At 57.1% G+C, this 68,913-nt stretch overlaps 2 protein-coding genes across 3 annotated transcripts; one reads left to right on the top strand and one right to left on the bottom strand.

Annotated features, from left to right (window-relative positions):
* Positions 1-22,797: 22,797 nt before the first annotated feature.
* Positions 22,798-28,151, top strand: CBX8 (chromobox 8). Of its 2 annotated transcripts, XM_045525154.1 has the most exons (5): positions 22,798-23,419; positions 23,811-23,854; positions 24,030-24,095; positions 24,232-24,298; positions 24,749-28,151. In XM_045525154.1, exons 1-5 carry the CDS (start codon positions 23,351-23,353, stop codon positions 25,640-25,642), a joined length of 1,140 nt encoding a protein of 379 aa, XP_045381110.1. In that variant the 5' UTR covers positions 22,798-23,350; the 3' UTR covers positions 25,643-28,151. The 2 variants fall into 2 exon arrangements, with proteins under 2 accessions (XP_045381110.1, XP_045381109.1); XM_045525153.1 differs by lacking the exon at positions 22,798-23,419 and having other exon boundaries at positions 23,437-23,854; positions 24,749-25,890.
* A 4,465-nt stretch (positions 28,152-32,616) lies between these two features.
* CBX2 (chromobox 2) lies at positions 32,617-41,634 on the bottom strand. Its single transcript, XM_045525262.1, has 5 exons — positions 41,485-41,634; positions 41,360-41,403; positions 40,315-40,380; positions 37,912-38,017; positions 32,617-36,500 (listed from the first exon to the last, which is right to left on the bottom strand). Exons 1-5 carry the CDS (start codon positions 41,554-41,556, stop codon positions 35,190-35,192), a joined length of 1,599 nt encoding a protein of 532 aa, XP_045381218.1. The 5' UTR covers positions 41,557-41,634; the 3' UTR covers positions 32,617-35,189.
* Between the last annotated feature and the right edge of the window lie 27,279 nt (positions 41,635-68,913).

The raw sequence follows: 68,913 nt of genomic DNA, 5'->3' as shown, positions 1-68,913 counted from the left end.
ACAACTCTAGTGAGAAGACTGTAAGACTAACACACCCTCAGGCCCCCAGGCCGCCCTCCTCCTGCTGATCTGGGTGCTACTGCTCCGACCGTGGGCCACGCCGGAGAAGAGTTACGCCTTCCATCCATTCTCTTGAGTTATGACTGAGAGAGCAAGTGAAGGAAGGAACGAAACCCTCTGATAGTTTAGCTTGGTGTAGCTCCCAATTTGGTTTGTCCTCTGGCACATATGACACTCTGGGAATGATAGACCCCAACTGGGCCTGACCTTTGTCTCCCAGGAAAGCTGGCTCACGCAGAACCGATGCATGCCAACACGCTCGCCAGAGGAACCTGGCCAAATGGAACTGGCCCCTTCCCCATCCCAATTAGGGCCAAGAGAGGAACCTTATGGAAACGCAAGCCCCGAAGAGACAGGAAGAAGCAGAAGATGGAGGAGGAGGCCCTCAGAACCACGTCCACCGACGTCTGCACGCTGCTGTCGACAGCTGTCTAGCTTCCCTGTGGCGTTGTTGAAAGGTCTGAATTCATACCGCGCATTGCAGGGGACACACCGCGCAGGCCAATGTAGCTGGTCAAATCTTGGCAAGCCAGCAGGGAGGGACCATATTGACGCTGAAAACATTATAGGCAGCCTCCCGGTCTGCTCAGCCGCCTGCCCAGCCGGCCAGGGAAATGAAACCTGCCTCCTCCGACTCTGGACCAGCGGGGCCTCCTGCAGGCAAGCTCCCTCTGTGTCACCCGGGCTTTGGGGGGCGGGTGTGGGAACTGCCGTGTTGAACGGATTGCTGACGAAGGAAGAGACTAACTTGTGACCTGGTGTCCCAAATTCCTGTCCTCAAGATAAGAGTGGGCAGTCAGATCTATAAATAATGCCTTCCAGAGTGGCCCTTCCTGAAGCGCCTCTCGGGCTCCGAACGCAGGGCTCGCTAGATCTGCCCCGGGCCTGTGGAAGTCCCCAACGGAAGAGCCCTCCTGGCCCTCCCTGCCCCGCACCGAGCGAGGAACGTGGAGCCTGTCCCCACCACAGGACAGTCCTCACCCCTCAGCGTGCCCTGCAGCCACACAGTGGCCCAGAAATTAACTGGTGTGGGAAAGAGCCCCCACTCTTGGGGCTTTGAAATCCTCAGTTCACCCCCAGTTAGCATGAAGAGCCTCCACCAAGCCGGCCGGGAATGTGGCCAGCACTCCAGACGGAGGCTGCGTGCCAGGCAGCACCCTGCAGGGATCCTGCTCCTGTCTCCCTCATCTGCTGGACCCAGTGTCTCTCGCTGGTAGGGACAGTGTCCCCATCATTCCCCAGCACAGCCTAGCACAGTGTCTGGAAAGCCTGAATAAATATGGACTGAATGGGTGAGTTCTGTTTATAAGGTCTCAGCCACTACTGCTACCTCAGAAAAGAGTAGAAATCCCAGGGGATCGTGACCACCCTTCGTTCTCTGTCCACATGGCCTCCTTGGGGACTATCCAAGGGTCCTGGGGTCAGTGTTACTTCCCAGATGCTCATGGCAGTGGGGGTGGGGGAGGTCTCTCTCTCTCCATGTCTAACAATAGTTACTGGATTTGGTCTTTGTCCTTTACTCTTCGATTTATGAAATAGAGATTCCTTTTGCAGAGCTTGTGGGTGTTTTGTTTTCTCTCTCTCCCTCTCCCCTCCCCCTTCTCTCTCTCTGATGATTTTCATCATCAGCTCGAATTTAAGAGAGATGCCAGGTGACACCAGCCCCTGGACACACACCGCTGCCTGGTGTTCCCATGATCTCTTAACAGTAATAATTCACAATTAGAGACTGCTCACCGAGCCAGGCATGATGGAAAAGCCCTTCCACGCTTTCTGTCTTCTAATCCTTACCATGACCTGAAAATACACGTACTATTATTACCCCCTTGAGGAAATGGAAGCCCTTAAAGGCCAGGTACCTGGCCTGGGGTCACATAGCTCGTGAGTGGCAAAGCCAGGCTTAGATCCAGGTCGTCTGGGCCCTTGACCATGGCGCTGTGCCGCTGCCATGTGGAGTCTTCCATGTGAGCAGCCTGCTGGCTGGGATGCTTCCCCTGCAGAAGTGGCAGCAGAGCCACAGCCACCCACGCACCAGCTGTGGACTGAGACGAACCCTAAAAAGTGAATGGCTTCCTAGGACCAGAGAGTCACCCCAAGAATGGAGCTGGATGGAGCCTTGGAGGGGCTCAGGGACACCACCTTTTCTCTTGCAGGTGTGCAAGACTGAGCCCCACTCTTCAGCTAACAAAGCATCTCAGACCACCAGGGAACAGCACTTCCTCCTGTGGCCTCCACCTGGGGGTCTACTGTCCTGCTGCCCAGCTGAGAGTGCTTGGATGGGATCTGCTCAAGTCCCGGTTCAGACCCAGACACCTCGGCTTGCCCCAGAGCTGGCTCAGCCCCTTGGTGGCCTCCCAAGTTGAGCATGGCTTCAGGGCAGCCTCCAAGACTGAGCGGCTCCTGGTCACCCCACCTGCTCTGCAGAGGTGGCAACTCATTCCTCTGTCCTCACACCTGAGTTTCTTTGCAGCCATTCCTCTCCCCAAATGGAGAGCTGAAAAGACAGTCTTCATTGGCCACCTTCACTATTTCCATGGCTACTCCATTCATGCTCAAGTTCAGGCCCCATTCTCAAGGGTTGAGCTGCCAGCCCTACAAGTCCTGAGCCAGAAGCCCAGGTTAGTCAGAAAACTTCCATCTGACCTCACTCCACCCCCACCCCAGGTAGCCTCTGTTAATGCTCCCAAGGGGAGCCAGGGCTTCCCCTCCTGGAGCTTACCAACTGTAAATTACATAATGTGTGGCTTTTGGATTCCTCTCTTGGCACCCAAGCTGTAAGCTCCACAAGGGCAGAGTTCAGGTTTGTTTTACTCATGAAAACACCCCTAATCCTGAGCACTGGGCGTGACCAGCACAGAGAAGTAGGCAGGGGCATGGGTGGATGGACGGATGAGGGAGTGAGTGGAAAATTTTCTGGGAATCTAGATGGCCAGAATGGAACTGTCTCCAAAGATAAGAATGTCCCATTGAGCAGAAGAGTGAGGAAGAGGGGCTGAGGAGATGCCCTCTTCCTTCCCCACCTTCCTGCCGTACCTGCAGTCTCTCCAGGCCCCCACCCTGGAGTGCTCCTGGTAAAACTGCCCCCAGGAGGCTGTCCACCCCTTGACTTAATATCAACCGAAAGTGCTTGGTGACTAAGTTCTCTCTTTTTTGTGGTCACTGGAATTCTGCTCCTTCTTTCTTTGGCCACTGCTCCTAGGAAGGTGTGTGGAGTATCTTGGTGACTGTGGGGACAGGCGAATCCAGGGTCCATGTCTCTTGTGTTATCCTTCCATCCCCAGGGAGGAGGAACTCAGTGAGCGAGGGGCAGTGGTGCGTTCCTGGAGCCGCTGGTGGGACCTCAAAGGCACCTGTGTCAAATCCTGTGTGCAGGGGCCTGGAACAGTGCTGGGAAGAGGGGCATGCAGAGCATGGAAGGCTGCTTTTCCATGATCACGGTGGCAATGAGGACTGGGAGGACATGGACACTAACATGGAAATGAAAGTCTCTCCTTCCCGCCACTTTTCTAACATGGCACCCACCAAGTGCCAAGAGTTTGGGGTATTTCACTGAGTCCTCACCATGGCCTCAGTGTACAGACAAAGAAAGTGAGGCCTGGAGAAACGAAGCCACTGCAGAACTGGGGTGCGAATCCAGGTGTGGGCCATGGTTCTACTTGGTTTGTTCCCTGGAAATTTGGAATCTTGGAGGTGAGGGCTCCAGATGTCATAAGGTCAACCTCTGACCTAAGCAGATTCCTCCTGGATTTCCCAAGAACTAGTGGGACTAGGAGTCCCGGTGTCCAGCCCCGCCCAGCCCAGGACACCCTAATTGTTGACTGCTCCTCTGTAACCACCTTTGAATCCAACTTCCCTGCCACCTCCTTCCTCCACATCTAGGCACTACCCAGCAGGGCAGGGCTCCAGGCGCTGGGTGGCTGCGGGGGGATCAGCCGTGACAGAAGGGCTCCCCCGCCATGGCGTGACCCCAGCCCTCACTCTGCCATGGCCTATTCAACAGGGCCTGTAATCTCACTCGGGGCTCCCACTCAACTCCCCCTGTGCTTGCAGAAGGGAAATCAGCGTCCGCCTAGCAAGGGTGAGAGAGCAGCGCCTTTTCCTTGTTTTTCCCACTACCCCACCACACCCCTACTTGCTTTGTAAAATCTTTCAACCTGGCCTAGAAGGAGTAAGTTATTGGGGATGGGGGGACGCCTGCGACTGCAGACAGCTCTGCTCCCCTCCTCAGGTTAAGGCTGGAGGGGAACCCTACGGGAGCAGGGATGGATCAGAAGCCCAGGACAGGGAGCAGTGGGCTGGCCCCAGGACCACCAGCACAACACCAATACCGCCTGTGGGTACTGATTGCCTTCCTCTACCCCCAAAAAAGTGAGATGAGAGGAAGGAGTGCGCCAGCCGCCCCGCACCTTGGCCCTACTGATTCTGCAAAGCAGAGTTGCCCAGGCTGCCAACCCTAGCCCTGCAGAGAGGTGCCCCTCCACCTGACACCCCCACCTGCCCTGCTGGACCCATCAGGCTCCTGGCTTGGCCATGCTGGCAGCGGGCAATTTTCTCTTTTCTCCAGGGTGGCGCTGCAGTGGAGACCCACACAACAGCCGCCAGCGCCCCACTTGGCCAAGACGGAAGCCAGGGCCACTGCACCATCCAGTCCCACCCTGGGAGCAGCTGGCGCACCACACGCAGTCACCACATAGTGGGTGGGCCTGGAGCAGGTCGGCCCTGCTCTCTAGGGGGTCCCCATGGACAGGGCTGGACTTGGCGCAGTAGCCTTCTTGCAACGACCTGGTGAATTGCTCCTGTAACCTTTGAAACACCTGGGAGGTGGCTGCGGGACCACATGCCCACCCTCCCACCACCCGCCAAGCCCGGGCTATTTCCCGCCTGTCCCGCCCACGGTCCCCTCGAGGCTGGCCTCGGTCTCATCCCTCAACATTCTGTGACCCCACGCAGCGGCCCCGGCGGGCCTTGCCGCCTCCCAATGGCCCGACATTCGACTTCGACCCGGGGCTTGGCTCCATGTCCCAACCCGACCATAAGCGCCCCCAGGGCAGCCGTCCCTGCCCACGCGCGCCGGGCCCAGCGTGGGCGGCGGCTCTGGGCAGAGTCGACGGGTGGGAGGTGACCGGCCCGGAGTGGAACTTCCACCGACGGCTTTCGCGATGGGGGCAGCCGGGGCGGGGAGCGGCCCCGAGGCCCCGCGCCTGCGGGCGGGAGCGTCGCTTTGACGCCGGCCTCCTGGGCAAATCCATTCATCTCAGGGCAGCGGAGCCTGGCTCACCCCACCCTGGAAGCCGGCCGCCCGCCGCCCGGGGAGGCTTGGGAAATGGGCGAAGTGGTCAGACTGGTTTCCGGAGCCGGGCTCGGAATCCACGCGGGCTGGCAGGGCTTGGTGGGGGAGGACTGAACCCCGAGGGCGGCGGCAGCGGAGAGGCCACCCCGGGATGCTTTGTTTTCCCTACCCTAGCAGGCGACCCCGCAAGAGATGCGGGAGGGGTCGGGTGGGGAGTGGGGCGTCGGCAGGAGTCGGGTTGGGGAAACCCCGTCTTCAGGTGTGGACCAGCAGACCCGCCGCTCCCCACCCACACTTCTTGTGCCCAGCCCCCGCCCCACCGCTCCCGACGTCGGCCAAGAGTACTGAGAGTCCTTGGAGGAGGGAGCTCCCGATCCACCAGCCAGCCTGGGCTTTGATCTTGGTGTTTGAAAGAAATGGGGGTGGGGTAGGGAAGAGCCGGCTCTGCCTCTAACCTGCTGAATGACCTTACACCAGTCACGCCCCCTCTCCCAGCCTGTTCCTCATCGACCACTGTCCCTTCCAGTCGGACCTTCCGTGGAGTCTTGGTGGACAAGGATGGGGACCCCGGGGATCGGTGGAGGGAGGGGGGCGCCAGAGCCGGTGGCCATGTACTCCCCGGGCAGTGAACAGTCCCGAGAAATCCTGTTGGGGACCGTGGGCGCTCCCTCCCCACTGCCAGGCCTGGGAACTTGGAGACAAGAAGATGGAGTCTTGGGGAGCAAACTCTCTACCAAGTAGTGGCATGACGCCAGCGAAGGCTGCCAGGCTCGAGGTTCTGGGGTGCTTGGGGCTGAGGAAGGGGTGCCTCACACTCCCCCACGCGCGTAGGGAGTCTAGGCGTGGAGCCCAGTGCGGGGCGTCGCGTCAACGGGCTGAGCAGGCTGGGGCGTGGAGGCCACAGCACTGCGATCCCGGGGACCGGAGCTCCGAATTTCTGCTGTTGGGCAGGGACGGGGGTTTCCGGCGCCCCCGCTCCGTGTGGTCTTCTTTGCAGTTCCTCGGTGGGAAAACGGGGGCGAGGTGGGTCCCCGGGGCAGGTGACCCTCCAACCCTATCAGAACAGAGAAGGAACGGAGCTAGAAAAGTGCCCACCCTGGTCTCCGCCGCGCCAATGGGGACCCCCCCCCTTGCACGACCACTGTGGGCTGCGGCCAGGGAGCAGGTCCAGCCAGCAAGCCGGTGCAGAAGGGGGTCCCCCGGCCTCCCGGGCTGGCGAGTGGTGGTCGCTCGCGGAGCCCCCTTGGGGCTGGGGGTACGCAGCCCCCCGGGAAGGGTAGGACCGGGTGCGGGCCCCGGGGCGCCCAGGCCGCCCGCGCGGGTGGGCTGCGGGGCCCCGCCGGCCGGGCGGGCTTTGTCTGCGGCGGCTCCGCTTTGGGAAGGCGCCAGCCGGGTACAAGATGGCGGGGAAGGGTGGGATCGCAGGCGCCGCCACGCGCTGCAGCGGGGAGGGCGGGGGCCGGCGACACTGCCCCCGCGTGCCCCGCGGCCCGGTCCCCCGTCGTTGCCCCGCGCCCGTCGCCAGCGTCGCCTGTGTCTGGCGCTGTAGCCCCTGCCGGGCTCGCGGGGCCGGGCCGCGGCAGCTGCAGAAAATGGCTGCCAACGCGCGCTGCCATGGCGGGACCCGCCTGCGCCCCGCGGCCGCCGCCTCCCGCGCGGGACCCCCGCCTGCGCGCCCCGACCCTCCTGGCACCAGGGAGCGGGGCCGCCGCGGGCCGAGGGGGGAGGGGCGGTTACCTGCCGCGGAGGGGGCAGGGCGGGGGCGATGCGGGAGGGGCGCTCGCAGTGTGTCCCCCACCCGCAGCCCGGCGCCCTCGCCAGGTCGCGGCGCCCAGTAGGGAAATGCTAATGGGGTGCTGACCACGACGACCGCGTGCCGCCCCCACCCATGTAGATACCAGTACCCTCCTTTGGCGTTGGAGCTGGGCTGGCCAGCCCCGAAGCTCCCCGCAGAAAAATAACAAATAACAAATAACAAATAAAAAAGCTGTGTGCGTGCCGACCACAGAACGACTCAAGCCCGGAACTCCGCCGAGAAGATCCGGGTGGATCCTTGGGCGCCATCAACCGCAGCCTGCTCGGCAGCTCAGCAGGTGCCGAGCGCCCACCTCCCCCCGGCGGGAGCCGCTTCCCGACCCCCGCCTTGGCCCCGCCGGGCCGCCCGCGCCGCTCTCCTGCACCCGGCCCAGGCACCTTCTCAGGCGCCAAAGGGAGCCCAGGGCTGGGAGAGGGGCGCTCGGGCAAGCTGGACACCCGGCCCGGGGCGCGGGCTCGGGGCAGGGGAGCGAAATTGCCCCTGGAGCTCGGGACTGGGTTGCTGTGCATAAACGAAAAGTACGAACAGAGGACCCATGGGTGGGGACGGGCTCCGGAGTTGGGACCACCTGGCATAGCCGCACGGGTCCGTAGTCCCCTCTTCCTCCAGCTCGAAGGAACCTAGGCTCTGAGCGGGCCAGGCCGGCCAGGGAGAGGTGTTTCTGAAGATTTGGTGCTTAATTTTTCCCTATCTACAAGTTTCTCTTTCACCCCTCCCGCCCACCGCGATCTCGACTCTCCTGGTGATTTCACCACCACTGGCTGGAAAATCCAAACGCAATGTATAAGAGTGCAGGGGCCCGGGACCACGAGCCAACAGGTCAGGAGAAGAGGCTTCCAGATTCGGGAGCGGCTTCTGTTCTGGAGTTTAAGAGCAGAGAAGAGGAGCACTTAAGGGAACACGTCCCTGCTTGGGGAGAAGTCAGAGGACATCTGGGGGTCCGCTTCCCCCTCCGCCACCTGGGTGACGGAATACATGTAGCTAGGTGCACAGAAACTTGAGCGTGGGGATTCATTATAAACGACCTCACTAAATGGGCGTGGGGAGACGCGGGGCAGGAATGGGGCATGAGAGGCAGCACCTGGGCATTCATGGGTTTTCCAGGGCTCGGAGAGGTCTCCATGGCAGAGGTCCGGCGCTGGGCGCAGACCTTGGCGTACCCTCTGCCCCTAGAGCACCCCCAGCCCCTGCTCTGGAAGGAAACTGCGTTCTGCTAGGCAAAACACCGAGGCAGCAAGTATCAGCTGAGGTCAGGGAGGGATACGTGCCGGCACCAAGGGCTGCTGCGGCCGCAGCGCTTCCTTCCGCGGAAACAGCGAGGAGGAGGAGGAGGCGCCCGAAGCTAACTCGATCCAGCAGGCAGCGCCCTCCCCGATCTCGCACCCGGGGCTCTGGCAGTGCCCGCTTCCGTCACCTTCCCCCGGAGGGGCCAGGTTGGGGAATTTGAGATTGTGAAGGGAAGGAGGGCGAGGGCAGGGAAGGATGCCCGAGACCGAGCGAAGGTCACTTGGGTCATCACGCCCTGGTCCCCATCCCCCACCCTAGCCGACGCTCCCAGGCGACCCCCACCTGCGCCGAGCTCTAGGCGCAGGCTGCCCAGTAGGGGGCATCGCTGGGCGCCTGCGGGAGGCGGCGGCCCTGGAGGCGAGCTCGGTCACAGGCAAAGTCCCCAGGGCTGCAGGGTGCCCATTGTCTTAGTTGTCCCCTTTGGGTGCCCTCAGAACAGGAGCGGGTCCCTGAGGGAGTGGCTGTGGCGGCGCGGCATAGCTAGAGGACCGCGCGCGTCGGGACTGAGCCCCGGGAGGGTCGGCTGGACACCTGTGCGGGCGTGCGCCTGCGCGCCTCTGCGCGCTGGGGAGAGGCGAGGGCGCCCTGGATCCGCAGCGCCTTTTCTGCCAGAGTTAGAGACGATCTCCAGCCCTATTCCCCAGAGGAACGGCGGCGCATTCTCCCTCGGGCCGCTCCCAGCTCGCGGGTCGGCCCAGCGCTGGGCACCTGACCCACCACCCGCCACCATCGCTCCTCTGCATTCTGCGGGAAACCCGCGTGGCTCTTCCAGTGCATTTTTCTCCCTGCATGCAGGGTTGTGTTCCCCCCCCAACAATTGGCAGGTTTTTAAAGTAACCTTTAAATGAGGCATCGATTTACCATTATTATGATTGCATTCAGAAATCCAGCCCAAAAGGACACCCTGAGAGATGCTAATGTGGTGGTACCTAGGGCTGTTTGCGGTTTAGCTCACCCCCAGCCCAGAAAGCACGTTTCTTCCGCAGCTAATTGCTCTGATTATCTTGGGGATGCGGGGTGAGTGCGGGGGGCGGAGGGAGAGAGTCGGACTGTTCCCAGAGCCCCGTGCGTGCGCGCAGTGAACCTGATGCTGCAGCGGCCACTGCGGCAGCGACACACACACACACACACACACACACACACACACACACACACACACACACACACACACACACACACACACACCCCAGCTCCCTCTCGCATCCGGGCCTTCCCGCTCCTCCGCCGTTGCACGCCGGGTTTGGGGAGGGGGTGCGTGGGGTGGGAGTGGGAGCGAGTGCGGAGGGGGCGACGACGGGCCGAGCGGCCGCGGGAGGAGAATGACAACGAGGCAGAGGGGGAGGAGGGCGATCGCGGGAAGGAAAATTGGGAAGAGGGTGCAGGCAAAAAGCGGGGCGTTAGCAGGAGGGGGTGCCGCTGCGAGAGGCGGAGACACCGGGGGAGAAAGAAAGGCAGCGGGCGGGGGCGGCTGGCTGCTTTCCACTCGTGAGAGCCGGTTGCCGAGAGACGCGCGGGCCAATGAGCGCGCACCAGCTCAGCCCGGCGCCCGCCGCGTGCCCTTATATGGTGCGGCCGCTCGGCGGGCGCTCGCGCACATCGCCATATAAGGGCAGGAACCTAAATACAGGCTATACCTTGTTCTCCGCTCCCGGCCGCGGCCCCGGCGATCGATGAGCGCGCCGCCGAGCGGGCTGCTGCGCGCGGGCCCCGGAGCCGGCGAGGAGGGGGCCGTGGCGGCCGCACGGCCCTGGCCAGATGTGGCCGGCTCGATGGCAGCCCGGCCAGCTGTGGCACGTAAGGTGCCACCCGCCGCCGCCGCGCTTCCCTCTTTCCTCCCGCTTTCCCTCTCCCCCTTCCCCCGTTTCCGAGGTGCAAATGCAAATGAACCGGGATTGAAATCTAATTGCTTTTGTTTAAAAAAAAAATAATGTGAGCGAGTCTGTGTTGAGTTTGAGCAAAGGCCCAGGATCCCGGGAAACCCAGCTGAACCTGAGGGAGAGAGGGGGAAGAGTCCCGGACTCCGATTTGGGGTTCTGTTCGGGGTCTCTCCAGCTGTTTTCCAAGGCCTGGCCCATCGGCCGTCATCTGAAAATGGGTGTCCCATTCCGCCAGCCCTTGTCGCCAGGCCTGGCTGAGATCACAAGGCGGGGCGCAGGGTGCGGGGGAGGGCAGGAGTTGTGTGTAGCCACAGGGTGAGGAGACCAGGAGCGGTGGCCGGTGGCCTCGGGACGTACGGCTCGGTGCCTGGGAGGACCAGAGCCAGCCAGGTGGCAGGAGGGAGAGGTGAGAGTTGTTATTGTCAAGCCTCTCTTCCCCACCTCTCTGCCAGCCTCGCTTCCTGATGTTAGGCTATGTGCTGTCCTCGGTGACAGGCCCCACCAGGCAGCAACCCAGCTCAGAAATTGGACCCACCTGGGTGGGATTGGGACCTGCGGGAAGGAGGAAGAGTGGCAGGAGAGCTTTGCCAGAGGGACAGCTGGTTCAGAGTGGAGCCTCCTGAGAACCTAGTCAGTGATTTCAATGCCCGGGTCTCCAACTAGATGCTCCCCTTGCTTTCTTCCTCTCCACTCTTGGCTGGTCCCCTTGCCCAACAGAAGAGGAGTTTGGGCTCCCCGCTCACAGGGGTTGGGATGGTGAGAGTGGTCCCTAGCCAGGATGTCCAGGAACTATGTTTGGGCAGAGGAGCCTCTGACTGGGACCCAGGGTGTGCTGACTCAGTTCTCCCAAGCAGCCTGGCGGCACAGATATGGTGTGGGCGTGTGCTTTTGTAGACCCTCAGGTAGCCCACCCAGCACCCCCACCAAGTGCAGACCAAGGCCTTTCCCTCCCACCACTGGCAGTGGGCAGGAGAGACTCCCTAACACTTCCAGCTCCCCAGACCCTGCTGACGGGTGGCACAGGAGAAGCCTATGCACCTAGCCCAGTGGCCCCCAAGATGCAGAGGACTGTCGCCCAGGACACAGCCCACCAGCCCCTCAGGTGTCCCTCTCTGTGCAGTTTGGACTGTGGCTGTGTGGACCTCACCTCGGCTGGGGAAGTGCCTGGATATGCGGCCAAGAAAGCGTCTCCCCTCCAAGGAGGCCATTTCCAGTAGCATGATGCCACCTATAGAACGTACCTGGAATTAGTTCGAGCTGCAGCTCTGCTGCCAGCAGTGTGAACTGCAGGGAGGGTCATGCCTTGGATTCTTCTTTGCTGGGGTTGGACCCAGAGAAGTTTGGTCACCTGGGTTTCCTCATAGACCCTTTTACTGCCATCCTGGGTCCCCCTAGGTAGATGTTTGGTAGCTCTGGGCTTGGCAGCATTGGGGGAAATGTAGCCAGTACCTGGTGTAGCTGGGACCTGGGACGGGAGTCTATCACTCCCACCAGGTGTCCCTGTGTCTCACAGGCAGGCACAAACTCTGGAGTTCTGTATGTTGTCCTAGGTGAGTGCACCAATGGTCAACAGCCAGCAGTCAACAAGTATTTTCTAGAGGTTCTGGAGTCCCAATAAACCTGCCCAAATGATCCCCTGATGTATTGAACATGGAGACCAGAGGCTGCTCCAAGGCACCTGCTCCAAACACTCATTTTACAAGGAGAAACTGTGGTCAGGAGAAAGGCTGACTTGTCCAAGGTAACTCAGCTGCCCGGGGCAGAGCAAGCCCGGGTCTGGAGTCGTCTTTTCATCCCAACCCACTGCTCTTTGCAGCCTGCAGGTGCATCTCAGCAGCAGCCCAGGCATGGGCTTTTGTGCCAGTGTGGCCTGCCAGTCCAGGAACCCTGGAACACGAGCACAGGGACTTGTAGTGGCTGTTCCAGTGCTTGAAACCACCCACCATTGATCTCAGCCAGTCTTTCTCCCTGAGCAGCTGCTGACAGGGGGGCACAGGCAGGAAAACCCAGTTGGGCTCTGGCCCCAGCCTGCTGAGCTGTTCCCGCCAGAGACTGGGATTGCCAAGAGCCAGTGCCCTGTCCCCAGTTGCTCTCTCACACCAAACCCCAAGACCTGGGGCAGTGCAGCCATGCCTGGCTCCCCTAGGCACCTGGTTCCACACCAGCAAAATCTACCCCCAAAGCTCCACTTAGGGTCCTCAGCTCCCAGGTGACAGATGTAGGTAGAGCTTGTCCTGCAGGTTACCTGGGTTATCAGCACATTGCTCAGCCCCCTGAGCCTGTTCCTCCACCTTTAAATGCGGTCAATAAGCCCCCCTCTTGGGCTGCGATGAGGAACAAAAGCAGAGTAAGGAAGGACAGAGCGTCACACTGAGCAGCCCATCCCCAGTGATGTTCACTACATCTGTGCACTCCCACTGCTCCGGCACATCCCCTGTGCCAGGCTGCATGCCAGGTGCTGGGGATACAACCATCAGACATCATCTGTCCATTTGAGCCCCTGTAGAAACAGGCGCTCCCAGCACTCCCCAGCGGGCTCCCCTGGGCAAGTGGATGTGGGTGTCAGCTCCAGCCTCCTTCCTGCTCTTGCCTAGTTTCCTCCAGCCCTGCCTGGCTCCACCCTCTGCCCTGCCCTAGCCACTGTAACAATCCAGGGCCCTGCAGCCCTTCTGCACACCGGCTTCCCAGAGAGACAGTCCCAGGAGCTCTGCCCTCAGGGAAGGGGGAGCCTGAACACACTGGGGCTGGGAAGAAGTGCTGCCTTGCTCTAGGACACGGAGCCTGGGACCCTTTTCCTTATCTTGGAAAAACAACGTGTGTGTGTGTGTGTGTGTGTGTGTGTGTGTGTGTGTGTGTGTAGTGTCCTGGGATCCAAAGAGCTCAGTGTGGGTCCATTACACACAGCTGTCACAGCAACAAATTGGGAAAGAACCTGCTCATTCCGCAGGAGGGAGCACTGATTTCCTGGAGAGGGTTTTGCAGTGCAAGCACCTGGGGCACTTCTCCGGAGTCTGCTGAGCCCCCAATCCCGCGAGTTGGCAGCTTCAAGAGTGGCAGCTAGAAAGGTACCCTGGTGAGCCCACAGGCTCTGAGGGACCCAACTGTGAGCCATGGGAAAAAGTGGCTCTGTCTTGCCGCTCCAAGTCATCTCCCCCAAATCCACCTCTGTGTCCCTCTCCCCTTCTCTCACCTACACCTGATGCCCCTCACCCTGGGACTCTAATCCCTGCCCGCCCCTTGGCTGTGTAAGGCCATGTCCCCACCTGCTTCTGAGTGGTCTTCCTTCCCTGGAGCAGACACTGTTACAGCCGGTGGAAGTACCTCTCTGGGCCACTTGCACTTACCCTCTCCATTTCAACTGGGCATAAACTTTTTCCCTGACCAGACTTTAGAATTTGCTCTTAGAATTCCTGACTCTTGAGTGGGAGGCACACCCACCGTGCTGCCCCTTTCTGGGGAACTGCAGTGGCCACTCAAGAAGTCCAAGCCAGGTGCTCCATGCCCCCAGCTCTCGGTCACCCTTCCTGAGGGGCCAACAGTGCCTCTGTGTGCGTGGGCTGCTCTTTGTGGTCCCAGTTGGCTCTGGCTCTGGGACAAGTGAAGCTAGGTGATGCCTTGCTCAGGAGAAGTACTGTGGGTCTCCACAGCTTGGGGTGGGGGTGGGGGTTGTGTGTGTGTGTGTGTGGGGGGACAGTTTTCTGACTGATCCTGGGAGCTCCTAGAACATCTGGAGTGGACGGAGAACCAAGTCCGCTGGAGATCATCTCCTGCAGACCTAAGAAGAGGTTTTGGAAGCACCCTGCAGGCCTCCCTGCTGGCCACTTCCTCTCCCTGCTCTCCAAAAAGGAGAAACAGAGGCAGCAACCTGGGACCAATAGGAAGGCTGAGTTTTCTGGCTGGGAAAAGTCTTGGGGGTGGCTGGAGTCTTTGCTTGGGTATGCCAGGGGTGCCCTTCTCCAGGACTGCCCCCTCCTCCCAGGGAAGCCGTGATCGTGATCTCTCTCTCTGTGCAACCAGCCGAGAGTTGCAAAGAAGTCAGCTTAGAGACTGCCTCACTGCCTCCAAAGGCAGAGGGAATGAATTTAGAGGAAAGAGGAGGGAGATGGAACGAGGCCTCCCTGTCTCAGCCTGGCAGCCCAGGTTTTCCAGAGACACCTCCTCTCCAGGCCCTACAGTCCCTTGGCACCCTCCTCCCTTCCCACCAAAACAGCCAGGCAGTCCTTCCGTGGCAGGACTGAGATCCTCTCCCCAAGTCCCCCCCCCACTTCCCCTCGTCCTCCCCACTCCCCCCCATCTCACCCTTCGGGTCACTCCACCCCGCAGCAATTCCTTCCTCAGCTTCCTCCTGCAACTTTGATTTTAAAAGGAACTTAGGAATTACATTAGCCTTCTTGGTTGCAAGCCTGAGCCAGGCTGCCTCCTTCACTAAACTTGAAACTTGCATCTTTTGGGGAGAGACGGGGAGTTCTTGTCCACAGAGCGATGCCGGGAGGAGCAGCAGCAGACCTTCAGCCCTTTTGTGCTCCTCGCGCACTCTGCAATCTTTACTGAAGGAGGGGTGATGGTGCCCTCAGGAGGGTACAAGTTCTGCTGCGAAAATCCTCAGGAACACAGAATCGCCCTGAAAGTGGTCCTGCATTACAATTCTCGTGTAAAATCATTTACCATATTTATTTGTGGATTTTCCCTCCCACTCCTCTTCATATTAGAAAAGATCAAGAAGTTTTTTAATGTATAAAAGATGTTTCCTCCACTTAATGCTCCCACCACCACCCACACACCCTTTTATTCTATTTTGAATCCAACGACTTCTGCTGCCCTGGTGGCCGAGGTGACCATCCCAGAGAAAGGAAGCGCTCCGTCTTGATCTGTCCAAGGGTGGGGCCCTGAGTCCCTGGAGGGTCCAGATCCAGGCCCCGGGCACAGATTTGCTGGACACCGTAATCCTCACCTGACTGCCGTCTACCCTCTCCGCACCCCGACACATGCAATGTCTTCCCTCAATTCCCCAGCCCCAGTCCACGCTGTCCCTGTCTCAGGGGCCACCGAACCTCCCACAAGGGATGGGGTGAGGGCCGGGATGTCTGGGAGGACTCCTACGGCAGCTCAGCTCTTCATCCGTTTGGCAAAAAAGGAGCTCAGCTCTAGGGCTGAAACTGGAGAGATACAGAAACTCACCCTGAACGTGGCATTTCCCCTGCTTTAAACGTCGTCTCTCCCTGCTCCTCGTCCAGAACCCCATGCCCAAAGCAAAACCCGCTTTTCTTGCCCGTGAGCCTCTGTTTCAGGATCTCAAGGACTAGGCGAAGAAAGGAAAATTAATTTCGCCTCTGATTGCTGTTATTCTAGATAAGCCATTATTATGCAAATGAGGGAGTGCATTTCTCAGGATGAATACGAACCGTGCCGGTAGCAGCGCAGGACAGCCCCAGATGTTTGCATAATTACTTCTGCCCCAACTTCGGGAGTGCAAAATGTCAAGGGAGGAAGTTGTGCGGGTAAATACGGTACCGCGTTCCCTGAATTTGATTTCCTAGAGCGGGGCGGGGAAGCCGATGGCAGGCTTCGGATGCAGGGAGAAAAGGAGTCCCCGCTCCCGGCGCGGGCGTGCGAGCCGAGTGGCCGTCTGCGCACCCCCGGCGGGGCTGAGCCACCCTGTGGCCGAGGGCGGGGGGACAGAACAGGGTCTCCCCGAGCAGTGAGGCGCTTGCGCGGGCACAGGGCCGCCTCTGGGCCCGCGCTTTCCGGCAGCCCCGGAACCGGCAACACGGCTTCTGGGCGTGCGCGGAGCTGCGGCGCGCTGGCCGTGCAGCCTCGACGCCAGCCGGACCTAGCCGGGCCCCAACAGCTCCCCATCCAGGGGCAACGTCTGGGGGCGCAACGACGAAATCCCATCCCTGGAGTGCAGGGTAAGACGCCAACCAGGGCGGAGGACGTCGAGGTTTCGCCAAGGCCCATCAGAGGAAAAAGCCCAGACCCTCGCGGGCACCGTCGCATTTTCTCGGTCTGCTCCCAAACGTCGGCCCTAGGGTTTGCAGTCCGTCCGCTGCGGCCCCCGGTTGGCCGCTCCCGGGGAGTGCTGGCGGGCCGGCAGACGCCCCTGCTCCCCGAGGCTCTGCTTTCCCCAGCCTCGCCTCCTCCAATGACCCCGCAGGCTCCTGCACCTAGGTTTTCCTGACCTCTAAGAGGGGAGACTGGACTTCGGCGCTTAGTGTGAACGACTCTCAAGGGAATGGCACTAGCTTAGGGACTTCCAGTTTGGAACTAACTCGAGGACCCTGGCATCCCAGCGAAAAGTCACTTCAATTCCTTCCGCTTGGGGGCGGGGTAGGAAATGAGAAAGAACGCGAAGTGCCAGAGTCCGAGGCGTTCCTGGAGCTTCCCTGGGATGGGGGAGAGTCTGCCTGGGGTCCAGGAGGAGGCGGAGGATTGTGGCATCCCGCACAGCTGGCGGCCGAAGCGCCAGCCCCGGCGGAGCTCGGGTTCAAGGCAGCCGAGGGAGTCGGGCGACCTCGCTGCCCGCAGGCTCTGGTGCCACCATTCCTCGCCTCGCCCAGCCTCACCTCGAGTTTTCCCGTGGGAGGGTGCGTGCTCCCTTCCTTCCCGATGGGCGCTGGGTCTCGGGAGGAGGGGTGCGCACGGGCCGGGTCCAGTAACTGGTAGGCCAAGCCTCTCTCAGTGCAGACAGAATGGGGGGTCAAACTCTCCACCTGGGGCATGCTGAGCCACAGGTTGCCGCCAAGGGGTTGAGCCGTCGGGGACAGCAACGATGCACCAGAGTCCCCGCGCCCTGGACGTGAGGGGCTTCTGTTAACACCCTCATCTCGGGTGGGGCTCCAAGACCTTGACCGCTGGGAGACCCACTTGTCCCAGGCTGCTCTGCCGCCACACCCCGTCGCCCATCCCCCTCCTCGCCTCTCGCAGTCGCGCCCCTGGTTGTGCCTAGTGTCTGTCCGCTCTGAGGCCCTTGTCCCCGGACGGCGAGACCGGAGCGCCCAGACCCAGCGACTCCCGGACTCCTTACAGGCCGCAGCTCTCCAGCCCACCCTGCTCCCTAAGGGCCCCCTGGGGCTCCCGGAGCCGGCTTTCCGCGAGCAACACCAGGCGGCATTTCTGGGAAGGGGTGTGTGCCCGCGCGCATTGGGGGGGAGGAGGAGAGAGAGAGAGTGTATGTGTGTTGGGAGTGGAAATCCGCCCCGCGGCGCGCATGCGTGCTGGCTCGGGCGCTGTGCGCGTGCTCCTGCCGGCACCGCACCCGCAGCGCGGCCGGCCTACGCTCTCCGAGGGGCTGCCCGAGCGCTTTCCCCGCTAGCCCACTGGGCCCAACCCATCCTGGGGCAGACGCTGCAAGGGGCGAATCTAATCTGCGTCTAAGCAGTACACAGTTGGTTTCCCAGGGAGGATAGGTGTGTGCCGCGCCCCCTCTCGTGGGTGCCCCTCATTGGGAAGCAGTGACAACTTGAGCTGACACTGGGTTCCCCGGGGAAAGTCACCCAAAGCAGAACCCCTGGATCCCGTTAGCCTGTCCTGGTCCCGGGACACCAAAATAGCAAAATAGTAACAGTAATAATTAACGTTTATCGAGCGTTTGCCTGTGCCTGACAGTGTGCTAGTGCTGACATGGTATCTCATTTAACCCTCCCATGGACTCTGCTGGGAAAGCATGCTAATAGCCCTTAGCATGAAGCATGAAGTTGAAGCACAGAGAGGTTAGGTCACCTGCAGAAGGGCACACAGCTAGCAAGTGGATTTGAACCCAAGCAGGCTGGCCCCAGAGCTCACGTTTCTAGTCACTATGCTCTTCAGTAAAGGAAAAGCAAAGACTCCCACCAACATCAGCCTCCAGCGGGGTTGAATGTGCTCCTAGAAGCCCTTCCTGTCTCTGTTCTTCCAGCCTCATCTTTTGTGCTGAGGGCTCTGAGAAGTCTCCCTGATAGGGGGTATTGTGGTGGCTGGTTCCAAGAGATTCCACCAGCCTTTTCTTACCTCAAATTCTTTCCTGGAGCCCCGGAGGAAGTGAAATGTTGGGAGCATCCAAAAGTCCCTGTTGTGGGGTATTAGAGACTTGAGCTCAGGACCTCTCAGGCTGAATCCCTACGGTGTGCCTCTGGACAAGTTACTTGGCCTTACGGTCCCTCAGTTTCTCGTATCTAAAGTGGGGGTAGTATGACTTCTTACCTGGTGGTTGTGACTCTTACCTGGGATGATGCAGGTGCTGGATGATGCAACTGCTCAGTAGATGATGCTAAACTTCAAGGAAAGATTTTCCTCCCATGGCGCGGAGGGGAGGGGAGGAGGTTTGATTTCAATTCCTGTAGTTTAAGGCAGAAGTCAAAGGTTACGTGGCCTCTATGCAGAGTGTGTGCGCCTTGTAGGATTCGATTGTAAAGTGGTCAGCCCCTTCTTAAACTGTGCGGCAGGTTCTGCTGCTTCTCTAGGAGGATCTGAATGTCTACTAGGGAGGAGGAGAGGACCGGAAAGGTGGGAACCAAGGCCAGAAACCTGGGCAGCCTCACCTCCAGTTTCCCACCAGCCAGACCAGGCCAGGCCTTCGGACCTTTTTCCACAGTGTCGGTCACCTCTGCGGCGTTCCCGCAGCAGACGGCGCCCAGCCCTGGCTCGGCGTCAGGGAGCAGAGCAAGGGAGCGCGCGACCGGCTCCGGGCTGCGGGAGGTAAGCCACGGGCCACAGCCGCTGTACACGCTGCCGGCCACCGCCCACACCGCCACGCCCCGGAGCCGCCCGGCTCGCTTCACAGCCCTGCAGCCGGCCCGCCGAAGTCCAGCGGTTGACTCCAAACCCGCCCGCGTGCGCGGCCGAGACCGATCGGGCAGGTCCGACACCCGCCACGCCGCGGAGTTGAAACGCTCCCCAAGGACGAGCCGAGGCCGCGCCGCAACCTCGAGCTAGAGCACACTCTCAGGGTTGCTGGTCTGGCCGGCCACCCCGAGCCCAGCGCCCGCCGGGCCGCCCGGGTCTGCTCCTCTCCCCCGACCGCGCCAGCTTCGGGCCTCCCCCCCCCCCGCGGAGGATGCGTCGGGGAGCGGCGGGTCCAGGGAGGCCTAAGAGGGCCCCAGACCAGGCGCGGCCTCAGTGCTTTCGGAAGGCGGGGGCGTGAAGTGCAGGGTCCCACACCATCTAGAGGCTGGGGCCGAGGACTGGGCGGGTTCCCAGGAGCAGGTTGGAGGTCGCGAAGGGCAGTCGCAGGCCGCGCGCCTGGGTCACGAGGAGGGGTGCGGAATAGGGAGGAAGAACCAGGGATGAGGGTAAGCAGGTGTCCCCAGGCGCACCGGCGCCCGCATTTCCGTAAACAAAGAAACAGTGCAGCTCTTGAGGTGGGGGTCGGCCGTTAAGAGAATCGCAAACAATTTCCTTCATAAAAATGCGATCTGAGAGCATTTGATTTCCACTTTCACTCCCCCCCAACACACGCACAGTCTCCAAAGACACTCAAATTGCAGCCATATGGGGCTAAAGTAATAGGAAGCAGTTACCTTATTTACTGCAGAGGCGGCGCATGCGAACCTGGCGGCCGCGGACCGCCGGCGACGGGACTAAGAGCAGTGTGTTCTCGCTCTTTGAAACTTTGTTTACTCCTGGGAGGTTCACGTGGGAAAAGCCATTACCTAACTTTGAACGGGGACAGCGGTTGTACGGAAGAAAGAAGGGAAGTGTCGACAATTGAGTTGTAGGGGATGGGAGGGTTCATAAGAAATTGGGGAGTGAGGATCCTCCTTCCCTTGGTTCCTAAGAAAGTGCCACCAGCTGCGGGTCCGAAAGGACTGGTCCACACTCGGCGGAATGACCCCAATGCTAGTGCCCTATCTGGGTACACAGGCATCCCCCATGCCCACCAACCCGGAGCCCAGCTCCGGTCTAGTCCCTTTGCCCAGACCGCCGCCTCTTGCGTGTCTCCAAACTGTGGAGGAGTGAGGCCGCCCAGTGACCTGTTTCCACACCGGCTGAACCCTGCTCTCTGCGGGGCAGGGCGAGAGGACCCTCCCCGTCACTCCCCGGTCATCTTCCTCTGTGGGACAGAGGGACAGAGCACGTCTGCTGCGACCTAGCGCTGGCTTAGGTCTGACTCCAGCTTATTCTGTTCCCCTCTCGTCTCCTTCTGAATCGTGTTCCACCTTTGCCTCGGGCTCTGCAGGAGCCCCGACGTTTGCAAACTCCCACACCTGGAGAGCCTGAATTTTGTTCGGAGCGAGCGTTTCCGAAAGAATCGTCGTCAGAAACAAAGATGGGCGGGAAAAATGGGTTGGAGAAGCGAAAATAATTACCAAAGACCCCCTAGAGGAGGGGCTGGGGTTTCATTTCTTCACTTCAAGCTTAAGAGGTATTTAGAGAAAGAAGTAAAAATGAGGCTGAGAGAGGGAAACAGGAAAGAAGGAAGGAAGGAAAGGAGAGAGAAGAAAAGGGAAAGAACACAGGGAGGGAGAACCAGAGCGAGATTTTTCAGCGTGAAACTAAAACCCTCGACCTCTGCACGCCTGGTGCAAACCCCAGGGTCTGCGAAGGCACCAGCCCAAGCCCAGCCGGGGATAGGGCTCCGGAAACCCTATCTGAAGGAAAACCACCACTCTTCGCGGGTGCAAGTGACTTTCCAGGGGTGAGGGGAGGGCAGCAGGCGAGGTGGGTCGGTCCCCAGCCCACCCTGGGTAGGCTCCCTCCCTCCAGCCTCCGGAGTGGCCCTGGAGCGGCCGTTGAGTGCAGGGGGCCGGCGCGGGGTTTGGGGTGGCCCCGCAGCCACCGCCCGGCGAGCAGCGGCTTTCAGGAGGGGGCGGGCGGGACGTGCAGAGCGACCCGGGCCCGGGGCGGAGGGTGGGCTTTCTCTGGGCGGGGAAACCAGACACTTATAGGCGGCTGAGGCCGACTTTATTTTTACTGCCCAAACTGTTGGAAAGTATTTAAGCTTAAACAGAAACAGCTGTATTGCTGGCACCGGCAGACGAAACTATTTGTTACCGGGAATGACTTTTTATGATTAAGGACGCGGACGTCGGCGGCCTCTCGCGGGCGGCCGGCGCGGGTCGCAGGGCAATGTGAGCGTCGTCGAGGGGCTGTTCGTTAAGGCAGAATGGCCAGAGAGATGAGACTGTTCACCCAGCGCCCACCGTGTAAAGTTTGGGATCAAAGCCAAAACCTGGAACCGCTGTTTCCCGGGGCGAGGGGAGGACCCAGAGGGAAGGTGGGCCCCGCGCCACGTCTGGCCCACGGGTCGAAGGCTTCGGCGCGCCCACCGCCCGCGCGCACCTCGCTTTGGACAGGAGGCCAGTTTTCCGCTCTGGGCTTCCTGCCCCTTCAAGGCAGACTCCTTGGCTGGCCGCTTCTCTCGCTCTCCGTCTATCGTTCTCTCTCCTCTTTCCCCCTCCCTTCCTTCCACCCCGTCCCTGCCCAAGGGAAAGCACTTCCAGTCAAGAGTTGATCATCGATGTTTTAACTAAATCCTGGGTTCCAACGAGTGGGAATTGAGATTTGGAGCTTGAGCGACAAGAGAAAAGGGTGGGAGGGAGCTGGGCCCGGACTGAGGCTGCTGTCTCCACCGCCGCCGACTACGGGTCACCGCGAGCTGAGCAGGCGGAGGGGTCGGCGTGTACCTGTCCGTGTGCGCGCGCCAAGGCACCGCGGCCCGCCCTTTCCCCCTTCCAGGAGTCCACTATCTCCGCGCGTGAGACCCTCTCGCCAAGCCCGCAGTGGGCCCTGCGACGACCCCTAGCTTCCCGCGCCGCCGTTTCTTCTGGGGTGTCCGCCGCGCGCGCGGGAAGAGCCGTGGACAGGAAGAGCGCGGGAGGGTGCCGGGGTCCGGGGCAGCCGGACGCGCGCCCAGCCGAGCGCTCCAAACCCAGCCAAGCCTCGGCTCTGCCAGGACGGTCGTCCGCGCCCTTGACACGCCCTGGCCCAGGGCAGCGAGGGCCGCGGCTGGGGACGCTCTCGGGCAGGGGCTGGCTGGGCGGCAGCGCGGGCGGGGGGTGGGGGGCAGGGGCAGGTGGCCGCGGGCGTCGGGGACAGTAGGGGTCAGGAAGGAGGCGCGCGACGGCGCCGCGGGGGTCCCCGGCCACGGGAGGGCTCGGGTGGGAAATGCCAGGCATCCATCAGGTCCGCACGCGGCCAGCGCCGGGCGAGCGGTCCAGCCAGCCCGGCTCGCGGGGCCCGGAGGGTGGCCGAGGGCAGGGCTGCGCTACAGGAGACCGAGACACAGGCACATTGATTTGTTAGCGGGACCCGGCTGGCTACAGTGGGGGAGGCCGTTGCCATGGAGACCGGGGGTCGGTGTGCGGCTCGGGGGGAGGGGGCCGAGCGCAGGAGCGGCCGCGGGCGCGTCGCCTGGCCTCGGGGTTCGGGCGCGGCTCGCGGTGGCCCGGCACCTGTGCATTGTGCATTGTGCGGTGCGGGCGGCGGCGGGAGGAGGGGAGGGCGCGAGTCCCAGCGGTGGGGGTGGGGCGGGCCGGGGTCTGCCGAGGGGGCGGAGCCTGACTGACACCGCCGCAGGGGTCCCAGAGAGAGCTGTGGGGGACGCCGAACACCGGAGGGACAACTTGGCGGCGGGGGAGGGGGCCCCGGCGAGGACAGAGGGCAACCGGCCCCCCTGGCCAGCCCCGGAGACTGACAACGGCCAGGCCCGCCTTCCCCTTGGCGTCACTTCCGGCGGTGGCCGCCACCCCCGCCCGCTCTGTCTCTGGAGTCGCCTCGGACTCCGCCCCCTGGCGATTGGAACGCGGGTCACGTAGCAACGCGGGGGAGACAGGGAGAGGGGCGTGGCCCGGAGCTCGGCCAATCAGTGCGTGGGGGCGCAGGCCTCCGGCCGCTCGGCTCTAGCAACGTCGTTAGCAACACGTGGGGCGGGAGGAAGCGCGGGCGGGGGGGCGCGCGGAGCAGCGCGGGGGGGCCGCGGGAGGGCGCGGGCGCGCGGGGAGGGGAGGAGAACTGACGTCAGCGGGAGAGTATTATGGTCTGTCGTGCGCTGGCTGCTGCTTTTCTGCTCCTGGAAGCGGCCGAGGGGGGAAGAGGCGAGTCAACATGGAGCTCTCGGCGGTGGGGGAGCGGGTGTTCGCGGCCGAAGCCCTCCTGAAGCGGCGCATACGGAAAGTAGGTGCCCTGGGCCTCGGGCTCAGCGCGGCGGGCCCTCCCCTCCGCTGGTTCCCTCCCCTGCTGCAGCCCGGCTTCCCTTCCCCCAGGTCCCAGCAGCGGCCGCGGCCGTGGCGGCCGCGGCGGCTCTGAGCCCCAGCGCTTCCCTTAGACTTGCAGCGATGCACAGATTGCACGGGTGGGGGGCGGGGTGGGGGATGGATGCCGGTGCATGCACTTTGTGCAGCCCTAGGTGCAGGGGTGGTGCAGCGAGCGCCTGCGTTTGGCGGTGAGGTTTTGAGCATTCATTTGGTGCATGCATTTTCGCATGTATTTCTTGTGTCCTCGTCATGCATTTCTCCCCATGCACACACACACACACACACACACATTTTCCCCTTTGCATCTGCAGGGACGCATGGAATACCTCGTGAAATGGAAGGGCTGGTCGCAGAAGTAAGTCTGTTAAATGCAATTCTCAAGCCCAGACTGTTATTCGGGAGGTTTCTTTCTTCCTCTTTTTCCCTTTATATTGAAATACAATACAATGCAACGGGAAAAGTTACACACACCCCCTCCGTTCCCCCCCCTGCTCCTGGGACTGATGCCTGCTTCTTCCTGGTTCCTTCAGGTACAGCACCTGGGAGCCGGAAGAGAACATCCTGGATGCTCGCTTGCTGGCAGCCTTTGAGGAAAGGTACAGACCCTTCCAAACCCCAGCCACTCACCTAGAAACATGCAGGGTGGCTTTTCTCCTAGCCTGGACTGGAGTCCCACTTGGTTTTTTTTTTTTTTTTATTCATACACCCTTTCTCCCTCCCTCCTGTCTCTAGGGAACGAGAGATGGAGCTCTATGGCCCCAAAAAGAGAGGACCTAAACCCAAAACGTTCCTCCTCAAGGTAGGTGATGCCAGTGGTGGACAGTGATATTTTTGGGTTACTTTCTGGGAAGGGGGCCCTGAGGGCTATGAGCCAATGTGGTGTCCACACATGTTGCCTCTTTGTAAATCTAGGAGAGAGTCTCCTAACAGGGTGTCACCAAGTTAGTGGCAGCACCAAGGGGTGTCTGGGAGGAGGGGCTCAGCCACACTAGATTTCCTTTAACCTCCTGCCCAGCCTTTCGAAATGGACATGTGAGTGAATACAAGACCTGTGCTTTCTGCAAGCAATTGCTTCCAGGCAGACCTCTGTTCTTTCCCCCATGCTGCCGCCTCTCAGCCCCACCCCCTCTCCATTCACTCAGAAATTCCCAGGCCTCAGAGAGTGAAGTTGGGAGTTTAAGGTTAGAGGAGGGGTCCTGGGGGCAGGGCAGGGCCTGCTCTACTCTTGACACCACCTTCTCTCCTGCAGGCCCAGGCCAAGGCCAAGGCCAAGACTTACGAGTTCCGAAGTGACTCAGCCCGGGGCATTCGGATCCCCTACCCTGGCCGCTCACCCCAGGACCTGGCCTCTACTTCCCGGGCCCGAGAAGGCCTTCGGAACATGGGTCTGTCCCCACCAGGGAGTAGCAGCAGCACCAGCAGCACCTGCCGAGCAGAGCCCCCTCGGGACCGGGACCGGGAGCGGGAGAGGGAGCGGGAACGAGAGAGGGAACGTGAGAGGGAGCGAGAGCGGGCAGCCAGCCGTGTGGATGACAAGCCCAGCTCACCAGGGGACAGCTCGAAGAAGCGAGGCCCCAAGCCCCGGAAGGAGCTCCTGGACCCCTCGCAGAGGCCCTTAGGAGAACCCAGCGATGGCCTCGGAGATTACCTCAAGGGCAGGAAGCTGGACGACACCCCTTCAGGGGCAGGAAAGTTCCCAGCAGGCCACAGTGTGATCCAGCTGGCCCGAAGGCAGGACTCGGACCTGGTGCAGTGTGGTGTGACCAGCCCTAGTTCAGCGGAGACCACGGGCAAGCTGGCTGTGGACACTTTCCCAGCCAGGGTCATAAAGCACAGGCCTGCCTTCCTGGAGGCCAAAGGCCAGGGTGCGCTAGACCCTGGAGGCCCACGGGTCCGGCATGGCTCAGGCACCCCCGGCTCTGTGGGAGGCCTGTACCGGGACATGGGGGCCCAGGGGGGAAGGCCCTCCCTCATCGCCAGGATCCCAGTGGCCAGAATCCTGGGGGACCCTGAGGAAGAGTCCTGGAGCCCCTCCCTGTCTAACCTGGAGAAGGTGGTGGTCACAGACGTGACCTCAAACTTTTTGACCGTCACCATTAAGGAAAGTAACACGGACCAAGGCTTTTTTAAAGAGAAAAGATGAATTGCTGAGTGGGTGAGCCCAGGACAAGAGAGCAGGGGAGAGAGTGAGCGAAAGCTTGGCAAATGCTTTTTATTTCTGGTGGGATGTGGCCGCCTGGCTGGTCCTGTCCCTAACTTCATACCCCCTCAGCCCCTTTCATTCCTCCTTCCCCTCAGTTTTGGTTGAAAAGATTATTTCTAGAGTTATATTTTCTATTAGATGTAAATATGTTATTTAAGAAAAATATCTAAATATATATATTTCAACTCTTGAAGTTGTTTTATTTACACGAGGAGAGAGAGACAGTGTGTTTTAGTTGGGGCAGGCCGGCTGAGCTGGGGCAGGAGGGCCCCCATCCCCCCAGGGCACTAGGAAAGTTGGGGGCCTGGGCCCTGGGTTTCTGATGGTGTCTGGAGGGATGCAGCCAGCCCACCTCGCCCCTCCTCCCTTCTCCGCAGCCCAGTGCCAGATTCCTGGCACCAAGTCAGGGCCCAGATTTTTTCTCCCTTCCCATTGGCCAGCCAGGCCAACAAAAGGTTGGATCCCCAATCAGAAAAAAGGGGGTGGAGTCAGTCTGTTTTTCTTTTTTCTATTTTTTTTTTTTTTAAGATTAAGAAGTCTATTAGGGGGAAAATGTATTAACTTGGATAACCTTTTCGTGTGTGATGTTGAAGGTACAAAGCGGCTGGCTGGCTGGCGCGCGGGAGGGTGGGAACAGGTCCCCCCAGGACGACACCGGGAAATGCACTTTAGGGAGGGGTGTGCGTGTTCTGCACGCAGCTCGTGTGTGTGTGTGTGTGTGTGTCATGTGGATAAAATCTCCCCGTTCCCTCAATTCCTTTCCTTACTCCGCAGAAAGAAAAAGCCAGCGAATCTGTTTACATTCCCGAAATGCCAGGATAAATTGGGAGGATTGCGTGTCAGTGCCCAGAGTGCGAGACAGTTGTACAAGAAAAGTGTTGGGGTGGACTTTTCCCTTTCGCGTCCTCTAGCTTCGCCAGGAGAAGAGACGGCGGCCCCCACCTCCCAGGAAGAGTTGGACAAGCCTGCCCCCGGGAGGGCGGGCCGCTGGCGCTCCGACGGACACGGCTGGACGGGCCACCCTGCGGGACCGCGGAGGGAGGCGCGGCGGGCGGCGGGCGCGGCTGGCAGCGGCGGCCTCGCACCCAGGCCCTCTCCCGGCCGGGCTGGAGCGCGGTGGAGGACCCGGCTGGCGCTCGGGGCCGCGGCAGGACTCGCATCCCTGGCGCTCGGCGGGGCGAGGGGAAGGAGGGCGAGGCAGGGTTTTCATCCAAGAATGCTCATAAGAACTTTTGCTTTTTCCTCCCCCCCTTCTTAAAAGCAAAAACTATAATTTATAGGCCTTTTCAATTCGCAGTGTTCTCTATTTGAACTCGACAAGCTCCGCCAAAGGGGGAGGGAGGAGCGGGAGTTGGGAGTGGAGACGGCCGCGGCGGGGGAGGCCGAGCGCGGCCGCGGGGCCGGGACGCCCCCGCCCCGGCAGACTCTGGGCCACTCTGCGCTCCGAGGGCGCAGAACGTGGGCCCCTCTTTTGACTCAAAAGCACAAATCGGTCCCCTCCACCCCACCCCCGTCCCTTCGAGCTCTGATCCAGCAGCCTCCTGGCCCTCCCCGCCCTTAAAGGGCCAGCGAAGACCTAACTTCCCACTGCTCGTTCAGGGAGGGCCGCTGGGGCCCTGCGCGCCGAAGCAAGCACAGACGCCGGACTCGGGCGAGCGAGGCAGGGGGCGGGTGGGGGAGCTTCGCCGCGGAGAGGGACGGGAGGGAGCCCCAGCCTCGTCCTCGCACTCCCGACTTCCCACCGCCAGCCTCGCAGCCTCTTTTCCAGACTTTCTTGCCTTTAAAGAGAGGCAAAAAGAGGAAATCGGTGTACTACGTGATTTTGTTTGGTTTTGAATATCAAATTGCGCCTATAAAGAGAAGCCCCTGGAATGGGGATTTTTATCTGCTCAAATTTGTAAAACTGGTATTTTAGACTTTGTATAAAGAAGCGCCGTTGACCGAGTGTATCTATTTAAATGTTGACGCTATTTTCAGATGAAACTTCATTGAAGGGACGCGTCAGTTGCTGAGTGGACGGTGACTCAGGGACACAAGTCTTCACCTGGCTGCCGCCTTCCCCTCTGCTCCTGCCTTCGCTCCCACCCCCTGCTCCCTTCCTGGGGCCGCCTTTGCCCCTTCCCTCCGACCTTCCTCCAGCCAGCCTGGTTCTGTTCCCAGCGCCCCTCCATCCTGCCATTTGTCCGTGGCCATGCGTGTGTGTCTCCCTCGCAAGCTCTTGCGACGCTGACCTGGGGTGGGTGGGCAGGGGCCGGGGGTCATGTGCTGGGAGTCTGCAACCGCGTGGTGTGCGCGCCTGTTGGATTTATTTAAGTCTAAGATTTGTACAAATCTCGAATCGATCTCAGCCTCTGCTCAAGAGTGAAGCTTCGGTACTATCCTCTGCGGTCGTGAATGTCTGTATCCAATACCGCTTTTTACGTGTTTAAATATATACTTTGTAAATAGAGACATGTCTCCGTTTTACTCTTTTTTGGTTTGTTCCCTGAGCTGAGGGAAGAGGTGCCCTAGGAGGACAGGACCGATCCTTCCTCTCATTACTCGCCCATCCCCGCGCCCTTGCTCCCTCCGCGGGACGATTCTGGCAAAGGCCGAAGGCCAGTCCCCAACTGGGGGGACCCACCTAGCTGGGAGAGAGCTGGCCTTGGGAGCGAGCAGGGTGTGACTCTCCTCGGGTTTGGCCGTGGCTTTCCTCACTTACAGACTGCACTTTTCCGGGACTTGGGCAGAATTCGTGGACCCCCGGAGGATGCGGGTGACATCGGGGTTCCCCTTTCCTCTGGCGGGATTTCCCCCACGCACCCAACCCGGATGTCACCGGTCTCTGAGGCTCGGGTGCCTCTCAGCCTCGCTCCCCGGCCTGCCCGGCCTGCTCCCCCGTGCTGTCGAGGGACCCGCCCCCCAGACCCACCCAAGCTCGCCAGCGCTCCCCGAAATGCACAGCCTCGCGCCTATTGATTGAGGAATTGGATTCGCGGGTATTGCTAGGCAACTGCCTGCTCAGAGCCGGCGCAGAGCGCGCTGATGTGATTAGTGAACCTGGAGCCGCCGCTCCGCAGCCCGGCGCATCCCCGCCCCCCGGCTCCCCCCACTCTCGCCCCTGGTGGGCCTAAGCCCCAAGCTGGGCAACGGACAGTCGAGAGGAGAGCAGGGCAAGGTGAAGGTGGGGGTGGGAGAGGATGGGGGGCGTTCTTTGCGCTTCCTGACCACCGACTTCGCAGCAGTGGGGGCGTGGTCGTGAAGCCGGCACAAGAAAGCTGCCCTCTGGATCCCCGAAGAGTCCATCGCATTGAACCCAATTCCACTTCCAAGCCCCCCGCGGATGTCGCCCTGCCCACAAGTAGCGATCCGGGCGCTCCCGCGGAGTCCAACCGGAGTGGCGCGGGCACGCGTCGCCCGCGCATCTCTGGCCGAGGGGTCGGTGGCTAGGCCCTTGGCGGAGCTCTCCCCACCTTCTTCCCCAGCTCCGTGCCCTGTGTGGGAGCGCCCGGGCTCAGGGCAGCCAATCATAGAGCGCTGAGTGCCCTTCCGACCTGAGTGACCTGCGCCTCGAGCTGAGTAGGGTCGCTAGACGCCAGGGATCCAAAGTCTGCTTCTGAGGCCGACCTAAGCTGGGCTGCGCTGGCTGTGTGCTGGGCCGGCGGGCGCAGGACGCCAGGGGTCGAAGATGGGAAGGGTGGTTCAGCGACAGGCGCAGCCGGACGCCAGCCCGCAGCGGAGGCCCTGCTGCCCGGACGGAGCTCCGTCCCCCGTCCACTCCTGGGTGCTTGGGGCAGCGGAATAGGCTCATGTTTAGGGAGGTGGGAGGGCGCCGACCCTGTCCCTTTTCCCGGTTTGCTGGCAGCCGCCAACCTGGGCTTTGAGCTTCTTCAGCGGGTTTCCGTTCTCTGCGCAGATTCCCCGGGAATCCGCCACACCTGCAGAGACCAGGTGTAGAGGCCCCAGCCCGCCCGCGGCGCCGCCTCCGGCCCAGGCGGGTTCCCCTGCGTCCGGAGGACAGGGCAGTCTCTTGTGGCAATAGCCAGCGCGGAGCGTGGCCCAACAACGTTGGTCAAACTGGAATATTTATGTTTTTTTACAGTGTTGGATCGCAACCATTTTCTGTCCCTTTGGGGCTCATGCTCTGATTTCCTCTTCTCACCAAAAAGTCCTCCAGGCTCAGAGGTGCTTCGAGCCCGGTGGGAGTCCGAGACCGGGCGGCCTGGGGCCCCGCAGGGCTCCGCCGTCCTTGGTGGCTTGCAGCCGTTCCGCAGCCTCCAGAGGCGAACGCCGCCGGAGAGGCTGCGCCTGGGCTGGGCTTTCCCCCGAGACCGCGGAGACGGAGGCCGCGGGGGGCCGCAGCGGCGCGGGTGCGGGTCGCGCGACTGCGTTCCGGAGCAGCCCGCAGGCGCGGGTGGCGAGTTTCCCCCGCACGTCCAAAGCGCTGGCGGCCTGGGCTTTGCGGGGCGCGCGCGCCCTCTGCAGGCGGCGGCCTCAGCCCCTGTCCCCGTACCCACCCCGCCCACCGCGGAGGCGGGTGCCTCTCGGTCCCGCACCCGAGCTGAGAAAGCCCCATCTGCCCCGCCTAAAGGCACCGCTGGGCGTCCCCCTCCATGGGCGCCCCCTCTGCGTCCTCGCTGCGACCGGTCCTCGAGCCACGAGGGCGGAGGGGAGGACGGAGGTGTCCAGCCGCCCGCATCCCAGTGTTGCACCGACCGCGCCAGGCGCCCTCGGGCTGGTCGTGGCAGCGCGGGGCGGGCCCTTGGGCCGGGTCTGCCCCTTGCAGCCCGGCCCATTTTTCTGGGAAGGCGCTGGATTAGACGATCAGAGCAGCAGCGCAGAAACTAACAAAGGCCCGGCGTGGGCCAGGGCCCAGCACCCGTTTGGCGAGTCCCTGTAGAAAATGGGGTCTCATGAAAACCTGGCTTTCCATCCGGGCAGCGCCCCTGCCTGGCTGTCCCCAGCCCCCATCTGCAGCTCCCAAAGGCCAGAGGACAGGACCGCTGGAGTCGCCTCTGCCCACCTCCTCCAAAACAAAACACCTAGAGCCTCCAGGAAGCAACAAGCACAGAAACTCCACCAGCAGCCTTCCCTGCAAGGATCTAATTCGCAGGCCTTCCTGGAGCAAGGTAAAGCTGGGGGTGCATTTCTATTTGTAGTGGGAACTTGCTCCTCAACTAAAGCATTCAGGCCTTTGCCCCAACTAGCCTAGGACCGGTGGTGCCCCAACATCTAGGCCCAACTCTCTTCACTTCAAAGGAAGCTCCATTCTTCCTGGAGGCTGAAATTTATGAATAAATTCATGCCAAGGGTAGTGCAAACCTTAGAGGACCAGGGAAGGTTATATAATAAACAAATCATCTCTTTATTAGGAACCATGGGTTAGGAGCAGCAGAGCGGCTGACTCAAAGCTGCTTGCACTTCACAGCAACTCCCCAGGAATTTTATAGCTGTGTCCTGTTAAAGTGCTACCACATGTAGTAAGATTCAAGGAGTAGAGTAGCTTTCCAACACAGTATCTTTGGGTACTGTGGGTGTGGGGTGGCTAGGGTGGAGGGGCTGGGAGGTACAGGGGGTGGAGGGCAGAATTTTGGTTTCCCTTTACTTTAGGCTTCTGGAAGTGAGATGTCTCACAGTGAGTGCGTATGTACTGCAGCACCCCTGGTCTCTACCCACAAATGCCAGTTACAGCCCTCCTCACCCTCCCCACTAAACCAGGGTTTCTCAGACTTAGCTCTACTGACAGCCTTTCCTGTTGTGGGGGACTGTCCTGTGCACTGCGGGAAGTTTAGCAGCACCCCTGTTTTCTGCCCAGTAGATGCCAATGTCAGCCACCCCCTGGTGACAACCAAAGTTGTCTCCAGACACTGCCAAGTGTCCCCTCATATGCCAAACTGTCCTCAGCTGTGAACCATTGGTGTAGGGACTCCCTAGTAAAATAAAACCCCACCCCCTGCTTAGTTAGAAAACCATGTTTTTCTGCATCCTATCAAAGTGGCCAAGCCTTTCCCAAAGTCTGACTTTTCCATGCCACAATGACCCAACCCACGCCCAGGGAAATATTTTGCCTCAAGGGAAAGTAGTCTATTGTGTCTCCAGACATCACTCACCATGTACACCAGGCCAAAAAGATTTTTGAAAAATTTATTGATATACTAAGAATTAACAAAAAGACAAAAATCTTCTGACACCATTTGTTAATGTCTTTTCCCTACAAAATAAATTAACACCAGTCTAAAAAAAAAAACTGCAACCTATGCTAGTGTTAGTTTTCAAAAAATGCTAGAAGACCCACAGAATCTTGAAATGCACTTGAGTTAAAATCTGGTTATCTAGGCACTACTTTGACTCCAGCCCCTTCCCCTAAAGCATCCTGGGCTTCCCGGGAGAAGTTTTCTTGACGGGGTTGGTCCCAATTAAACATGGGGCTGGGCTGCTGTCCCGTTTCTACAAAGATCTTTTTTACCCAGGGAAATAACATATCCACTTTTGTTCTCTCTCTTTTAAGAAAGCAAACAAACACCAAGGTTTAAAGCAATTAGAAGTGGCATATATGAATGTTTTTTTAATTAAAAAAACAAATCATGCCAGTGATTCGCATGGGTTCAAGCTCTATTCCTTCTCCCATCCCCCAACTCTTCCCCTAGTGAAACTTCTCGGCCTAGAGCCCTCTCTAGCCAAATTTTGAGTGTAACCAAAATAAGGAACACTCTTTTTGGTATGAAAATATATATAAAAATACACCAAACCCTCTAAGGAAGAGAACAAACCGGCCACTTCTTCCTATACAACACAGAAGCAAACAAAAAGATGGGTTCACACACCCATGCAATATACACACACTGTGACAGTTCATGTGGGACCCTTCGGGATAGACGAGTCTTAAGCCAGATGTGGTACAGATGCCAAGCTATCCACACACATATAGCAGCAAATAAAATATACAAAGTACTACTTTTATTTATTGGTAAACATATGACGACTGACTGCGAGCATCCGGTGCAACTGCAGCAGCGGCGCTCGTGCCTGTACACACACTCTGTAACATGAACCACCGGGGCTCCCAAGCACCAGGAAAAAAACATACAACACAGCAAGAAGGCAGGGTGGCTGGGAGTAAGGTGTTTGCAGATTCAAACTTTGGGATTGAAGTAGCTGGTAAACAGAAAGGCACCAAATCAGGGTTTGGAGAGACCTGGCTGCTGAGGCCCAGTGCAGTTGGCCCAGGCACCCAGGGACAGGCACCTTCATTCCTTCAACAGCTCTTGGAACCACACGGTCACCTCCAAGGACTTGCTGGGAGAGAGCTGTTAGCCTGGCTTTGGAGCCTCTAAGGCAGCACAGTGCCCTAGGAGCTGCAAAACTGGGGAGGCTGTCAGCTTTCCTGCAGGACGGTCAGCGAAGAGGCCCGGCCATCTGGGGATCTGGGATCTGGATGGTGCCCTGCCGTGCTGGGATCCACTCCTCCTCCCAGGCTGTGCAGGGGTCAGTTCTTCCCATACTGCCCACTCCCAGTGCCAGCCTTGTTGCCTGCGACCCCCAGCCCTCCAGTCTGCAGAAGTGTGTGCCACCTCACTGCAGCCAGTGTGGCCATGACATGCTGGCCCCAAGGCTGCATCCGGACAGCCCCCAATACAGTTAAGGACACAGGTCCCTCCCCAAAGGCACACTGTTGTGATCAATTTGGCTACACAAAGGCCACCTCTTCCTATTTGGCATGGAGTGAGGCATGGGGGGCCTGCAGCCCGGCAGGCCTTTCCCCTGGAAGCCAGAGCCCACTCTAACCCCGGCTGGTCTGTGGAAGGGCAGCTCTTGCCCGCAGTCGGGGCGTCTGGAGCGAGGCCCCACACTTGCAGGCTGACCTCAACCAAGGATGGGAACAGAAGCAGGCCCACCTTCCTTGACTTCTTTTTGGCATCAGAGACCCAGTGACCAGACTGCCTGCCATTGCCACCCGCAGGGCACTGTTGACCTGTTCCCTGCCCCACGCTGGTATCTTGGAACAGAAGTCCCAATGTCAGAAATCATACAAGGTAGCTCCAAGGCTTAGCCATCTGGGGGGAGGGGAGGGGAGCGGACAGGGCCTCAAGGTGCAGGCTGGCAGGGTTGGTCTTTCGGTGCCCTCTGCCAGGCAGGCTGCTGCCTTGGTCCTGCCTCCCAAATGACAGATACTGCTTCTCAGCTGGGAAGGAGCAGAGTACAGCACCGCAGAAGATGGGGGGGGGGGATTGTCAGGGAAAGTGGCCAGTCCACCTGGGCAGGGCCCGGCGTGGGCCCAGCGAGGGGAGGTAGTTGTGGACGGCAACTACGGCAATACCCGCCAACAGCCAGAAGCCAGCAAGTGCCCGCACTTCCATCCTCAGCGGCTCCCCGAGCAGTCTGCGGCCATGATCAGGGCTAAGCTGGTCCTTTACAACCAGAAGATAAATCCCAGAGAGCGGAGAAAGGGGCTCTCCCACCAAGGTCTCCGCTCAGACACCTCCGCTGGTCTGAGCATGTCTTTCAGCTGCTCTCCAGACTCAGCTCTGGGCCTGCAGTGTCCCCACCCTGAGTCCCAGCACCTTCCGACCCTGGAACTGGGACATAATCCGGTGGGCCCTGGCTAGGGGTGTGGGACTGGGTTTGGAAAGGAACCAAGGTCACAGGCCAGCAGGAAGGAGAGCAGTGACAGCATCCTGCTACCAGACCCAAATACAGACTACGCTCTTCATGTGGGACCACCCCCCTCCCTACCACGCTGGGCTCTCAGGGCAACTTTAGGGACTGCAGAGGCTATTCTGAACTGGGATTGGATGGTGGGACACTAGCCTTTTCAGCGTTGCTGACCTCATCCCGCTCCGCTACAGCTACCAGCAACACCTTTTACATGAAGGCCCCGGCTGGCCCCCAGCCGTGGGGCAGGACCCCTCACCCTTGCCGGCGCGGGCACTGCTGGCAAAGGCAGGTACCACCCCACCCTGTCTTCTAGGCGGCAGGGTACCACCCCACCCTGTCTGCTCTAGGCGGCAGGGACACTAGTGGGCCCTCCCTGGAGCAGTCCCAGGGGGCTTTGCCTCCCCCCAATGCACTTTCTCTCCGTACCCCAGGGGAGAAGTCAAGCTGGACCGGGAGAAGGCTCCAACCGACACCTCTGCGCTGGGAGACCGGGCAAAGCTGCCGTCAGGCACGCAGGCCATGGAGGGCGGCTCGAGCCGCACAGGACACCACTCTTCTCAAGCCGGCTCGAGCCACAGGTGCCACCAAGTTCCTGAGGTGAAATGGCAGAGCGAGGAGGTGGCCCAGAGGTAGGAACATGGGTGCAGCCTGGCCCCAGCAAGGCAAAGATGCGGCCCCCTGCCCGAGCCCCAGGACAGGGCAGGGGCTGGGGAGAAGTCCCTTCCAAGCCTGCCCAGAAAGGAGCCCAGCCGCCCCCCATCCCTGACCCAGCCCCTCCGGAGGATTTGGGCTGCAGGTCACTTCAGAGATGGGAGGGCCAGAGAGACTGGGGCAGCTGGTGGCCGTAGGGGCTTCAGTAATGTCTCAGGTTGAAGAAGCCCACGCTGGTGGGGGACTCCTTCACCGTGACGGTGATGAGGTTGGCAGTGACGTCAGTGACAAAGACGTGCTCGATGAGGCTGCGGGTGGGCTTCCAGTCCTGGCTGGTCTGGACGGACACCGATGGGTTCTGCCCGGCACTGGGTGGCGAGGCCGAGCCGGGGTCTGAGTCGGAGCTGCTGCTCTCTTCGCCGGCGCTCATCTCTGGCAGTGTGGCCGCCTTGCGCGCATCCCCTGGGGCCACGCGGCCCTCTTGCCCTCGGGGAGCAGCACTGCCCTTGACGCAGTCCCTCTTGCCCACAGGGGTGGGCAGAGCTGCAGCCCTGGAGGCCAGCTTCTCACTTTTGCTGGTGTCAGTGGGCATGCTGGCCCCGTTGCCCGCAGTGAGGCCACTCCCGGTGCCCTTCCCAGAGGCTGAGCTGGTGGCTGGGACACCTTTGGTGGCTGAGGCGTGGCGGGCGAGCAGGCCCACCCCAGGCATGCTGTTCTTGACGCTCTGTAAGTCCAAGACCTGGAGGCTCAGCTCCTGGGTCGGTGCCAGCAGGGGGCCTGGGCACCCGGCAGGGACCCTGGTGCTGCCATGGGCGTGCGGGGGCCCCCCTGCGCTCCCTCCTTTCTGCTCTGCAGCCCCAACGCTGGGAGACTTTGAGACTTTGCCTCCTGGGGGGCTCATCCCCAGGTCCCCTTTCTGCGTCCTCACCTTCAGGTCCAGCCCGAGGCCACACTTGGTGGTGGCCTGGGCCTTGAGCGCCAACCTGCTGGCGGCCTGGGCCTGGCCCTGGCTCATCCTGTTCATGTAGTGCACGATGGAGCTCTGCCAGCTGATGCCGCCCCGGCTGGGGCTGCCGGCCACGCCCTTCATCAGGCTGGCCAGGTTCTCCGGGGTGGCCACGGCGCTGGGGCCACCACAGGCCTCTTTGGCGTGGGCCTTCAGGGCTGCCAGGCCTGCCACTGGGGCGCTGAGTGGGGAGGGCAGCTTGCTGGCCGGGGCCCCCAGATCCTTCCGGGCGGTTTTCAGCACCTTGGCCAGGCTCACAGGTCTCCGGGCCGCCTTCTGCTCCGGGGGAAGAGGCTTGCGTCCCCGCTTCTTCCGGATGGGATCCTTCAGCTCAGGCTTGGCCACTAGGATCTGGGCCTTCTTCTGAGGCACTGGGTGGGTCTCACGGCCTCGAGGGCCCCTCTTGGTGTCCAAGTCGCTGTCATCCTCTTCCTCTGAGGAAGAGGAGGAAGATGTGGAGGAAGAGGAGGAACTGCTGGACTTGGATTTGGAGGGAGCGTCGGGTTCCTGGAAAGATACAGGAGGCGGCGTCACACCTGCACTGCCTGGCCCAGGGTCCCGAGCCCCACGCTGTCCCCGAGAGTCCCCAGGCACCTTGCAGCCAGCACCTCCTTTGCAGACTAGCGAGGCAGCCAGGGAGGGGCAGTTTCCCACCACATTGTTGCAGAACAGATTTCTAAGATCCTTAAGGCTGTTCTCCTCCACAGGGAGAACGAGCCTCTACTCAGTGAGAGTTTAAGAAATAAAATAAAAAGTCATTATGAGGTTCCATAAAATGCAAAGTTAAAGGTAGACTAGAAAAGGTGGCTCACACCTGTCATCCCAGTACTCTGGGAGGCCGAGGCGGGAGGATCGCTTGAGCTCAGGAGTTCGAGACCAGCCTGAGCAAGAGCGAGACCCTGTCTCGACTAAAACTAGAAAAATTAGCCGGGCGTGGTGGCGCATGCCTGTAGTCCAGCTACTTGGGAGGCTGAGGCAGAAGGATCACTTGAGCCCAGGAGTTTGAGGTTGCTGTGAGCTGTGATGATGCCACAGCACTCTAGCCTGGGCGACAGAGACCCTGTCTCAAAAATAAATAAAAGAAAATTAGAAAAGAAAAGAAAATTCAGCTCTAGGACGCCCAGCAGACAATTCAAAAGGGGCCATGTCCAGGAGAGTCAATGGAAGGAGCATGAGCCCTTTGCAAAATCTAAACCAAATGGGCATCTGTGTCAGTCTCCCCATTTCCAAATCTGAGCCTTCCAGGACACAGGTAAACAAACCACTACCCTCCTGGCCTTCTGGGTGTCACCTGAACGGTAACTAAGCATGTCCTCCTGGTTCTTAGGCCCCCACACTGCCTGCGGGGTCAGCATTTTAAAAGGTGTGCCAGACATGGTGGCTCACGCCTGTAACCCCAGCACTTTGGGAGGTCCTCCATCTCCCTGCCTGACCAGACCTGGGGGACGGAGGAGCGGTGCCAAGGACCCCCACCACTGTAGCACAGAGGGGTGACAGGATACCCCTGACAAGGCACCCGCAGGTGTTCCCCAGCTAAGGTGCACTCAGAGGAAGGCCCAATATCCTGGGCTTGATTGATGGCTCCCATCTACAACCTATGAGCACCTATTGTATGCATGCATCCTGTTCTCTGTCCCCAGTGACAAAAGGTGGGAGCAGCCCAGTCTGACCCTGCCAGCCAGCAGGAAGGAGTGCAGAATGGAGCTAATTCAAGCAGGAAGCCACCTCTCAGGGGCCCAGGGCCGGGGGCGGGGAGCAGCTGTGCAGCTGGCTGGTGCTCCGCAGAGGGTGACAGGCTGCAAGAAAGGGGGGTCCTGTCTCCTGCAGCAGTGCCACCTCCTTCCTGAGGGCGCTCACGCCTTCCCTCCCTCCGCCTGCCCAGCCCAGCAGGGTCAGCAAGGAAGGCACAGCCACCCACCTTGAGCTTGGAGCTCCGGCCACAGGAGGACATCGCGGTGAGCTTCCGTGGCCGGCCTCTCGGCCTCTTGCCCCTCTTCCGGTTCTGCACCTCCTTCTCGTGTTCCCTGAGGGCACATCCCAGTCAGGGAGGGAGCAGCCCTGCACACACCCCCTGCACCGCTCGGAACCAGGTGCCCCCACCCCATCTGCGCGCCCTGCGGAGGTCTGGACCCTGTCTTTTGCAACGGGTCAGCATTATTTTTACAACCACCCCACTGCACCTGTGTTTAGGTAAAGACAAGCCGAAGACGTGAAAGAAAAGCGGGCAATGACCAGTTCCCCAGTTTTCTCTGACCCCTCTTAGCACAGCTTTCTGCAGGGAGGCTGTTTCAGGAATATTCTAGCACATCACAACTAGAAGCAGCCTTTGTGGTCGTATGGCCCAACCCCCACACCTTAGAGTAGGAGCTGCCCACAACCCCGGGCATCTGCCCTCTTGCAGAAACCCTCACCCCTCACCTGTGCTCCAAGTACCAAGGGCCCCGGGGCCACCTCTGCACCACAGCTTCCCAGAGCCTGGCCGCTGGCGCAGGGCTCTCCCATTTCCTTTTTTTGGTACCTCGCTGCTCCTGAACTCTGCTTGACGGAAGTGCCCCACACTGCAGGGGCCAGGGCTCAAAGCCCGCACCACCTGCAGTACTCCCTAAAGCGGCCCCAGTGCCCGGGGGTGAGGAAGCCCTAGCGAGAGCCTCAGCCCTCAGAGAAGGCTTGTATTTCAGGCTTCCCCCCATGGGAAGGGGCCCTGGTAATTAAAATGGGCAAAAAACATCATCTCACTGGGGCCTGGAAGGTGATTTCTTAAAGACAAATGTGATTAGTACCACCAGGCAGAGCTCATACTTCAAAGCATCGGCCCTCAACTCACAATCTCCTAACAGGACGATGGGGCATCCCCTGGGGCTCCTCTGCTGACACATTAACCCGCGCGCAGCATGCGGCGAGCCTGCGACTTTCCCTTCCATGCAAAGGCCCTGCCCTGCCCGACGCCATGCAAGTGCGTGCCAGCCCCCGGTGTCCGGAGTGAGCTCTCTTTTTGGTGGGCGGGAGAAAGCAGAACATCCACCTTCCTGGTTTTCGCTCTTCCATGATGCAATCTAGACCATCCGCAGTTTTTTAAACTCTTGTATCTCTCAGATATTTATGCTCTTTGCTGTTGTAACCAAAAGCCAGGTAAGGACACGCCCTCTCTCAACAGCTGGGACACTACCTCAGATGCAGAGGAAACATGCCAGCTCCGGGAATGGGTCAAGCCATCGCCCCCACCCCGAGGCTCACAGGCCCCAGTTATGAATCAAACAGAAGACGGATCGCTGATAGGGTTTTCCAAAGGTACTTAAGCTGGGATACGTGCACCTCATTTCTCACACCCGCCACCCAAAGCCCATCTTTATTTCCCTCACTGTCACCGCCCCTCTGGGAGACCCAAAATGTCCTGCTACAGTGGAACAAAGTGAACACAGCTTCAGCTTCCAGAGAACGAGCCTGCCGCGCTGTCCCCAGCTGGGAAAGATTGGAGCAACAGAGTCATCTGTGTCCATCGACAGGGCAAGCTGTGGCAAGCGGGCAGGTACAGGGCTACTACCCCAATCCTGTTATGTTCACAAACAGCACTGCCCCGACCACCATGCCGGGACTGGAGGGCGCGCCCACCGCCCCTCCTCGTCACTCCTTTCCCCTGAACATCTCAAGGAGACCTATCTCTTAAGTCAAGTCTCCCACCTAAAAATAGAAACGGCATCTAGAATTACAGAAGCAACTGGCCCAACACTGGCAATGGGGCCCCCACAGTGCTCACTCGGCACTATGTTTTACAGCCCAGAGCAAAATAAATGTGTTGTTTTCCACAGAGAGACACTACAGCAGGCGTAACCTGGTGCTGTGTGTTCCAGCCCCCTCTCTGAGCCTTCTCTTGCCCAATGGCGCACTCGTGCAGGGCCAGAAGGACAGGTCTGTGCTGTTATGGCAAACCTGTGATCGTACGTATTAGTGCTGTCTGCAAACTACTCAACAGAAAAGGGCAAAAGAAGCCAAAATCCTTACACGAAGGAACTGAGAAGGTTCACTTTTGCAAGGCTGGCTGTTGGAAAGCCCAAAGCAGCACTCACTTGGATTCTTCAGAAACAGGTATGGCGGGGGGGATGGCTTGACCCATTTCAGCGCTGTGCGCTGGCTGTGTGGAAACAGCTGGGGCCCTCAAGGCGATCCACCTTTCAGACAGCCGTGGACATGGCACTGGAGGCCCTGGGGCCAGGCTTGCTACAGACCTCAGACCAGAGCCCCAGCCCCCTGGAGAGCCCAGCTCAGGTACAACCAGCTGCCGCCCTCCCACCGCCCTCCCCATGTGCGCTGTTAACTTTCTCACTTCTTCTGGAAGGCCAGGAGCAGCCTTGGGTCCAGGATGTTCTCCTCTGGCTCCCAGCTGTTGTGTCTGGAAAAGCAAAGAGGGGGGCGGCATCAAACACCAGGCAGTGACCAGGCCACTTCAGAAAGCGCCCAGATGGGGCCACCCCAACTGCTTCCCAAGCTCCGCCGATGGCAAGGGCCCTGCGGTGCCGGCAGTCCTCAAAGTCCAAACCCCTGCAGGTCCCGGAGGCTGGGGCCCTTGAAGCCAGCACCCTGACCTCAAACCCAAAGAGAAACTACCACTTCAACCCCCCAATTAAAACACGGCCACAGGAGGACTCCCACTGTCTCCGCCAGGGAGAAAAACCAATCCCAATAAAACGCAAAGTTGCAGAGAGGGAATCCCCCAAACACTGGCCCGGAGCCAAGGAGGGAAGGGAAGGCAGGTCCAGGATGCCTGCAGGGAGGGGCACAGGCGCACAGCCCGGGACTCAGAACAATGTGGCTGGCGCCCAGGCGGGCGCGGGCCGGCACGGGAGGGGGGCGCAAAGAAAGGAGAGTGGGGTCCAGGAAGAAGGGGAACCGGGCTGCGGGAGCAGCTGTGAAGAGAGCCCCTCCCGGGGATGCCAAATCCTCTCCCCCCATTAAAAAAAAACAGAAAAAGAAGAAAAAAGAAACCCTACATCCACCAATAGGAAGCTCAGGTTACAGCGGGGAAAATATGGACAAGGGGGGGCTCGCATCCCGCCCCTCCCACCCGGCCGTGCGGGGGAGGGGGGAGCGGGTCGGGGAGCGCATGCAACAAATGGGCGCGGGCGGGGCGCGCGGCCGGAGGGGGTTCCCGCGCGGGAGGCCACCCGGCCCCGCACCCCGCGGGCTTGTAAACAAAGGGCAGTCCTGGGCTGGGCGCCCCCGCCGAGCCGGAGGGGCCCACGGGGACCCCGCGAACTTCGCGCCCTGCCCGCGGACGCCCCCGGCCCCTCCACGGCGCGGCCCAGGGTCCCTCCCCTACCCCCGGGGCGAGGTGGCGCTGGCGGGAGTGCGATCGCCGCCGGGGGACTCACTTGGAGGACCAGCCGCGCCATTTGACCAGGTACTCCAGCTTGCCCTGCGGAGAGAAGGGGCGCGTGAGCCGGGGCGGGCAGCGGCGGCGGCGGCGGCGGGGCGGGGGCGGGCCGGGCGCACGCACCTTGCGCAGCCGCTTGCTCAGGATGCACTCGGCGGCGAAGACCTGCTCGCCCACGCTGCTCAGCTCCTCCATGCTGCCCGATGCCCGCCCGCCCGCACCGCCGCGCGCCCCACCGCGCGCCCCGCGGCCGCACACAAAGCACCGCCCCCGCCCGGCCGGCCCGCCCCGCGCACGCGCACCACCGCCCCGCGCCCCCGCCCCGGCCCGCCGCCCGCCCCCGCGCGCGGCCCAAACCCAGCGCTGCCCAATCAGCGCGCGTGGGCGGGCGCGGGGCGGGGCGCGCATTGTCCGCGGCGGGCTGGGCGTCGCGCGGGCGGGGTCCCGCGCGCTGGGGCCGGGACGGGGGCGGGCGCAGGGGGAGGGGGCGCCCGGCGGCTGCAGACTGGGGGCGCCCACCGAGCCCCCCTCGGCTCCTGGGGCGCGCCCGGCCTCCCTCCCAGCGTCGTTTTCCGGGCGAAAAGCCATTGTTCTGGGGAGGGAAGGGAGGGGAGCGGGACGGGGCGCGGCGGCCGCTTCCTGCCCCCGCCGGGCAGGGGCGCTGCTCGGGGTGCGCGGGGCCCGGGAGCTCCGGCGCTCTGAACTGGGGCGCCCTGGGTCTGGGGCAGTCGCCCTGCCTTACACGGTGGGGGAGGAACGGGAGGTAAAGGACGGGGGGGCGGGGGGCGCGTAACAAAAGCGGAGCCGCCCGGGCTTTTCTCCCCAAAGGCGAGAGAGGAAAACGCACGAACTGAGAACGCCAACCACCCTGAGAAGGGAACAATACAAACTGCTCAGAGTGCTTATTAAGTAGCTGAGAAAAGTGGACCCGGTGCCCAAGTTTTAGGACACACGTAGGGAGAAAACCAGCTACACTTTTTCTGAATTTGTCTCACGACTTTGAGGAAATGAATAGGGGCCAGGGGCAGTTTGAAGAGCTGTTTCTAACTTAGAACTAGGACATTAATGCCACCAGGGTTCGGCAACCAGTGCCCTCTGGTTAAGTTGCCCGTGGCGGAAAAGAGACCAGACCGCGTTATGGAGGTGGGGGTGGCCCGAGTCCTCTCTGGGGTCCGCGATCACAGGCTACCTTTTATTTTCCGCTAAGATTGGAATTCCACTGAGCAATTCACCCTTTAAGTTATTTACATTTTGAATCAGAGCAACTCAAACACCTAATGAAGGAGATACACATTAGCCTTAACTTTATTCGAATCAACGCAATCTAAGTCAGTGAAAATTCATTTTCTAGTTTTGTTTCTCCCTTGAACAGAGCTGCAAAGTACTCTTTCTGTTGAGCAAATCAAAAAGTCGTTTCTGGTTGCAGGAGACTGTCTCAATGTAATTGGGATCATTAAAACCACATTTATAAAGGGTTCTACAGGAGAAATGTGTGTGTGTGTTTTTGAAAAACAGAATGGCCTACTGTAGAAAATGCCCAACTACAGGAACTCATGTTTCAATTTATGGCAGGTCCTTCAATTTATTCGGGTAAATAGGGTAAATTCATTTGCTATCCTGGAGAGAACTTGCAGACTCAGATGCTGTTTGCAAAGAAGGCAGGAGAAAGGAAAATTTGCTGAGGGGAAGGTGACTGCCACTTAGGAGGGGCTGTGGCAAAGCACCCTGTTTGCAGATAAAACTGGCATCTGGAGGGAAGAGAGCTGCGCAGATATGGCCACCACCGCTTCCATTTCCCTGTCTTGTGCAGCGTGGCAGTCAATTGTGGAGCCAAGGGCAAAGGTGTATTTATTGTAATCCTACAAATATCTGGATCAGTTTCAACTCACGTTTCCTTGCAGGATTCGTTTTGGGTCTAAGATTTTGCCCTGCAAGTTTCCGGTTTCTACGTTGACGTGTGGTATCCAGGGATGCTTGCTTAATTTCTTTTCTTTTTTAAGAAAAGAAAGCTTAAAAGAAGAGAATTATTTCTTTTTTAAGAAGTAAATTTGTCTGGAATTTGATACTAACACATGGGAAAAAAAATCAATTTCCTAGAAAATTTAACACAATACATCATCTATCCAAGTGCAAACACCCAGTTTGGGTAAAATAATATTTAGATAATTCATTTGGAGAAACAAATATGACAGATTTGACTAGAATGAAATCGAGAGATAAATATGGCGAGGGTATGATCCAAAATTTGTGACGTGTTCCCTAAAAACAAAGCTGGGACTTGGCAGCAGCGAGGAACAACCCTAGCTAATCCAATCGTGTCAAAGCATGGGTTGGGGCTAGAGCAGATTCTGTTTTCCGTTTCAATTGTCACTGAGATTACTAAGACAAAATTAGAACTAATTGTATTCATTCAACAAACAGTCACTCAGCATTTACTACCATGTAGGTAGGCACTGCTGGTTACACTGTAGAATTAAGACCCGAGCGGCTCTGTGGGACAGGACTTGCATAGATGGTGGAGATGCCCTCTGGTCACGCTGTCCAAGTCGGTGCCGTTAGCCACTGAGGCCGCTGAGCACTTGCAGTGTGGCTAGCGCTGCTGAGGAATTGAATTTTAAATTCTATCTAATTTTAAATAATTTAGCCGCATGTAGCCAGTGCTGTCTGTGCTTGGCACTGGGCAGGTGCGTAGGGATGCGAGGGAGATCCTTAGAACATTGTCAGTGAGAGTAATACAGTTACATAAACTAACCCTGGAATGTGAATAGTTTACCTGCACTCACGTTTATGCTTAATTATATGTGAGAATGTTTAAAACCCACTCAAAATGATATTAAAAATACAGACACAAGGGAGTCCATTCAGAGAGTGGGTGAGTGATTCAGTACCACTTTCTATGTGAGTGACAACGCCAAGTATTAACTCAGTAATGTTGAAATACTGCTCAGAAAGGATAAGTATTTTCATGCTGTGCTTGTGGATAAAAAATTAAAGATACCAAGGCAAGGAATGACTCACTCTGGAGTCAATGGAAAGTCAGGAATTGACATCAATCCAGTGACCCTGGATTTGGCAGTTAAAACTAGATAACGTTAGTCACATCTTACAAAACAGTTTCATGAGAGCACTTAGGTTTTCTAAAAATACTGTCTCCCTACTGCCATCAAAGAACATCGGCTAAAAAGAGTAGCCAGAGAACCCCCTCCCCCAAACTGGTCTGTGTGGGGTACACTCAGGGTATATAATACATCATACAATATTTAATGTTTAATGTGATAATATATTCCCCCCAGCTTCCCTGTGCATTTGCGAGATGTAGATGTGACTTACAGGCTAGCTGTGTTATGTTAATGCTGTTTCTGTATATATAATGGATAAATATTAAGTACACTCGACACACAGCGTTGACGTAGCAGAACTCAAGTACAAATAAGCACAGTTCAGGTGCTTGCAGAAGTTAGCAAGCTTTCCGTTTGTCTGAGAACCCCTGGGCACATGACGCAAGGTCAGCCCTGGATTCTGACCTAGGACACCCTGCGGCATTCTCTGTTTAGAATGCTTCTTCCAAAGGACAGCCTGCCTTAGCCTTCACTTTGCAGGTGTGCGGATGAAGACGTGAATCCAAAATTGCATCCTGTGCAGGGCTGTGGAGCCAGATCCTGCCGTTTCCCGTGTTTACCTGGTAGGGGTGGGCAGGCCCTCCAGAAGTAGGCGGCAGCTGGCACTCGGAGGCTTTCCAAGGCGGACTGTGGCAGAGGTAGCTGCTCCTTGAGCTCCTGGGACTCCCCAGTCCCCCCAGCCACCTGGCCCATTGTAGTGCTCCTAAAGCCCTGCCTGGACTGAAGCCCCGGAGTCCTGGAGGTGGGGAGAGTTGAGGAACAGAGATACAGGAGGTGGGAATAGACAATTAACTCCTTTCATGATGTTGCTTTGGAGACAGACCATAGCCCCCTTACGGGAGGTCTCCATTACGTGAGGTTTTATGTTAAAGGGTGTCATTTATTAATTTTGCAATCATCTCAGTCCCTGATTTCAGTTTTTAACTATTAAAATAGCGCAGCGATGACCGTCTTTGTCTTCTCATGTGCAAGGTGCTAGCGTGTCTATGGAATAGCACGCATAGATGCTGTGTTAAAAGGGTATATGGATCTACTTTTTCGTGTTAGCCATCGCCAAACTATCCCCTGAGGGTCCACACTAATTCACACTCCCACTCCGGGTAGATGGGTGTCCTCTGTCCCCCCTTCTCTGCAACCCTAGTAGTTCTGAGTGGTCCAGGGGACTTCTGAGTGTCCTCGATGCCCAGCGGTTAGGTGGTGTCCTAATGTAAATTAATCACCTCGGTACTCCGGCTGCCTCTGCTTTTTCCAAGACTTTTGCCTGGTGCAGAATTGTTACAGTGTAAAGTGATTTTATAAATGCAATTTTCCAGTGTGAAATGCATTATTTTCATAATTTTAAAAATAACTTACACTTACCAAGGTCTGAAATCTAGAGTGAAGCCCTTACTTAAAAACAGTTAGCTCAGGGATTCAACGTGGTAATCGAGCGCACGACTGGAGAGCGTGCTGATTGCTTTTCCTGCGGGCGGGATGTGCACTCAGGCCTCCTCCACGCGTCCTTTGGGCACTGTCAATAAACCCAAGGCTTTAAAGATTTGAGGACAGCATTGCAAGACCCTCTCTGAATCCAACACATGTTCTGTTTCACCCTGGTCTTTAGCTGAATTACTTCTTGTCTGAAAGAACCCAAATACCGGAATGTCATTCAGGTCATCCACAGAAAAGAGAAACCTTGAATCCTGCTGCTTTTTGGTGGGGAAGTGTAAAGATATGCCCATGAGATTCCTATTAAAAAACGAAAAAAAGAACCCTTTGCCTGCCTCTTGTTGGCAGAAATAAGAAATCAGTGATAATCAGAGGAGTTGCATTTCGAGTCAGAGAATTTTAGAACCAGAAAGGACCACGAAATGCCATTTTGCAAGGGAGAACAGGGCGGCCCAGAGAGTTTCTGGGTTCGCCAGGTGAGCGAGGGTCCGAGCCTGGGCTCCCGGCAGGGCAGCAGCTCACCAGCCACGTCACACCTCCCCCTGACGTACTGAAAACTTTCCTCCCTCCGTGTCTGCAGTGGCCTGGCTGCCTCCTAGTTCTGGAGGCAACAAATGCTGTCCCTTTCCAGCCTCCCTCCCAGAGGCATGGCTGTGCCAGCCAGGACCCGAGGGACCTTTTCTCACGGCTGCCCTCCTGCCTGTTTCTCTTTATCACACAGGCGGTGGCATGCCCCACGCTGCTCCACGCCCTGCCTCTCTTCTCAGCAGCGTGGCCCGAAGGTCATTCCCCCCCGATGGAGAGACCCACCTCTGTCCTTTGAACCTCGCAGCATACTCTGTGGAAGGGTGTCCCGTGGTTTACTGAGCGAGACCCGGATTGACAGATGTCGAGTTGCTTCCAGCGTTTAGCTCCTGCTGCCGTGAGCAGCACTTGTTTGGAAAAAAAAAAAAAAAAAAAGGTTCTCTGTGTGCCGGACTCTGAGGGAGGCGGGCTCTGGGCAGCAGCGTCTGTGGTGGCCGTGGAAACAGAACACCGATGGAAACGCAGTTAACTTAACTCACAGCACACATGTGCGTCCTCGGCGGCCTCAGCCCCTTTGGCACGGCGTGTCCTCGCAGGACTTGGTGTGCGTTCGCAAGGAACGGGCTCTCGATGCTGGCAGGGGTGGCTACTGTCTTTTGAGGCGTGTTTATAGGATATTCCTCTTTGGAACTAAAACTTTGCATTTCACGTGTCCTGGCTACAGAGGTAGGAGGGACTGCTCCTGACACCACCATTTCCGATTTCTTTGGGTCTGGTACAAGTTGCATCCTGTGGTCCTGGCATGGATGCTGCTGCCCCGGCGGGGCATGTCAACACACTCCCAGCTTCACTGGGGGACGTGGGACAAAGGGGTGAGCATTCACCCAGAGAAGAGTTGGCCAGGTGAATTTGGGGTTGAGAAGTGGTTGTGAAATCACCGCACATGTTTGCCTAGTGAATGCTCTTTGCTGGGCACTGGGAGAGACAGCAGAAGCAGGACGGTCGCAGGATGCCACATAGGTGCCAGCAGTGATGACAGAGCCCTGGTCTGTGGCTGAGGGAAGTGGAGGGGCCGTAAGAGCACAAAATAGAGCCCCTGGCCTCATCCGAGGGGTGGGTCGCATCAGTCAGGGTGCTCCGGAGAAACAGAACCTACACATGTATATTTTATATAGAACCTATATGTAGATACACCCATTTATAAAGAGATGTGTTGCAAGGAGCTTCCTTGCATGACTTGGGGGGCTGGCACGGCCCCTCTGAACCTGCAGGGCAGAGCCGACACTGTGCCCCACGGCAGGATTTCTTCTTCCTCAGGGAAACCTTGGTGCTGCTCTTAAGGTATTTCCATGAATTGGGCCAGGCCCACTAGACCATTCAGGATCATGTCCTTCACCTCAAGTCACATCTACAAACTGCCTCCGCAGCAGCGCCGGGATGGGTGTTTGGCGGAGCCCCTGGGGGGTCAGCTGCATGGTTCCTTCTGCAGGCCAGGCTGGGGTCACCCTGGCAGGGTGCCTGGGGCAGGACGGTCCGCCTTGTGTGGCTGCGGCTGGTGCCGGCTGGTGGGGGTGCCCATCTGCAGTAGGCCGGCTGGGCTCCTTCCCGCGGGGGCCGAGTTTCCAAGCCCCAGTGGGCCGGGTCTACAAAACTCCTCTTGAACCATATCTGCTGAGGTCCCCGGGGCCAACTCGGGTCCCACGGAAGCCACGTGGAGAAGCAGACTCGACCTCTTGACCAGAGGAGCAGCAGATGGGTGCCACATAGGAACATTTTTGCTCATCCGGAAAGCAGTTTCGCAGCTCCTGAGCCCAGCAGCTCTCGAATGGTGTTAAATTAATGAAGATCCTTAATTCTCCGGACTTGCAGGTGCAGCGCGAGCCGTTACCCTGGTGTGTCTGTCTGCGAGGGCCGCCACCACGGAGGACCACAGACTTGGGCCTTAACAACAGAAGTTAATTTTCTCACAGTCCTGGAGGCTGGAGGTCCCAGGGCAAGGTGTGGCGGGGCTGGTTTCCCCTGGGGCCCCTCTCCTGGGCTTGTAGACTCCGTCTTCTGCCTGCGTCCTTGCATGGTCGTACCCTGTGTGTGTCTGTGTCCTACTTTCCTCATCTATAAGGGCACCAGTCATATTGGATTAGGGCCCACCCTGACGACCTCATTTTATCTTAATTATCTTGTTAAAGACCATATCTCCAAATATAGCCACATCCTGAGGTCCTGAGGGTCAGGAATTCAATATGTGACCTCTGGGGGACACCATTCAGACCCGTGACACCGGGTCTGTCCCACCGCGCCTCCTGCTTTGTTTCTGTGTCATCCTCATCATCTTCGTGGCTGACGTTCATTGGTGCTTCCTGTGTGCCCGGCAGGGTATGAGGTCCCTCGTGTGTCACCCTGTTCAACCTTCCTCCTTCCCTGTAGCTGCAGCAGGGTCCGTAATCACCTCTGAGGACCATAAACGGACACACCAACTCTTAAACGATCCACAGGGCCCGTTTTCTCTTCGTCGTTGTAAGAAATCACTCTGTGTTGGATTGAATGCCAGATCCCGTGAGCTTGGGAGCCAGGCCAGGTGAGAAAGATCTATCAGAAAACAGCTCCAACCCCGAAGAATGGCATCTGGGTAAGTCAGATGTAGGTGCGACAAAACTCAGTTGTACTATTGAAAAACAGTATTAAACTGGAAATGAGCAAATGCGCATTTGCAGGGGCTGCTTAAGTCATTTGGGTAAATCTACACAGTGGCCGGCTGGACCATGCTGTTATTAAGGACAGGTGAGTCTGCGTGTGTCCACGTGGGGAGATGGCCGAGGTGGATGTTATTGCATGAAAAAAGCAAAGTGTGGAACAATGTTGTGTTTTGTCCCGGGGCTGCTATGACAAACCACCACAAAGCGGGTGGCTTAAAACAACACGTTTATTTTCTCAAAGTTTTGGAGGCCGGAAGTTTCTAATCAGGGTGTGAGCAGGGCCACGATCCCTCCGAAGGCTCTATGGAGGCTTCTGCCTTGCCTCTTTTATCTCCCGCAGGTGGTTAGGGCCGTCCTTGGTGTCCCTCGGTGCGGAACAATTCTGTTCATGCTGCCGTCTTCTCCTGGCTGCCCCGGGTCTCCCTGGTGTCTGTGTCTCAGAACTGCCTCTCCTGTGTCTCATAAAGACACCGGTCAGTGGATTCAGGGCCCAACCTAACTGCAGGATGATTTCATCTTAACCTTTTTTAACTTAATTACATCTGCAAAGACCCTATTTCCGAATAAGGTCACATTTCCTTCTTATGCTTGTCTGTATTTTCCAAAATTTCTGTGGTCAGAATTTCTGAACTTGGACACTTAAATTAGGACGGGTGGACGGGTGGGGCCCAAGTGGGGGAGGAGAAAGCTTTTGACTCTAGAGTGGAAAGTAAGAGAAGGAAGGAAGCGACCAGATGCTGGTTCAATTTTTTTAGAAAAACGATTAAACTGGAGAAGAAAGCTTTTGCATCCTGATGAAAGCTATGGCCCATCAGCATGTTCTCCCCATGGATCTCAACCCGGGAAAGGTAGCATGAAATGCCGCGACTGATAGCAGTTAGAAATAGGAGAAAAATTGAGAAAAGGACAATTGCAGTGTGAGACTTTAACACGTGTCTGAGAAACCACAGACCAGGCGGGCGAGACGGAGGCCTGGCCCTCGGGAAGCTTGTCCGGGGGCAATGTCAGTTTCCAGAACAGGGCGTGTTTTATCTGCGTGTGGGGGGCGGGTGTCAGTCACGGAGCTTAGGCTGCTCCCCGCCTGGGGACAGCCAAGACGCACGCTGGGGCAGTGACAGCCCTTTTCTGGGAGTTTGCAGGAGGGCCGGGCAGCAGGTCTCGCTTCCTCTGATCTCGCTAAATGGGAGCGATGTCCCAGGCAGCCGTCCCGTGGCCCACGCTGGGAGAAGTCCGTCTGTTGTGAGACGCTGAAGGCTGAAGCGGAGGAAGGAGCAGGAGCGAGCAAGAAACGGAGAGAACCCGGGACAAAACCTAACTGCCCGGATCCTCTAGGGACCCTCCTAGCTGGGAGACCCCCTGGTAGCTCCAGCTGGAGTGAGTTGGGTTCCTGCCACTCCCAACCGCCTGAGACCACATTTTCATGTCAGCTTCCCACAAACCACTTGTACAAATGAACTTGTTCATGTTCTAGGCCACAAAGAACATCAGTGTCCAAAAGCGGAACCCACACAGGCCTCGCCTCGCCTCTGATTCTGATGCGGTAAAACAGGAGACTGATAAAGAGAAGTGGGGGGAGGGCTCAAGGGAGTTAAAAAAGAATCTGAACAGACACATCACAAAAGAAGACGTAAGAATGTCCCAAAATGCGCCTCCAAAGATGCTTGACACCATTGCTCATTAGGGAAATGCAAATGAAACCATACATCCACAAGGACAGGCAGAATTTATTTATTTATTTATTTGAGGCAAAGTCTCACTCTGTCACCCAGGCTAGAGTGTAGTGGCATCAGCCTAGCTCACGGCAACCTCAAACTCCTGGGCTCAAGTGATCCTCCTGCCTCAGCCTCCCGAGTAGCTGGGACTACAAGCACCACCACACCTGGCTAATTTATTTATTTTTAGTAGAGACGGGGTCTCGCTCTTGCCCAGGCTGGTCTCAAACTCCTGACCTGAAGTGATCCTCCCACCTCGGCCTCCCAGAGTGCTGGGATTATATTCATGTGCCACCATGCCCAGCCGGACAGATGAAATTTAAAGGATTGACAATACCCAGTGTTGGTGAGGATCGGGGAAGCTGAAATTCTCGTACTCTGCTGGTGGGAACACAATATGGCTTAGCTGTTTTGGGAAAGAGTTTGGCAGTTTCTTAAAAGCTATGACCCAGATGTCCTCACAGGTGTCCCTCCAAGGGAACTGGAAACGCGTCCACGCAGAGACATGGCCGTGATTGTAGCAGCGTCAATCACACGGAAGCCAAAAAGTGGAGCCCGTCCACATGCCCACGCTGGTAAGGGGTGAACAATCCGTGCATGGATTGCGGCTCCTCCCTGGAAAGGAAGTGGCTGCTGATGGGAGCAGCCTCCGTTGGCCTTTTCCAAGGGAAACGCCCCTCCCCAGGGGGGTGTTAATCTCCCTGCTGGTGGGAAAGGGGTCCGGGCCCTGTGCCGTCCAACCGCGAGAGCCAAAGGGGCCCCTGTCAGCGTCTTTGCCACTCCGCCTCTTCCCTCCAGGCGAGGGCTGGTGTGCAGCCACATGTGGCCGGCTGGACTCTCTCGCCCAGCACTGTGTCTCAGGGGCTGGGGAATGATTGGAATTCCTTCGTTTGAGCCCTGAGGACACTTACCTAGTCCTGGGGAGACCTGCAGCTGACCCCTACTGTCCCGACAGTTGCCTGTGTCCTGGCTGATCCTTCGAGCACACACACGACCTTCCAGTCCAGTCCCTCTTCTGCAACTAGGAGTCCTTAACACAACGATGACAGTATCAAACTAGCCGATAAACAGCTCAAAACTAGAGAAAGAATGACAAAACAAACTAAAAGAAATTAGAAGGAATGAATAATGATGAAGACAGAAATGAAGAAATATTTTAGAAAACAATGTATTAAGCAAATACATACATCAGAGCTAATTCTTTGGGGAAAAAAAAACCTGGTAAAATTGAAAGGAAACTTCAGGCAAGTCCAGCGATGTTAGGAATGAGGAAAGGGATATTATCACACGTAGAGAAAAGATGGAAAAAAATAAGTTAATACTACACACAGATTTCTATAGGTACATTTAAAAATCTATTTAAAGTGGGAAAATTTTAGAAGAAAATGTAAATGGAAAAAATGAACTCCAGGAGAGAGAGGTTCCCATGGAGAATGGGAGCGAGCCTGATGTCCACCCCACTGCAGGGACGCCCTATGAGCGCCTCGTCCTGTCCTCTGTGGGTGAGTCGGTCCCGCGTCGTTGAACTCAGGGAAAGATGGTGAGGTTCCCAGCTCACTCCACCAGACCGCAGTCACTGACCCTGGAATGCAGTGACGGGAAAGAAGGACACTCCGTGCCGTCTCCTTTGTGTGCAATTCCTAAGTGAAATGTTATCAAATGGAACCCATCAATGTGAGCAATTGGTGTTGCTATAACTGAACACTGTTCCTGTCCCAAATTTGGGACTAATCTCCGACTCTAAAGAGACTGCCTTGCTGGACAAGGCACGTCTTTCAGAAGCCGACAGCCAACGTCACACATTGTGGAGACCCCACGGCCATCCCGTCATGATGCTGTCCCCATGGTCCTCGGTGCCATAGCACAACACGGAGGAGAGAGCAGACTTGGGAAGAAGAGCCTGGATTTTCATTCCTTCCAGACAGTACGGCGATCCCCTTGGAAAATAAAGAGAAAGCGGCCTGAGAAACCGTGAGAATAAATCAGGGAGCTCAGTCAACTGGCCATTGAAAGGGAAACATTAAAAACACCAGTGATCTTCCCACGTATCGGCAATAAGAAATTTGAGAATGTATTGAAAAGATCCCGTTCAAAAGTGCAACAACACTGTGAAGCGTTTCTGAAGGAATCCGGCAAGGCCTATGTGAGGAAACCACAGAAGTTCCCTGGAGGGCACGGAGGGGTCCCCGAGGAGAGGGAGAGACCCCCGGTCCACCCAGGACCAGGCTGGACAGACAGTCCCCGCAGTTTCACAATCCACCTAACACCGTCCCCATGAAAACTCCAAATGGACTTTTGTTCTAACCCGGGAAGTTTTTTCTAAAATTCATGCGGCAGAATAAATGTGAGAGAACATACCCGGTATCTTTGAAAAGCTCTTTGAAGAGGAATTATGAGGGAAGATTTGCTTTATCAGACGCAAAACATACGACGTGGCAAGCACATTGGACGTGGCGCTGTTGGCACAGGAACAGAGAGTCCCAGGATAGGCCGATGTGCTCAAGGGTGCCCTGGGGTCAGCAATGTTCCCCCCCCCATCCATGTCCGCCCAGAACCTCGGAACACAGCCTTATTTGGAAATAGGGCCCCCGCAGATGTGATTAGTTAAGACGAATCTATACCGGATTAGGGTGGGCCTTCATGCAACGGCTGTGTCCTTACAAGAACCGCGTGAAGATGGACACATGCAGAGGGAGGATGCGTGTGAGGCTGGGGGCAGGGGTGGGAGCGACGCAGCTACAAGCCCAGGGACCCAGGCATCGCCAGAGGCCCCCAGACACTATTAGTAGAAGAGGCCACGGATGCTTCTTCCCCGGAGCCTTCAGAGGGAGCGTGGTCGTGCCAACGCCTTGACTTCAGACTTCTGGACTCCAGAACCAGAGAATAAACTTCTGTGGTTTTAAGCTGCCCGGTTTGTGGTGATCACCACGCAGCTCCAGGAAGGGAGTGACGGCGTGAAGGTGGGTGCAGAGAGGTGACTTAGGCCATAAAAGGTGTTGGACTAATCGGTGATCCTCTAGGAAAAACATAACAAAGTTGTCTACTTTACACCAACACAAATATAGAAAATGCCGGATAGATTAAAGGTCAAATAAAAAAAAAGCTATCACAGAAGAAAATACAGGAAAAATAAATTTTCTTACGAATGGAAAGTCTTTTCTGAGTGTGATATAAAAGCCTTTTCCATTAAAGAAAAAATGTGACGGATTTAAATGTCTATACGCCAAAAAACCCCACACAGAACAAAGGTAAAAGATGAATGTCACATGTGGGGTGTAGTCTCACCAAGAAGATTTAACCTGAACCTAACTGAGCCTCCAGATTTCAGTTCTTATTCGTAGGAAGACAGACGATGGTGGAAAAGTTTAAGTGACCCCACGAAGCAAGAGCTGGACAAACCCAGAATGTGGGATGTGTCACAGGATCCCTGGCTTGGTCTTGCTGAAAGGGCAACGTCATTAAAAAAAAAAAAGATGAGTAATGGTGGAGACACGTTGAATAGCAAGCGCAGTGCTGAGGGTTGGGTGGGTCCTGGTTTGAGGAAAAAAATCAGGGGAACAGCCTGGAAAAGTTGAATCTTAATTGGATGTTGGATGATGCTACGGTCTGAGTGTGACCTTTGAAATGCATGTGCTGAACTCCCAACCTCCAAAGTGATGGTATTAGGAGGTGGGGACTTTGGAAGGTGATGAGGTCATGAGGGTGGGGCCTCACGATGACATTAGTGCCCTTATAAAAGAGGCCAAACCTGACAATTTCTGCATCTCTGTTTCTGGCTCTTCTAGCTGGAAAAGTGTCTGGAAGGGAAGGAAGGTGAAGGTAGAGCTGGGTAAGGAAGGAGGGGGGTCTTTTATTTTCCTTTCATGCGTTTTATATTTTTTATTTTATTTTATTTTGAGATAGAGTCTCTCTCCATCACCCAGGCTGGAATGCAGTCACTGTAGCCTTGAACTCCTGGGCTCAAGCGATCCTCCTGCCTCAGCCTCCGGAGCAGCTGGGACTGCAGGTGCATATGCAACCACGCCTTGCTAATTTTTAAATTTTTTGTAGAGATGAGGTCTTGCTTTGTTGCTCAGACTGGTCTCAAACTCTTGGCCTCGAGCAATCCTACAGCCAAAGTGCTGGGATTACAGGCATGAGTCACTGTGCCCAGCCAAAATTTACCGTTTTAAAGTGTAAAATTCAACGGTTTTTAGTATATTCGTAAGGTTGTACAATCATCATCGCAATCATCTTTAAAGCATTTCCACCATCCTTGCATTTGTCCTGGAGCCTGGAGGCCCTGGTGGTTTCGCTTAGGAAGGAACCCCAACATCCGGATGGCAGCAGGGCCTGGCAGCCCCGGGAAGAGAGCCGGGCTGCCCGGCAGATAGCACCTGCCAGTTGCTTTCCTTTTGCTTCCCTATTTCTACCTGGTGCAAACCCACGGACCACTGATTTTCTAACCAGCAAGACAGCCGGAAACAGAGGAAGGCGTGACCCCACATGCAGACGGCACGTGTTTGCCTGGGGATTGATGCTGCTGCCCAGGGCCTGGCCCCCTTCAGCCGAGCACAGCTGTGGGCGCCTCATCCCTGCAGCCCCTTGGGCCTGACTTTGCAGCTATGAAGTCCACAGCTGGAAGGATCCTTGTTTGTCCTGACACAGCTGGGCTTCTCTGAGGCCTTGCCTGGATCTGCCCTCCCTCTCTGGGTCCCCAGTAGGCAGTGGCAGGAACCTCCTCCGACTGGCTGGAGGCCACCCGGCCCTCTTCTCCTGTGTTTGTCAATGCAGAGTTGTGCGGCCACAGACGGTCCCGCCAGGCCAAGGCCGCTCCCCGACAGGCCCTTAGCAACATGGGCAAGCGTTTCCTTTTGATCTCACAATTTCCCCAAGTGCAAGTATTTAGAAAAGTCTCTAGCCCTGAAGCTGGCGGCCAAGTGTGAGGAAGGGGGGCTGGGGAGGGGTGCAGGTTCCTCCTGAGCCCGAGGGAGAAAGGCCAGTTTGCATGGGGGGGGGATAGTAATACAATTTCAAGGGTCTTATCTTGTGTCTTCCTTCTGTATTGTGTTTTCCATGTATATAAAAGTAATATATGCTCACTGTAAAAAGTATATATTCACATTTTACGTTTTAAATATATTTCTATATATCTAAGATTTTAAAATATATATTTATATATTTAAGATTTCTAAATATATTTTTATATATTGTGTTTTCTGCATATATAATACATGCTCAAAGTAAAATATATATTTATGGCTTGTCCTTTTTGATTTTTTTAGTATGTTGTGTTTTCCCTATATGTAAAGGCGACATATGCTTGCGGTAAAAATAGTTTGCAAAATTCAGATGTATCTTACATATCGCAAAGAGCACAGACCTCAAGGAAACAGCTCCATATACTGTCACATAAGTGTATTTCTGTGTAACTGCCACTCAGATGGAGACAAAGGATACTGCAGACAGGCTCCGGGGGCCCCCAAGGGGTCACCCCTATTCTGGCTGCTAGCACCGTGGGTGGGTTTGCGCGTTTTGGAACTTCACGTAAACAGCGTCTCTCTTCTGTGTGGCTTATGTCGCTCAGGACCAGACTGTGAGAGCAGGTACCTGGGTTTTTATTGCTGAGTAGTATTCCATTGAACGTCTGTCCCACCGACGTCCTCTCTGTGCTGCTGGTGACAGCTGGGTGGTTCTCAAGCTCCGGGCACTACAGTTAACGCAGCAGGGAGCACTACCGTGTACAGTATCTTTGCAAACTCTCGAGAACAGCAGCAGAACAACATACTAGGTGTGAGATTTGTGGGTCAGAGGATATGCAAAATCTAAACTCTTGACAGACAAAGACAAATTTCCCTTCCGGAAGCTTTTGCCAGTGCCCACGTCCACCAGCGTTAGGTGGGAACGCCTGCTTTTCCGCTTTCTTATCAGTAGTAGCTTTTGTTCAACTTTACAACTGATGCCATAAAATAAAATGGCATCCCAGTTTGATTCATCTTGCGTTAGTTATGGGTGGGGCTTCTCTCAGACCCGTTGGCCATTTGTGTACTTCTTTTGAGAATTACCTGAATATTTTATCAAAATCATTTACCTATTTTTTTAAATTAGATATTTTTCTTTTATATTTGCAGGTATTTTCTGTGTATTGAGACACTGGGACCATGTATTTGGAAGGCAAGGGAGGGAAATAATTTTATACCTACAGCAAGATATTCGTGATTCGACTGATGTCTGTTTGAAAACTCAACTATCTAACCACTTTATTCTTTTACTCCGTACCTCTGTCATGCAATAACCGAAATAAGAAGTTTAAATTTAATTTTAGTAAATGCTTTAGAAGAAAATATGAGGGGTCTTAAAAAAATTCATGGAAAATGCATATTGTGAAAAAAAACTATGCATGGATTTCAAGTTTTTTTGCACCAAAGTAAATCTGTACTAACTTGTTATAACCTGTCTGAGCAGGATCTAGTGTGAGGCGCTAAGAGGGGCATGACATTCGTTTGAACAGAGCGCCTCACAGAGCAACGTGAATTCTGCTAACACTGAAGCAAGAACAAACATCGAATTTATGGTGAAATCATTGGTGCTTTGTGCAAAGTTTATGGAGACAATGCCCCAAAGAAAGCCCAGTTTAGAAATGAATAACTTGTTTTAAGAAGGGACGAGATGACGTTGAAGATGAAGCCCACAGCAACAGACCATCCACATCAATTTTTGAAGAAAAAACTTAGTCCTGTCCACGTGCTAACTGAAGAGGGCTGTCGATTACCAGCACGAACAGCAGCGGATGCCACAGACATCTCAACCGGTTCGGTCTACACAATTGCAGTTGAGCAAACTTTCCACTCCATGGGTGCCAAAACCATGGCACCCGAGTCAGCTGCAGACACAAGCAGAGCTTTCGATGGAAATTTTAAACAAGTAGGACCAAGACCGGAGGCCCTTCTTCGGACTGTAGCAGGAGATGCAGCGTGGCTTCCCCGGTACCACCCTGAAGACACAGCGCAAAACAGGGGCCACCCAGAGGTGGCTGTGTCCAGTCAGAGCAAAAGTGGACAGGTTGACAGCCAAGGTCATGGCAACGGTTTTGGGGGGTGCTCGAGGCATTTTGCTTGTTGACTTTCTGGAGGGCCAAAGAAGGCCAGCATCTGCTTGTGTGGGGAGGGTTTTGGGAAATTCAGCCAATGCTTTAGCAGGAAAATGCCCAGGAGAGCTTCACCAGAGTCCTCCTCCACCACGACCCTCCTGCTCACTCCTCTCCGCAAACGGGGCGACGCTGAGAGAGTGTCAACGGGAAATCATTAGGCGTCCACCTTGCAGTCTGATTCAGCTCCTTCGGACTTCTTGTGTTTCCTGATCTCAAAACAATCTGTGAAGTTAATAGCGTAGAAAAGACTGCCTCGGCGTGGCTAAGTCCCGGACTCTCAGTTCTTCGGGGATGGACCGAGTGGCTGGTGTTGTCCCTTACAAACGTGTCTTGAACATGATGAAGCTTATGTTGAGAAATAAAGTTTATATTTTCTACTGTTATCTTTTAATTCCATTTTTCCACGAATGTTTGGAAGTCCCCTCCTGAACCCGGAACAGGAAGGAGTCGTCACTTCTCCACCGTGTTCCCACGACTGACTTCGCTCATTTAACACCACGTGCTTTCCCTCCCAGCCGAGATCGGGCCTCAGAATCCTTCCTAACCAAGAACTCCGTGACATCTGTAGTGATGTGAGCTGGCATGAGTGGAAAGCTCCGTGCCTCCATGAGGAAATGTCACCTACTCCCAGAAGCTCATCGGGTGCAGTAATGCACAGCAGAGGTGGCACGGTGGTGCAGTCACGTTTGTCAGGGTCTCAGCAGGCTGAGGGCAGGAGAAGGGACCTCAGTGCCGGCCACGTTAAAGGTGAGGCTATGTCTGGAGGTTGAGGAGGACGGGGGAGGGCAGTGGGCCAGGAGCCTTCACGACAGATCGAAGGTCCAGTTACTGGGGCGAGATGCATTTGCTGACCGTGTGTCTTGGTTCTTTTCTGTGCTTGTTGGCTCCGGAGGTTATTTGATGAGATGTTGGGGCCTTCTGAGGGCAAAAGGGAGGGCGGTTGGTGATGGGGCTCCCGGGGCAGGGCGGGGAGCACCTCTTATTAACATTCGCCCTTTCTCCAGAGTGTCTGATGTCCGTGTTCCAGGCCAGGCTGACCAGGTCTCTCGTACATTCAGGCTTTGTTTTTAGGCTGAGGATCTTTGAAACATTTTATCTGGGCGTCTTGCCTGTTCTTTTTCCTGCTTAGCGAGGCCTCGCCCTCTGCTTCCAGGTGGCTTTGCAATTGAGACTCGAGACCATGGAAGCCTTTCCCCGCGGCCACTTTGGGGTGAGCTGGTTGTTTCTCAACGTCCCTCTGTAATTCCCTTGACATCCTCTTTCTCATTCCACTGTGACATGTTATGACACAACCCCACGGAAGTGTTTGAACTCTGAGATCACTGCAGGTTGCGACCTGAACATCTGGGCTCCCTGGTGTGGCCAAGCGGATGGTGTTAAGCGCCCTGGGCACACCCACCCTCCTACCAATCAGCTCCTCTGTGCATGCAGTGCAGATAGTGCGGGGGTGCGCGCAGGCTCACACAGCCGTCTGGGTACACGATTCTTCTGTGATGTGTGTACGTTACGTACACTGCACTGGAAAACCGAAACATCAAGTGACATTTGTCCTGCCCTGGGTGCCAGGGTAACAGTGGGCAGTGAGACAAGGTGCTACCCTCAGAGGACTGTGCCAACCCCCAAACTGGCAGCCAGTGGGCTTGGTTTGGCTCCCAGGGGTAACGTGTGGCCTACGCAGTGCAGAGGTCAAGCAGGGTTTTGGTTTTGTTTTAATTGTGGTAAAATACACATAACATAAAATTTACCATTTCAATTTTTTTTTTGATAGTGTCTTGCTCTGTCTCCTGGGCTAGAGCGCAGTGGTATCATCATAGCTCACTGCAACCTCGAACTCCTGGGCTCAAGCGATCCTCCTGGCTCAGCCTCCCAGGTAGCTGGGACTACAGGTGTGCACTGCCATGCCCGGCTAATTTTTTTATTTTTTTGGTAGAGAGAGGGTCTCGCTATGTTGCTCAGGCTGGTCTCAAACTCCTGGCCTCAAGGAAACCTCCTGCCGTGGCCTCCCAAAGTGCTAGGATTACAGGCGTGAGCCACCGCACCCAGCCTAAAACATTAATTCTTTCATAAAGCCAGTTAGGAACTGGATGACCGCATGTCAGCTGCAGCCTGTTGGGGTGGGTCCCCTGCAGGGGTGCAGCTTCACAGGACTGGTCCATCCTGCACAGACGCACGGTCCTCCCATCGCAGGGCTGCACGGCTACAAATTACATGCAGCTGCCCCTAGGCTGTTGGCTTAGCCCAAGTTTTCATCTCTGGCACTGGACTTGCAGACGGGTTTCTCTGCAGGTTTTTGTTAGAAAGGTTGGTTCTTGCCGTTTGGTTCTCCCAGGAAGCTGGTGGTTAAAAGAACCACTTCCCTAATTAATCGCAGACACTGTAAATATATTCGACCTGCATGTTTTATAAAAAGGGAGAGGGTGGGAGGTATCCGTTAAGGTGTACTCTGCTTAAAAAGAAACCAAAGCAATCCCTAACCGCTGGAAGCTGATGACTGAGAAGTGTCGTGTTCCACGTTGAGCCACCAGGAGTAGATTCACCAAAGTGTGGCTGAGGCTCCGAGAAGCCTGGGGGAGGAGTTTGCTGGGGCTCCCTGGGGTGTCCCCATCCACCTTCCCTGCGCTTCTGTCTCTGTCCGAGAACTCAGGGTTCTGCGGGTTCTGGTGGGAGGTGGTGGACCCCTCCCAGTGGGGACAGGCCCAGGCCGCTCCTGCTCTCCTTACCCAGCCCCTCCTTCCAGCTATCTGGTCAGCCAGAGGACAGGGACCGCACTGTGGGAGGCCGATGAGCAAACCCCGCCTGAGGTTGTGACCTGACACATGGCCACCATCCGGCTTCCCCTCTTTTTGTTTCGGTGGTTCCCAGAATCTGTTTATTTTTTTTTTTTAGCCATGGTAAAATACACATAAAATTTACCATTTTAGAGCATACAATTCAGTGGCACTTAGTACATGCACAATGTTGTGCAACCAGCACCACCGTCTAGCTCCCAAACATCTTTCTTATGCCAAAAAGAGACCCCATATCCATTAAGCAGCCACTTCCCATCCCCCTCCCCCAGCCCTGGCGACCACGAACCGCTCTCTGTCTTTCTGGATTTATTTATTCTGGACATTTCACAGAAATAGAATCATACATTCTGTGGACTTTCGTGTCCGGATTCTTTCACTTAGCAGGATGCTTTTCAAGGTTTCTCCCTGTAGTAGCAGGTGCCAGAACTGCAGTCCTTGTCATGGCCAAATAATATTCCACTTGCATGAATCTGCCGTGTTGCATTTATCCATGCATCTGTCGGTGGACATGTGAGTTGTTTCCACCTTGTGGCGACTGTGAGTGGTGCTGCTGTTGTCATTTGTGTACAGGTGTTTGCTTGAGCACCTGCTTTGCATTCGGTTGGGTATGTGCCCTGCAGAGGAGCTGGCGGCCGGGGTGATTGCACCTGTGACTCACTGAGGAACGGCCAAACTGCCTTCCCAGCCCCTGCACCATTCTCCGCGCCCACCAGCAATCTGAGGGTTCCAACTTCTCCACCTCCTTCCCAACACTTGTTTTCCATTTTTTAAAATTAAACGATAGCGGGCATGAAGTGGCATCTCAGTGTGGCATTGACTTGCATTTCCCTAATGACTGACTCCGGGAGCATCTCCCTGCTGGCTGGCCCTTCGCACCGCCGCCCTTCCTTACTTTTCACCGACTCACGCAGCAGCGGACCAGCCGCTCTCCTCTTCTAAGCCTCGGTTTCCTCAACTGTCCTGCAGGGAGCTGGCCTCTGTCCGTGGCCTCCAAGCTTCTTTGCCCACAGAGCCCTTAAAAAGAATTTTGAAAAATTAGATCTAATTTGGCACTGTTTAAGGTTAACAGCTACAGTTTTTTCACCAATAAGTTTACAACATTGCAAAGTATGTGATTTTGATTTCCAGTGTATTGTAAATTTTGACATTTAAAAAATGAAACCGCTCCTCACTCTATAGAAGTGAAACCTGACATTTTATCCCACTTCCAACGTCATCGAGCAAGTCACAATCCCTAGTCAAAACCAAACGGAACCAGCAAACCACTTTGCACCCTGAGATAAACCAAAAACCAGAGTCCACAATAATAAACCTCAACAACTTCCTGTGGACCTGGACTCTGTACCATAACAAGAATTTTAGCTGTGACCTTTGCTCTTTTCATCCTGTGCCCTGGCCTCTAGGATTAGCATAATCAGCATAGAAAGTAGCTGCTGCCCACCAGGGACAGATGAATGTGAATTTGGTAACCTTGTATCTTTTGTGATTTTTCCCCTTTTCCATACTTGTTGGATTTTGTACTTGGTGAGCCAGTCCTTCTGAAGTCTGACTCCTTTGCACACTTTGCAATCAAACTTTGTTTTTCTAAATGCATCTGCCTCCAGTTTTCCCTGGGCAATTCTTTTAAACGTATCAAATAAAATGTAAATAATGTAGCAATGTGACCTCCACTAGCACCCAATGCAAGGAGAAGTTCTTATTGATTCTTTTCTCCTCCACCTCTCGGTTCTATTTCATTTCTTCCCCAGAACTTTATTTTAATAAAAATATTTTTACGTTTGAAAATAATTCACTGATCACCCAAGCGTACATCTCTGCAAGAAGAATAGGCACGTAATTTATTCAAACTTTTAAAAAATATTAACCCATGTCTTTAAAAATGCGCACCAAGTAAATTCTTTTAGAATTAAACCATGTCTAGAAATATTGATATATGAACCACAATTTAAATTTAAAATGCTTTATCTCCCATGATCCTAAGGCTCTCAGTGTTAAAAACATTTATTCTGGATGGAGTGATTAATGCAATTAATCAATTGATCAAACCAGCATAAATATATTAAAACTCTGATATATGTTTATTATATATATATTAGAGTTAAATCTTTATCAGACTCCATCTCTTAATAAGTGGGACTGTATTTGTTCAGAAGGTTCACGTGCCACTGGACGGATGTTACCTGTTATTTGAGACAGAGTCGGCCCCAGTCCATCCTGTTTTTCGTTTTTACTGGTGCAGATTATGAGACAACTTGCTCATATAAATTGGTACATGGTAATGGGCCAGTTTTCTTAGGACTGTGTGGGTCCGCTTTTAGAACTTCAGAGATGGAAGGCAAAAGCCACACAGTGATCTATCGCCAAAAACAAAACCGAAAAATGGACCGATTGGGTTCTCCAGGCGCTGGAAGCTATTCCGGGCCTTCAGGGTCGCTCTCTTGGGACCCGCGGTTGCCAAAGGGGCCGGGGTCCCTCCCCACCCCGCGGTTCCCCACCTCTCCCCTCCTCCAGCGCGTGGGGTAGGGGGGCGACCTCCAAGAGCGACAGGGGTTGGGGTGGAGGCGTCCCCAAGGTCGGGGGTGGGGTGTGGTCCCGAGGCCCAGCCTCTCACGGGCCCTTCCAGGAACGCCCCCCAGAACGTGAACCCAGACGGGAGCACCCTCTGACCCCCGGTGGCGCCAGGCCCTGGGGGGGCGGGTGTTGGGTGCTTCCGGCAGCCGCGAGGCTCCAGGCTGGATGCGGGAAGGGGGGCCCGGGGCGACTGCGCTGGACTCCACGTCGCGGGGTTTGGGCCAGAACCCACTGCGCCCGCAGAGGTGACTTCGCAGGGCCGGGCCCAGAAAGGGCAAGGAACTTGCGGGCAGGGCGGTCACCGAGGGGAGGGGCGGCACTAGCCTGCTGCGCGTGCGCCCACCCGCGTGCGCCCCGGCTGCGCCTCAGCCAGGGAAAGCAGCCCCCAGGGCCTGTTCCGACTGTCATCCTCCCGCGTCGGGGTCCCGAGTGGGTGTGCGTGGGGGTTGTGGTGTGGCGTGTGCAGTACCGCGGCGTGTGCGGTGTGTGTGATGTGTGTGCTGTACGTGCACGTGTGGCGTGTGCAGCGGCGGGTGCATGCGGTGTGTGCAGCACGCGTGGAGTGTGCGTAACTGTGCCAGGTGCGCGCGCGTGTGGTGTGGTGCGGGGGATGGGAGTGCGGCGTGTGCGAGCGTGCATGCAGTGTGACAGTGTGCTGCGCGCTGCGACAGGTCTGTCACGGTATGCGGCGTGCGCGGGCTTCCCCGTGCCCCGGTCCCGCTGCGTCCGACTCTCCCGGCTTAGCGGGCTGTGGCGGTGGCGCTGGCCGGCGGCGGCGCCGGAACTTGGCGCCGCTAGCAGAGTGGAGCAGCGGGTAACTATGGCAACAGATGCTCCTGCCACCGCGGTGTTGGGGGGGGGCGCCGCGCACCTGAGACGGCGGGCGTGGGGGAGGGGAGGCCCCTCAACCCTAAGAAACCCGCGGAAGGCCTGGGCTGTCCCGGGCCACACCGCTGCGTGTCATCCCTCCCGCTGACACCCCTCCTGGTGCGGCGCCACGGAGGGTCCCTGTTGCTTGCCTGGGGGGCCGGACAGCACTCGGGTCCTCCGGAGGCCTGGGGCTGGGGGCAGAGCAATTCCTGCTGTTTCTTTCCCAGTGAGCCCCGTGCAAAGCACTTACTGTGAGGTGGCAGCAGCAGGACGGCGGCAGCTCTTCGTGAACCTGCCCATTCTAAAGATGGGGAAACCCAGGCCTTAAGGGACCCCGGGTGGCACTGCAAGCAGAGTCGTCTGGTCATAGGCACCTGCAGGTTCTCCTGTTGGTGTTGGGTCGGGACACGAGAAAAGAATGAGGGTGAACTGGAGGGAGCCCCGCGTTTGACACAGGCTGGTCCCCAGGGGCTTCTGAAAGAACCGCTGATTTGCGTAAGCAGGTAGCACCTCTTGGGAAAGGGCGGGCCAGGCACACTGAGACTGAACTTGGACATGCCTGTGCTCAGCTCCCACCTGCGCCTGGAGCAGCCCTGTGTAACACGAGGTGGGGCTAGCTAGCTTTCATTCACTCATGCACTCGTTTATTTATAACCTTCATCAAGTTCGAGGATTCCAGAGTGTGGTGCCCAGGCCAGAGCATCAGAGGCACTGGTCAGAAATGCAGGTTCTCAGGCGGGCCCCAGCCCCGCCAGTTCAGAGCGTGTGTGTGCCCGTGTGATCTAGCAAGGTGATTCTGAGGGCTACCTGATCCCTCCCCTCAGGGATACCCAAAAACTTGGTCCTGAAAGTTCTGGTTCCCTTCTCTGAACTGCCAGATCTCATTTGGGGCTCCAGCTAAGATTTGAGCAAACTCTTAAATAGTACTTGACCACTACCCCAGGCTGGATCTGAGCAGGGCTGAAGCTATTTCAGAGGGGGAGGAGGAGAAGCTGGAGGAACAGGAGTTTCTGAATTCCTCTCACTGTTTGGAAAGCTGCTTGAGAAAGGCTTCAAGGGGTATTGAGGAGCCCGCGAGCGCCGCCTCCTGGTGACAGCATGCAGAGTCAACTCTGAAGGGGCGGGGCCGCCCGACAAAAGAGGCTTTCTGCGCCCCAGTGGTGCACACCCTGCCATGCAAGGACCACCCTGGTCAATACCCGGATGTTTTATGCATTACTGCCAGCACCTGCACTGGCTAAATTCAGAGAAGGCTTTGGGTTGACGGAGATTTGTGTGTGGACGATGTATAAATGTGACTTATTCCCAGTCATTTTCAAGTTGCTCCAGAATGCAGTGTGTAGCTTTAGTTCAGCTGTGTCTTTCTCTGGAATCTGTTTCAGTTGGGCTGGCAGTAAAATGAGCATTGTTCAGCAAATTGCAACATCAGTGTTTAGTAGTGTCCTGAACTCAGCCAACTGGTAGCCAGGAAGGGCACATCACACCTGGGAAATGGCACATTTCTGCAGAGAAGCCTGGGGGCAATGTTTGGATACTGGCCATGAGGAAGCCAAATACTGCCTTCTAGAAGCTTCCAGGGCTGACCCCATGGTTGGTAGGAAGTGGAGGCAGGCAGGAGCCCCAGCAACCTCCAGCAGATTTGCTATTGGCCAACTTCCTTCATGTATTTTGTCATGCCCACCAGCCACCTGCACTATTATTTAGTCAACACTTTTCTTGAAATCAACTCATGCTTTGATATTTAATTTAATTAAATTAAAAAAAGACTTTGTTTAGGACCATTGCCATAGGTGTAGGGACCACTGCAACAGAGTCCTGCAGTTGGGGAGAGAGACCGGGCTCAACTTCCTTAAGTTAATTTTAAAAGGAAAAAAAATCCCTAAGTAACAGATGTAAATGAAAATCAGTAGCACTAACCCTAATTGAAGATGATCATAAAACAAATACTGTGCAAATAAAACTGCTGTAACGGGCCATCCTGATACTGTCGTTCACCGGAGCTCTGAGCCTGCTGTCTCTCTCTCCGCTGAAAAGAGAGGCGTCTAAGACTTAGATTCATCAGCCAGAAAACTCTGCTAGAGAAACAAGGCAATTTAAAAGGGGTGTGTTTGTGACTTTCTGGCTATTTGATACAAAGTAATCACCACCCCATCTCTTTATAACACCGAGGCCTCCCGTGGACCAGGCATTGTTCCAGACAGTTTGCAAATATTAATATTAACTCACATAAACACTGAGCCCACCCCATGCAACAGGTCCTGCTACCCTTCCTGATCTTACAGAGGAGGAAACAGGCCCGGAGAGGTAGCAGTTTGCCCAGGGCCACAGAGCTGCAGAGCTGGTGAGCGTCACAGTGGGTTTGAACCAGGGACGTGCTGCTCAGGGTGACGCTCCCTCCCCGCCCCCCACTGCACTGGTAGGACAATTGGCCCCCATGTTCCTGACATAGGCAGTTCATCCAGTGGGTCATCCGCCAGCCACGGGGACTCTTGTGGTGGTGCCCTTATGACACCAGACGTCTGGATTAAGGCATGTTTAATGTGAGACGGAACAGATTATTTTCCTCTCTCTTCTCCTCTCTCTTTCTCTGTCTTTTCTTTTCCAGTTTGATGGAGCCAGTCAAGAGCAGTGACCACCGTGTCTGCTGGCCCAGTTCCCAGAAGGTAGACTACAGGGGCTGAGCCCACAGATGTGGTGATTGTGGGTCTCAGGGTAAGGCTGGTTTCTTTGGGGGACCGGGGTTGTGGTGGTTACGCTGGCAAGTGTGAGTGCTCCCTGCTCTGAGGACGTCAACGTGGACTCTACCTGGTCTCCAGCCAGGTGGGACACGACAGGAATTGGGCCTGTCCGGGGAGGGCCGGGCCCAGCCACAGAGTCAGAGCAGGTTCAGTGGGCAGGCTGGTGGGGCCCCGGGGTGTGGCTGCAGGCAGTGGGGTGAGGGTGTCCTTCAAGGACAACTCCTGGCTGGCGGGGGGACCCACGAGCCAAAGACCAGGCCTTTCAGGTGCAGGCAGGACTCCAGCCCTGGGCAGGCTGTCAGGCGGCTGCGGGCAGGTGGGGTGGATCCTGCAGGCTGGGTGAGCCCAGGCCCAGGCAGAAGCAAAAGACCCAGGAAGGGGAGAGGGGGCTTCCTGGGGGGCGGTGGGGGGGCCAGGCGGAGACCCTGACAAACGCATGCTTCAGAGGACGCGTCTGCTACAGCGGGGTTGGCTCTCAAGAGCTCACTTGGCAGAGCCAGCGCCCCCCCAAGCAGGACGTCAGTCCAGGCTCAGGGAGCGCCTGGGGCAGCTTCAGCCTCTAACCCAGGGCAGCCGCCCTCTCCTTCTTGCTTATCCACTTTTTCAGATGAGGAAACTGAGGCTGGGGGAGGTTAACCCCTTCCACACAACGCCACAGCCTCTGGGTGGAGGAGGGGGCTGGAACGTGAGCGTGTCTGGCTCGAAAGCCCACGCTCTCAGAAACCGTTTGGATGCTCAGTCCTTGCAGCGGTTCGGTGCTCAAAGCGTCCAGGAGAGTAGGTGGGCAAGCGTGGGTTTTGCTGCTGGCGGGGCCACGCCGGGTCGATGGGGCAGTGTCGCAGTTTCCACTGTCTGAGTCTCGGTATTTCCTGCAGAGCGCGGTGCTCGTGCTCGGGGACGCCGCGTCCCGTCGTTCGCACAGCCCCCGCATTCCTTCCCCTGTTTGCTGGGGTGAAGCCCGCCCTCTCCCCGGGACTGGCTGCCCTCCCAGGGACCCCCAGCAGTGAGTGACGGTCGCCACGTTTTTGACCGTCTAGGGGAGCACCGTCAGGAGATCACAGGCTTTGGGAAAAGCATCGCCCTACGGTGGCTGTCGCGACCTGGCCGCCGCGCGTTGGGCAGGGACGGACTCGTCCTGCATTCCCGCGGGTGCTCTGTGCCTGGCCGGGCCGGGCCGGGACCAGGGTCCAAGGCGGCCACCGCCGCGTCCCTCCCCAGGCCCGACCCGCGTCCGCAGGGCTCGCGCGCGTCCCCGCGTGGCCGCCGACGGCAGCGCCACTAGGGCGGGTGTGCGGGCGGGAGGGGGCGGGGCGGGGAGGAGAGGCGGGAGGGGCCCGCGCCAAGCCCTAATCCCGGACGCCGGGCTTGTTCCCAGCGCCACTGCTGCCTAGCAGGGGCTGGCGCTGCGGGGACAGTGGCCCAGGGCGGCGTGTGGCCTGGGAAAAGCGGGAGAGGCAGGTCGGTCCGTGTCCGGGGAGCGTCACGGCAAGAGCGGGCGCGGGGCCTGCGGGCAGGGCTGGAGCCTTCCTGGGAGGACAAGCCCCGTGTAGGCGGGAGGAGAGGAGGGTCGTGGAAACAGGGTGTGCGGGGGAGGGGCGGTCCCGTGGGTGGCTGGACAGCGTCCCTGTGGGAGTTCCCGACCCTCAGCTGACCCTGGGGGGCACAGGTGGGTGCAGGGGTGGCGTGGGGTGGGGAACGGTGTTGGAGGCTCTAGACCTTTCTGCCAGGGCCGGGAGGGGCGTGGCAGCAGCGTGCAGACCCCAGGAGAGAGGGACCCTCCCTGGTCTGCCTGCTCTTCTGGTGGGGTAGGAGGGCTTGGTTGAGCCACAACAAAGGCCTGCGTTTGTCACGGGTGCACCTGGTGACTCGGGGCAGGTACTGAAGTTTCTAATCTGAGCTGTGCCATGCACCGAGGCCGCAGATGCTGCTGGTGGAAGCCAATTCCGCCAGTTTCTTCCCAGCTTTGTGTTTGGTGACC

The sequence above is a fragment of the Lemur catta genome, chromosome 15 (assembly GCF_020740605.2).
Source record: "Lemur catta isolate mLemCat1 chromosome 15, mLemCat1.pri, whole genome shotgun sequence".
NCBI classification, from domain to species: Eukaryota; Metazoa; Chordata; class Mammalia; order Primates; family Lemuridae; genus Lemur; species Lemur catta.
This window is presented reverse-complemented; position numbering and strand designations above follow the sequence as displayed.

Coding starts and splice junctions, on each gene's coding strand:
- CBX8 (XM_045525153.1), top strand. CDS start 23,715: ATGCATTTTCGCATGTATTTCTTGTGTCCTCGTCATGCATTTCTCCCC. Junction 23,855..24,029: donor TGGAAGGGCTGGTCGCAGAA/GTAAGTCTGTTA, acceptor TGGTTCCTTCAG/GTACAGCACCTGGGAGCCGG. Junction 24,096..24,231: donor CTGGCAGCCTTTGAGGAAAG/GTACAGACCCTT, acceptor TCCTGTCTCTAG/GGAACGAGAGATGGAGCTCT.
- CBX2 (XM_045525262.1), bottom strand. CDS start 41,556: ATGGAGGAGCTGAGCAGCGTGGGCGAGCAGGTCTTCGCCGCCGAGTGC. Junction 38,018..40,314: donor CTCCTGGCCTTCCAGAAGAA/GTGAGAAAGTTA, acceptor ATGTGCCCTCAG/GGAACACGAGAAGGAGGTGC. Junction 36,501..37,911: donor GCCGGAGCTCCAAGCTCAAG/GTGGGTGGCTGT, acceptor GTATCTTTCCAG/GAACCCGACGCTCCCTCCAA.